This window comes from Gopherus evgoodei, chromosome 6, assembly GCF_007399415.2.
Source record: "Gopherus evgoodei ecotype Sinaloan lineage chromosome 6, rGopEvg1_v1.p, whole genome shotgun sequence".
NCBI classification, from domain to species: Eukaryota; Metazoa; Chordata; order Testudines; family Testudinidae; genus Gopherus; species Gopherus evgoodei.
The window spans coordinates 52216319-52288407 of NC_044327.1; positions in this window are offsets into that span (position 1 = coordinate 52216319).

A 72089-nucleotide genomic window follows, 5' to 3' on the forward strand; every position below is an offset into this window, starting at 1 on the left:
AAGGGAAAAAGGCACTGTTGCTAGGCAGACCCCAGGAGGCAACAGAGAACCTGCAGTTCAGAAGATAAACACCGGAGGGAACCCCAACACAAGAAAACAGGAACCATGCCTTCCAATACAAAAATGGAGGCTGAAGGACAAATCAAAGAAGCTGAACACAGGCGACAACTGGAAAAAAGACAAAAAGAGGTGGAGCTGAAAGAAAAGGAAGAAAGCATCAAACTGGCAGCCTACAAAAGAGAAGAAGCAGCCAAAGAGGCAGCCCACAAAAGAAAACTAGAAGAAGAGGTGGCCCACCGAAGGAAACAAGAAGAAGAAGAGGCGGCCAACCGCCGAGACATGGAAAAACAACAAAAAGAAATGGAAAAACAACAAAAAGAAAATGAAGAGAAGGAAAAACAGAGAAAACTTGAACTGGACTTAGCTCAAGCTGGGCTGCATGCACCAGCCAATCCTAACAACCCTTCGCCAATTATGGTTCCACATCACAGAAAATTTCCCACCTACAAGGCAGGTGATGACACTGAGGCCTTCTTGGAAAATTTTGAAAGAGCCTGTCTTGGATACCGCATCTCTGAAGACCAGTACATGGTAGAATTGAGGCCACAGCTCAGTGGACCTTTAGCAGAGGTGGCAGCTGAAATGCCTAAGGAGAACATGAACGACTATAAACTTTTTCAAACCAAGGCCAGATACAGAATGGGGATAACCCTGGATCATGCCTGTCAGCGTTTCAGAACCCAAAAGTGGAAACCAGATGTGTCATTTCCCAAACACGCCTACTACGTTGGGAAAAATTATGAGGCCTGGATATCAGGACACAATGTTAAATCCTTGGAAGAACTGCACCTCCTCATACAAATGGAGCAGTTCTTGGATGGTGTTCCTGAGGACATAACACGGTACATACAAGATGGAAAACCCAAAAATCTTGCTGAGGCGGGGGAGATTGGAGCCAGATGGATGGAAGTGGCAGAAAGCAAGAAAGCTACTGTCAAGGGGAACGAATACCCCAGGGGGCACACCGACCATAAACCCTACAACCGAGGACAGCCCAAGACCCCACCTACAACCCAAGTAAAGCCCCAGACGCCCTATTCTTCCACCTCACCAGTCTCCAGTAACTCACCTCGACCCAGTGACCCATCAGATGGAAGATGCTTTAAGTGTAATGAACTGGGACATATCAAGGCCAACTGTCCAAAAAACGCCATCTGAGTGCAATTCATTACACCACCATCACCTACAAGATCCCCAGGCCCAGATGCCTCTCAAATACCCTTGGAGCAAAGGGAAAATTTGAGAGTGGGCGGAAAGAAGGTTACTGCGTGGAGAGGCACGGGGGCACAAGTGTCAGCTATCCACCAATCCTTCGTAGACCCCAAATTCATCAACCCAAAAGCCAAAGTGACAATTTACCCCTTCATGTCACAAGCTGTAGACTTGCCTACAGCTGAACTGCCTGTCCAGTACAAAGGCTGGTCAGGAATGTGGACTTTTGCAGTCTATGACAATTATCCTATCCCCATGCTACTGGGGGAAGACTTGGCCAACCAGGTGAAGCGGGCCAAGCGAGTGGGAATGGTTACACGTAGCCAAACCAGGCAAGCTTCCAGACCCATTCCTGTTCCTGAGCCGTCCACAGAGGCCCCGTCTGTGTTACCAGAGACCCAGACAGAGGTAGTGGACCCGGATTCCATGCCAACCACTGAAACAGCCACAGCACCTCCAGTCCCAGGCCCGGAACTGGAACAGCAACCAGCCCCAGCAATTGCAACCACATGTTCAAACTCAATGCCAGAGGGCGCCAGCGAGCCAGAACTGGCAGAAGCAACAGACAGCCTTACCCAAAAGGCTCAGCCAGAGCCTGAAATACCCTCAGGTGCACCAGCGGAGAGCGGTTCACCAGCAACGGAAACAACCCCATCACCTACACTGCTTCCAGAGGGACCAAGCCCAAGTCCTCAGTCTGAGGAAGAACTGGTGACCCCAGCCTCAAGAGAACAGTTCCAGACTGAGCAGGAAGCAGATGACAGCCTTCAGAAAGCTTGGGCGGCGGCATGGAGCACCCCACCGCCTCTCAGCTCTTCTAATCGATCCCAGTTTGTTATAGACCAAGGACTTTTATACAAGGAAATTCTTTCTGGTGGACACCGGGAAGAATGGCAGCCGCAAAAACAGTTGATGGTTCCAACTAAGTACCTGGGGAAGCTCTTAAGCTTAGCCCATGATCATCCCAGTGGCCATGCTGGGGTGAACAGAACCAAGGACCAGTTGGGGAAGTCCTTCCACTGGGAGGGGATGGGCAAGGACGTTGCCAAGTACGTCCGGTCTTGTGAGGTATGCCATAGAGTGGGAAAGCCTCAAGACCAGGTCAAGGCCCCTCTCCAGCCACTCCCCATAATTGAGGTCCCATTTCAGCGAGTATCTGTGGATATTCTGGGTCCTTTCCCGAAAAAGACGCCCAGAGGAAAGCAGTACATACTGACTTTCGTAGACTTTGCTACCCGATGGCCGGAAGCAGTAGCTCTAGGCAACACCAAGGCTAACACTGTATGCCTGGCCCTAACAGACATTTTTGCCAGGGTAGGTTGGCCCTCCGACATCCTTACTGATTCAGGATCTAATTTCCTGGCAGGGACCATGCAAAAACTGTGGGAAACGCATGGGGTGAACCACTTGGTTGCCACCCCGTACCACCATCAAACCAATGGCCTGGTGGAAAGGTTTAATGGAACTTTGGGGGCCATGATACGTAAATTCATCAACGAATACTCCAATAATTGGGACCTAGTGTTGCAGCAGTTGCTGTTTGCCTACAGGGCTGTACCACATCCCAGTTTAGGGTTTTCACAGTTTGAACTTGTCTATGGTCACAAGGTTAAGGGGCCATTACAGTTGGTGAAGCAGCAATGGGTGGGGTTTACGCCTTCTACAGGAACTAACATTCTGGACTTTGTAAGCAACCTACAAAGCACCCTCCGAAACTTCTTAGCCCTTGCTAAAGAGAACCTAAAGGATGCTCAGGAAGAGCAAAAGGCCTGGTATGACAGACATGCCAGAGAACGTTCCTTCAAGGTAGGAGACCAGGTTATGGTCTTGAAGGCGCAACAGGCCCATAAGATGGAAGCATCATGGGAAGGGCCATTCACGGTCCAAGAGCGCCTGGGAACTGTGAACTACCTCATAGCATTTCCCAATTCCTCACTAAAGCCCAGAGTATACCATGTTAATTCTCTCAAGCCTTTCTATTCCAGAGACTTACAGGTTTGTCAGTTTATAGTCCAGGGAGATGATGCTGAGTGGCCTGACGGTGTCTACTACGAAGGGAAAAAAGATGGTGGCGTGGAAGAGGTGAACCTCTCAACCACCCTGGAATGTCTGCAGCGGCGGCAAATCAAGGAGCTGTGCACTAGCTTCGCCCCATTGTTCTCAGCCACCCCAGGATGGACTGAACGGGCATACCACTCCATTGACACAGGTAATGCTCACCCCATTAGAACCCCACTCTACCGGGTGTCTCCTCATGCCCAAGCTGCTATAGAACGGGAGATCCAGAACATGCTACAGATGGGTATAATCCACTCATCTACCAGTGCATAGGCATCTCCAGTGGTTCTGGTACCCAAATCAGATGGGGAAATACGCTTTTGCGTGGACTACTGTAAGCTAAATGCGGTAACTTGTCCAGACAACTATCCAATGCCACGCACCAATGAGCTATTGGAGAAGTGGGGACGTGCCCAGTTCATCTCTACAATAGACTTAACCAAGGGGTACTGGCAAGTATCGGTAGATGAACCTGCCAAGGAAAGGTCAGCATTCGTCACCCATGCGGGGGTGTATGAATTCAATGTCCTTCCTTTCGGCCTTCGAAATGCACCCGCCACCTTCCAGAGGCTGGTAGATGGTCTACTAGCAGGACTGGGAGAATATGCAGTTGCCTACCTCGATGATGTGGCCATTTTTTCAGACTCCTGGCCCGAACACTTACTACACCTGGAAAAGGTCTTTGAGCGCATCAGGCAGGCCGGACTAACTGTTAAGGCCAAAAAGTGTCACATAGGCCAAAACAGAGTGACTTACCTGGGGCACCAGGTGGGTCGAGGAACCATAAACCCCCTACAGGCCAAGGTGGATGCTATCCAAAAGTGGCCTGTCCCAAGGTCAAAGAAACAGGTCCAATCCTTCTTAGGCTTGGCTGGGTACTACAGGCGATTTGTACCACACTACAGCCAAATCGCTGCTCCACTGACCGACCTGACCAAAAAGACCCAGCCAAATGCAGTTAAGTGGACTGATGAGTATCAAAAGGCCTCTGCCCAACTTAAGGCAACGCTCATGTCTGACCCTGTGCTCAGGGCCCCGGACTTTGACAAGCCATTCCTAGTAACCACGGATGCATCTGAGCGTGGTATAGGAGCAGTTCTCATGCAGGAAGCAACGGATCACAACTTTCATCCTGTCGTATTTCTCAGCAATAAACTGTCTGAGAGGGAAAGTCACTGGTCAGTCAGTGAAAAGGAATGCTACGCCATTGTGTACGCCCTGGAAAAGCTACGCCCATATGTTTGGGGATGGCGGTTCCAGCTACAAACTGACCATGCTGCAGTAAAGTGGCTTCATACTGCCAAGGAGAACAACAAGAAACTTCTTCGTTGGAGTTTAGCTGTCCAAGATTTTGATTTTGAAATTCAGCACATCTCAGGAGCTTCTAACAAAGTAGCTGATGCACTCTCCCGTGAGAGTTTCCCAGAATCCAGTAGTTAAAAAGTGTTCTTAAAATGTAGAAGTCTGTTAGTTATATACTTAGTGGTATATGTAAAGGTGCATGTGTTGTATTAATCTGTTTATTTTAAAGTTCTAGAAGGAAATTTCCGCCAGTGAGCTTCCCCACTGCCTGCAATTTGGGGGGCATGTCATAAACAGATAGCTAAGGGTTAACATCTCTTTCACCTGGAAAGAAGTAATCTGAACACCTGACCAGAGGACCAATCAGGAAACAAGACTTTTTCAAATCTGGGTGGAGGGTTTTTTTGTGTGTGAGTCCTTTGTTCTTGGTTCTTCTGCCTGTATGCTCTCTCAGCTATGAGGGGATTTCTGTTTCCTGCTTTCTAATCTTCTGTTTCCAAGTTGTAAGTACAATATAGTAATGCAGTAAGGTTTCTATTGTTTTTCTTTTTGTATTTACATGTCTATAGTTGCTGGAGTGCTTTGAATTGTATTCTTTTTGAATAAGGCTGTTTATTCATATTCTTTTAAGCAAATGACCCTGTATTTGTCACCTTAATACAGAGAGACCATTTTTATGTATTTTTCTTTCTTTTTATATAAAGCTTTCTTTGTAAGACCTGTTGGAGTTTTTCTTTAGTGGGGAACTCTAGGGAATTGAGTCTGTGCTCACCAGGGAATTGGTGGGAGGAAGAAGTCAGGGGGAAATCTGTATGTGTTAGATTTACTAGCCTGACTTTGCCTTCCCTCTGGGTGAAGAGGGAAGTGCTTGTGTTTCCAGGACTGGAAATAGAGAGGGTGGACTCCCTGTTTAGATTCACAGAGCTTGTGTCTGTGTATCTCTCCAGGAACACCTGGAGGGGGGAAGGGAAAAGGTTTATTTTCCTTTGTTATGAGACTCAAGGGATTTGGGTCTTGGGGTCCCCAGGGAAGGTTTTTGGGGGGACCAGAGTGCCCCAAAACACTCTAATTTTTTGGGTGGTGGCAGCTTTACCAGGTCCAAGCTGGTAACTAAGCTTGGAGGTTTTCATGCTAACCCCCACATTTTGGATGCTAAGGTCCAAATCTGGGACTCGGTTTATGATAGCTCCCATTTGCTGAATGCGACAGTTGCCTCTGAGTGTCTGAAAACCTGCGTCCCCTATTCCATTTTGTACCCACCTCTGCCAACAGAGCCATGCATAAAATATCCTTACATAATTCAGAAGAAGTCATCTGTTATCGGCTAAAGTGGGAGAGGCACTTTAGATTAAATTAAGTGAATGATTTGAGCAAGGAAAGCAGCATGACTTGTATTCATAATATTGAGGGGATAGCTATCATACAACATGCATATTAAAGAAAAATTATAGGAATAACAAAACTGCTTATTGCTAGTAAGATGAAACATTTTGACTTAGTAGTTGATGCAAACTTCTATGTGTTTAATAAATAGATGTTAATTTTCAAGGAAATAGCCAGACAGTACGTAACTCTTCTAATACTGGTGAGTTTCTCCCTGGACAGGAGATCCCATGATTTATTAAACCATATATTAATGGAAATGTTGCAGGGAGATAACTGTTCAGTTATACTGTGTTTATAATAATAATCACCTGTGAAGTAAACCAAGATGGATTGCAATTTTTTTCCAGTCTTTCCTTCAGGAATTTAAGGGTATCTTGATGAGGAAAGCCAACAAGGAGTGACAGAGGCAGGGCCGGCTCCAGGCCCCAGTGCACCAAGCACATGTTTGGGATGGCATCCCGCGGGGGGCGCTCTCCCGGTTGCTGGGAGGGTGGCAGGTGGCTTTGGTGGACCTCCCGCATGCTGCCTGCAGAGGGTCCACTGGTCCCGCGGCTTGGTGGAGCTTCTGCAGGCACGCCTGCGGGAGGTCCACTGGAGCCGCGGGACCAGCGGACCCTCCGCAGGGACGCCTGCAGGAGGTCCACTGGAGCCACGGGACTGGCAAGCGGCAGAATGCCCCCCCACAGCGTGCTGCCGTGCTTGGGGCGGCGAAATGGCTAGAGCCGGCCCTGGACAGAGGTATGCTTTTTTATGTTATAATGTGTCTGGGGAGAAGACTAAGGGCTATGACTTGATCTGGGTGAAAATTTTTTGACTGAAACCTTTTTTACAGCGAAAAATGCAGATTCGGTGACAGTAAAACATGTTGTGAATTGTGTCAATTTTGCCAAATTGTTTCTTTTTACTGAAACAAACATAAAACATTTTTTTTTAAAGTTAACAGTGTTTTTGAGAATCATTACCATGAAGCTAGGTATGGATGGACAAAGACTTTGCCTGCTGAGGCAGCAACATAACTCTGCCTGTATGCTGGCTGAATAGCTGGGCCATGTTTCTGCTTGCTCATGGTCAGGCAAGGTGATTCAGTTAGGAGAAAGATTCTTCATATGCCTGGGTTGGGAAACAGCTGTACATCATACACATTATTTATACTTCTCTTATTTGGCATGGGTCTCCTTTTGTGCGTACGATACTTCAGCCTCAAAATTAAATGGAATAGAGCTGTGCTGGTTTGTCGCCACTGCTACTGGAATGTGTGTACCAGTGTGTTCCCAGGGCAATTTCTTGGGAATGTTCCTGCAAATGATCAGAATGTGTGGGTGTGCCTGCAGCAACATCTGACAGCCCCTAATAAGTATTTAACACTGTTGGATTTTCAGAGATTGTAGTTTTTATAGGCTACACAACTAACACCTCACAAAGATAAAGGGTGCTACTGAGCAGAATTATATAGCTGCCACAGGGCTTGCGAGGGGGAGGGGGGAGGCGCAAGGTGGAAGTTTCACCTAGGGCACAAAACATCCTTGCACCCACCCTGGGTGGCAGCTCCCCAGGGGGTTTCTGTGATCCAACCCGTCACAGTGGCATAGTCGGCAGGATCTGAACCTGCGTGGGGAAACCCCAGTGCATTTCCAGTTCAGGTGACATGATTGCATATCACTGCAAGATTTGATTACCCACTTGCCAGCACACCCGTATACAGGAAGACTTGTAAAACACAGCCATTTTCAGGCAATGATCCTAGTTAATGGGAGTCATCAAGATTCCAAACCACCATTAATGGCCCATAATTTACGCAATTACAATAGGCCCTCAGAGTTATATTTCATATTTCTAGTTTCAGATACAAGAGTGGTACATTTATACAAATAGGATGATCACACTTAGTAGATTATAAGCTTTGTAATGATACCTTACAAGAGACCTTTTGCATGAAGCATATTTCAGTTACATGATATTCACTTATTATTAAATTTTTATAAAACCATATAGACTGCACAAGGTCACAATATGTTTAGACTTAGTCTGTCCTGACATGCACATACTGTACCACTGCAATATGATGCAATACTCAGTATTTCTCTGAAGAGTATAATTTCTGGGAATTGTGTCACAGTGTCACATATGCTGGTTGGTTGCTATGAGTAATATCTGTGAAGAACTATTATTTATTTTCATAGGGCAAAGCATCATAAAAAGTCACTTCACAATGAACAGTAAACGCAACGTATGAGCGTTATTAGCCAGCAATCTTCTTCCACATTTTGTGGTCTTCACACAGCTTGAGAAGTGAGCCATGATGCATTCTGTCCAGCCAGCCACATCATCAAACCACACTCACTGCAGATGCCATTACCCCTGGCACTTGGTACGAGTCCCTGTAAAACTTCCTTCAGCAATCTTCCTCTGCTCCTCTAATCCATGTGTCCCAGAAATTCAAGTTTTCTTTTTCTGATCATCTTGATGATGTCAGGTGTCACGCTGATTCTGCTATACATTTGGGTGATTACCTCTTTGCTAGTTGTATGAGATATTGCCATGCAGCAATTGCCTGTAGCATTTCAATTTGAAGGCCAAAAGCCTCTTAATGCCTGTATCCTTGGAATCCACATCTCTCATACACATATCAAGATGCTGAAGAGAACGAAACAATTTTATTTTACATTTCACGGTAATACTGTGGTGTTAAGAAGAGTATCCATAAAACTTTGCAGTACTACTCAGGGAGTGCTGTCTATTAGTTAGAGCTAGAGGGACTAGGAGTCAGGACTGTAGGGATCATGTCCAGCTTTTCCACAAAATGAGTCTGCCATGCTGTAAACTATGTCAAATAGAGTAATCTCTGGGCCACAATTTATCAAGCCATACGATGATCATAAAGGTTGTTGAGGCCCAATTATTGTTTGCAAAGCATTTTGAGATTCTCAGATGAAAGTTGTGGAAGTGTCCAATATTATGGAGGACTCTGGCAGTAAATTTTCCCATCCTTTGTGTTTGGTGTACGTAACTGTTTCCAAACATGCTGTTAGAAATGTAGGATAATTGAAATTCCTTCCTCAGAGCATTTTACAGAAAAATTCTCAGCACAGTTCTGGGGGGAGAAGCATTCCACCTTATTCTTGTCTTCCTTCCCGTCTGGAAGTGATTTTGTGCTGACATACTGTCCATCATCTATTCAGTTTCTAAGGTGCATGTTGTATACAAATAAAATCTGTCCAATGTGATTGATTAACTTCCTTGCCTTATTGTTTATCTGGAACACTTTGTATGCATTCATGTGCAATGCCTCCACATGCTTCCTTCACACTTCATAGTCCTGTACTTGTCACTTGCATAATATCCTATCCCTACTTACTACTAATATATTAATCAATTAATTTTTCTATTATGAAAATGACAAGTAGATAGGTAACCTACCTACCTATATGAATATTTATACCATTCCTATCACTGTGGTATTGGAGCTGAGCATTCTTTTCTCAAACACTCAAAAAGATTATCCATCTTTATCTCCACATGCCTCATCAGCATCATCTGTTAACCTCACTTTAAAAAAAGTTTTTATTATCAGTATTGTAATGGGAAAAAAAAGGATCATGATCCGTAGTAAATGAGAAACAATCAACAGTGTCTTAGTAAGGAAAGGGCACGTGCCTCTGATAGACTGACTATTATTTTTTATTATGGCAAGCACAGCATGGAACAGGAAATATTGATTGAACGTATTGTTGTAGGCAGATGCCAGGGAACCATGAATGAAAGGAACAAGGGGAATGAAAAGGCATCAAGCTGTGGGGATAGAGGGACAGCTGTGGCAGAAAGTTAGAGGCATCCACATCTTGGACACCCAAAGAAGAGGCAAGTACCCATTTAATTTGGGACATAAAAAGTCACTGTGGGTGAGATCCTCACCCTGCTCTGTCCCCTATATGCCAGATAAAAAGGCTGGTACCATATGAATGGACCTTACAAGCCTTGTTTCTGCACGAGGAAGCCAGACATAGACATTGTGATAGACAGACGTAATGCTGTTAATGTTGTTCTCTGAGGACCTTTCACAAGCCTTGGTAGATCATGGTGGGGAGGGTGTATGTTATAGATGATGGTGGGGACACAGTGGGTTTATTGGGGTTAGACCTGCATCACACATATCTGTGGAGATTCTGAGCAAGACTGTAGCCGATAGGGCAGCCCAGGGAGGCTGCCTGGACTTAGGCCCCCTAGGCTGTCTAAATTACACCGTGGCCTCTCTAAACTCCCAATTAGCCCAGGATCAGGAGGGTGCAAAGTTGGCTGGAAGCCACCTTAGCCCCCCTACTCACCCTGGGCTCTTACATCTGTGCTGCACCTGTTGGGAACACAGCACAAAATCTCACTCCATACATCTTTATTTCTGATATATTTTTAATTTGGACTTTGACTATGATGAGGGTGATGTTATTCCCCCAATGTCAATCCACATATTAGCACTACAGGCCAACTGAAAGGATCCCAGCACTCAGTGGCTCGAATTGTGGGCCACTTTTAACATCCCAAACAAAGAGCTGATTGAAGATCCAATGAAAGAATTCTCTGGATTCTGCCTTTCCCTAGGCAGGGGGCTGCACTCAACCACATTTGGACAACACTCACAGAAGGTGTAGATATCTCCTCAACAAATGGAAAGTAAAAGAATTGCCCAACTGTTGACTGTGGTGAGGTACAAGCCATGCAATACATCATGGACAATGGCCCCATTCATGTTTACTGTGGTGACAAATGGAGTGTACACCTAGCTACCTCAGAAGTATTAGAATGGCTTTCAAATCTTAAGATTCAGTTATAATCCTAGCCTATTGCTTTTCAAATGCCAAACAAAAGAAGACAACTTCCCCCAACCTCACTCTCAGAATAATTTTACTATAAGTGTAAGTTAATGATAACTGAAATTGCAGTTTGCTCACTTGCATTTGAAACAATTTGGGACTTCCATTCTTCTTCAGTGAATACATTTTTTAAAATGGAATTAGAATGCATTGCCTGTCCTACACTGTGCAGCCATGGGAAACGTTGTAGGCTGTTCTTTAAGTATGAGGTGTATATAAGGTCACAATAGGAAGGTTTCAGTGAGATGTTCATATGTTGCTGCCTTGGCTATCCATGTCTACTACTCTTCCTCACCACATTGGAACAAAACCAAACTGAAACCTATTGCCTTTATTGTATTGTTTTTTCTTTCAACTTGAGGAATAAATACACCCATAACTGTAAGAAGGCTGGGCTAAATCAATTGAAAGTGACAGAGCTGCCTGCCTTAAGATGTTGCAGTCCTATCTTTCTAGATATTAGCAGAAAGTGTTCAACAAATTAAAAAGCAATTGAGACAATAATCACTCACATATAATGTTACTGGCTTACACCGTGGATATTTCTTGGCTCCAAAAGCTTTCCAAGGGCACTTCACAAAAATTAAGATTCAAGTAACTAGAGTATGAAGATTTTCTTGGAAAGAATATTAGTCCATAAGAAACATCCTTGTGATTGATAATTTGTTACTGAAAATTGTGCTACATTCTAATCTCATTCTGCTGCAGAGCTTTCTCTCTCTCTTCACCATTTTATAGCTGCTTCCTGTAATTGAAGGCATTGCCGTGTTTCAACTAGAATACAAAAAATAGGGGAAAAAAGATTAAGTATTTCATGGAATGACTTAGTTCCTCAGCCCACGTCCAGATTAACCCGCGGCATCGGCGGGTTAAAATCGATTGCTCGGGGATCGATATATCGCGTCTAGTCTGGACGCGATGTATCGATCCCCGAGCGCGCTTACATCGATTCCGGAACTCCATCAACCCGAACGAAGTTCTGGAATCGACACCGAGAGCCGCGGACATCGATACAGCGCCGTCCAGACGGGTGAGTACCTCGATTTTAGAAATTCGACTTCAGCTACGTTATTCCCGTAGCTGAAGTTGCGTATCTAAAATCGATTTTAATACCTAGTCTGGACGTGGCCTGAGTCAGACCTCATCAGTGTCCCAAATGAGTAAGTTTCATGTTTTGTCTGTGGGAATCTATCAGCTAATTTATACTGTCTGGTATATGGAAACTGTAAAAAGAGAAAGAGGGAAAAAAAGCTTTCAATGGCAGAAAAAGAGATGCCATGTGCATGTGCACATATGTATGAGAGTGAGAGACTTGCCAGCTTTAAATAAGGTTACCAAGTCATTAGTATACTGCACCTTCCATACTGCTCACTACTTTTAGGTCCCAACTATGCTACAGAATTAGGGCCAGATTCTGACTTGGCATGCACGCTTATGCAGGAGAATAGGTGACATAAGTCATAATCTTACCCCCATGTACTGGCTATCCATACATCATTACATGTGAGTGGGAAGGGATGGAGAATTGGTGAACAGTTGGATCCACCCCTCCAACCAGCTGGCCAGTGCAGTTATGTGAGAGGACACACTGTGTCAGGTATAGGCTTGTCACAGGGTACATCTCACCAAAGCAGGGTGCACCAGAAGGCAGACTGTAGCTCTGAGATGCAACCTGATTCTTGGTCTGCTCCTAGGGAAGAGCAACAGTGTACTTCCCCTATACATGGGACTTGTGGCAAAGTTCTGATTGAGTTCTGAACTGTGATTGGCTACCCAAAGGCTTAGTACAATGTAGAATATGGTTAAAACAATGTTAGGTCTCCTCCACACTTTGTCGTGGAGCAAGCATGTTGTATCTGGGTCCTCACATATGGTTAATTTTATAGCATATATAGGACATTAATCATGGACCCAAGTTCTAGCGATGGGTGCCTGTGTGTACATGGCTCCCATTGACTTCAGTGGGAGCTGTGTGTGTGTGATATTGAAGAGTGGAATTTAGCTGAGGGGGTAGGAAATCTTGCTACACTGTCTGTGGCACCTCACAGCTGTTTAACACTTTATTATATGGGCTAAAAGTGCAGGATGGGAAGGAAAGATTCCCAGCTACTTAAATAGTTCTCAGGCAAATGCTAAGTTCTATGAGATCCAAAAGTATCTATCTTGGGACCCATGCACCATGGTGTGACCGGGTGCCTGGGATGGACCAAACTGAGAATGCCACACTAAGGGCAGACTGCAAGAAATAGGGCAGACAATTCCCCCAAACTAGTGGTTTATTCTATAATTCGATTCACCAAGCCAGTAACAAAAGAGCTTCCGCAGTACCACACTGGCTAACCAGAAGCCAAACACAGTCCCCCTAAGGTTTTCCAGCCCTTGTCTCCTACCCAGACAAACAGGTCTAATACAGAAATCCTAATTCACCATATGTGAGATTCTACTAATCCCAAAGGATCAGACCCTTACCCCCAGGTCAGTATGTATCTCAGATCTTATGCAGTCATGTTATGCTAGCATGCTGTCAGCCAATCCTTAGTAAACCAACTAAAGATTTTATTAATAAAAGAAAAGAGTTAAAATGGTTAATAGATCATATACATACAAATGATTGCAAAGTCCTTTTATCAGGTTTGTAGCAATGATGGAATGGACTGCGGGAAATAGAGGCAAAATGGAGGTGTCTCAGGTGTCTTGTATAGCCTTTGCCATGTGCATGGAAATTTACTGTCCCAAATAAAGCCCACAGCCCGTGTATGGAAAATTTCTTGCCCAAGATGGAGTCAAAGGTCACATGATCAGATCACATCCCCCTTCATGTTCTGCTGAATCACAAGGGGTGGTCTTTGGCTCCTTGCTGGGTGGGATGAGATTCTTCAATGACCTATTGTGCAACCTATTATCCTTAATGGGCCATCAGTACATAGCTGTATAGTCCTGATGTAAATCTATCTGGTGGGTGTTACCCAGGAGTACAAAACATAGAATCGTAGGACTGGAAGGGACACTGGGAGGTCATCTAGTCAAGTCCCCTGCTTGTTTAAGATACAGGAACATAGCCAATATTCGTAACTTCAGATACAAAGATGACATATGGATTAACCAGGATAATCATATGTGATAGATTGTAACTTTTCCATTGACACCTTTCATGATACACTTTGTATAAAATTTGTTGGAATTGTACAACAGTGGTAGCAACACTGATGCAAATGGTCATTTTCAGTGATACAGCATCACAGATGAGATGGGATGGGATGGACTGGACTCCCCTTTATTGATATGCCAGTTGTGATGTCAAAGACTTCATGTGAAAGAAGCTTTAATAAAATTCACAGTGTGATGGGTGCCTGCCCGACACTGGGCTCTAAGGGATTAACGGGGTTGTGCAAGAGGCAGCCGATCAGAGAAGGACTGAGAGGCACAGCCAATCAGGATGCAGGCAGGCCCATATAAGAAGGGCTGCAAGGCAGAATAGCTTCAGTAGCTGCCTGGAGCTTGAGGAAGGAAAATTGGGCTCCTGGAAGAAGTGGTAGCACCCTGGACAGAGCAGTGCTGCTGGTAGTGACCAGGGAAGCTAGAGAGAGCTCCTGGCTAGCTGCTAAGACTGACAGGCTGAAGCCCTGATGTAAGGGCAAAGAAGGTGTTGGGGGCCATAGGGGAAGGGGTCCAGGGAAAGGTACTGAGAGGTTAGAGGGGATGCAGCACATGGCTGCCATCTACTAGGTCCCTGGGCTGGGACCTGGAGTAGTGGGTGGGCCTGGGTTCCTCCCAACCACTCGCCATTGAGAAAGTGGCCAGACAATGTGCTGCAGTTGCCACTGAGGGAAGTGACTGTACAGCGGACTACAGTTCCCCGGAAGGGAGGAGCACAAAGTATAGCACAGCTGGAGGGATGTGTCCTGAAGAGGACACCACAGTCCTGGGAGTGATGTGGATCCTGGAGCAGAACTCATGGTGGTGAGACATCACCAGAAGAAGGTGCACTGGCTAATAGAGCTAATCCCCAGGACAGCCAGCAGGAGGTGTTGCAGTGGTGAGTCCCTTCCCATCACACACAGGAACTATTCACATTTGTTAAGGGAGCTACTTGACAGAAAATGCTACTTAGGTTTTTAAAAACAAACAAACAAACAAACAATAATTGCTTGATTTTATAGAATATATGATGTATGCCCACAGGGCAATCAAAGGGTCACAAAAAAAATCTGCTGCTGCTTTCAAAATACTTTCCTTTTATTTTGTTTTAGATTATTCTTAATAACTTATTAAAGACTTGAAGGGCATCTGGACTTACAGGGAGGAGGTTGAGGACAAGCAGATAAGTGCCAGCTAAATGGCATGGGAGCCTTCTGCACAAGACTAATAAACAGCCCAGAGGGAAAACCAGAATGGGAGTCTGCAGCATAACAATGGTGACTGGTGAGAGGTCTGGAAAGAAGAGATTAATTCTGGAGACTGGGTTACTTTATTGCCTCTGATGACAAAGATTAGATGTTTTAGCCACTTCCTGCTACATACTATACAATAAAAATGAAAAGACATTGTAATTTGCAATTTTAATAAGATGCTTTTTCCCCCCTCCCCCCGCAGCCAGTTAGGTCAATTCTGCATGTTCTAAACTGAGCAAGAAACCACATCAGTTAAGTGAAAAATAAACCAATTATTCTGAATGAGAAAGTATGATTGATTAAATCAATAAACCTGAAATATCAACAAATTACTGACCACTGATTTTTATCACTATTATTAGACAGCAATTGTGCCATATTGAATTAGACTGGAAACATATACTTGGTGTCTCCACGTGCCTCCTGAAAATGGAGATGTATATCTCGTGGGGACCATTTCATTGAGCAAAAATTTTACTAAATAAACCCTCTTAATAGCAAACAGAGGAGAAAACCCCTTATAGTAGCCAAGTCTCTGCTGTTGCTGCTTTAAATAGGCTCCATTGTTTCATGTTCATGTTGTTTTTTATCCTGTTGTATGTTGCTAGCAGCCTAGGGATATGCGTGTGAGGGGGATGGGGGAGGCACCATCTGAGAGATCAGTGTTCTTGGAGTTCAATCACATTCTGAGATTTTAATTCTTGCTCCAAACAAAGGCTGGGACTGGCAGAATGCTACAGATCAGAGACAGTGATCTGGTCATTTCTTCGCATTCAGTCAGTGGCTTGTTGTGATGCAGCACAGGCTGAGGCAGCTTTTCTTTCTCTCTGTTTCTGATTAATTTCCAGAGTGAAAAGAGAAGGAAATGAGTTGTTAGAGCTTGGAGTTCTTCATTAAAGCATGATATATTTAAAAATGAGTACAAGTTCACCTAGCTAGTGCACACTGTTCTTCTGCCCTCACTTTCCTTGCTGCCACCCTACAAGCATATAAATGGGACACTGCACAATTTGCCCTACTTCTGCCCCCATCCCCACCGCAGCAGTGTTCAGTGTTTTTTGTTGTTGCTTCAGTCTTATTTTAAAGAAAAAAATCTCAGCAGCTCTCATACAAAGGATTAACAATGAAAAGCAATAAGAAACCTGTGTGTGTGTGTGTGTTTGTATATATATACAGTGACAGAACTAATTAAAAACAAAAGAATCAACAATTGGAATGATGGATCAGAACCTCAGCTGGTGTGAATAGACGTAGTTCCACTGATGTCATAGAAACCAGCTGAGGCTCTTGCTCCCTGTGCCTACATACAAAGGGAGAGTTTAGTTTCTGACATGAAAACAGTTTTCAATATAAATCTTCTATAAGGTTTTTAAAACAATGAGGAAAAATTTGACTTTAAAAGTTATTTTAAACTAGCTGGCTGGTGTCCTTCTGAAAATAATACTGCAAAAGGCAAGACTAGCAATTTCTTTTGACCAACCACTTTAAAGGAGGAGATGGTAAGTGTGTTTGTAAATTCTACGTTTATCTGTCTAAATTAGGCATTTGTGCCAGGCTCGTCACTGTGGTATATAAATACCTGATCTGTGCACCCAAATTGATAACTGTACATCTAGTTACCTATTTGCATGTGCAGTGCTTCATTAACATGTACACATGTGAGTTGTCATGGACAAAAGTGGTGTGTAAACATTTTGGGCATATCAGTGGCTCCCTCCTTTTGCAAATTTGACTTGTAAAGCCAAATTATCAAAATTGGAATCCTTTGCCACCATACATGCCTGCATAAAAATGAATCCATGATTGTATGCACAGTTGCTGCAAGTCCATGTGCAAACTAACTGAATGTAGAAATTGTTAGGTGGTAACTATCAATTTACGCTTGTATAGAGCCCTGAGAAGAGCAGAAGACTCAGGGCCCTTTACCATGCAGCTCTAATTTACATGGTAAGCATTTAGCTACTAGGTATGGGTTTTCTGTGGCACCTTAAAATAGAGAGATTTACTTCCTTTGACTGCAAGTGCAATTTTTGCATGGGCATTTCTTGCTCATGGACCCTGAGTGTCTGTTACTGAAAACTTGACCCTGTATGTCTGCATGGGCATACCCATCTGAAATTCTGTCCTCAGGAGACTGAGTGGGGTGGTTCTTGTGTTGCTGAATTATTAATCTGAATTTAAGTGGTTTCCCTTTGACTGATTTAGATGTTAGTCTTTTCTAATTTATGGGATAAAACATATCGATATAACAGTAAAAGGTAACTTAAAATATTTAGATTACTGGTTTTAGAACTCTACAACCAAATATTATCCCTTCCCGACATTCCAAAATCAACCTTCAGAACATACATGTGCACAAACATGCATAGTACTATGTCAGTGCCAACAGGGTGAGATTGGGGCTAGCTGAATTCTAGTTTTTTTTTTTTTGTTGATCTCTCTCTTTTGTCTTGATTCTTGTAATCAGAGAGGCTTAAATCTGTTACCATTGCCAAATCAAGAAATACAGGGTGTGTAACTTAGGCCAGGTCCACACTACAGCGTTAAATCGATTTACACAGCGTTAAATCGAATTAACGCTGTACCCGTCCACACTATAAGGCACTTAAAATCGATTTTAAGGGATCTTAAAATCGATTTCTGTACTCCAGCTAAATGAAAGGAGTAACCCTAAAATCGATATTACTAAATCGATTTAGGGTTAGTGTGGACGGAAATCGAAGTTATTGATCCAATTCTTTTACTGAGCTACCCAGAGTACACCGCTCCAGAAATCGATGGTAGCCTGGGACCATGGACGCACACCACCAAAGTAATGTGCCCTAGTGTGGATGCATAAAATCGATTTTATATAATCTGTTTTATAAAATCGATTTTATTAATTTCGATTTTACTCTGTAGTGTGGACGTGGCCTCACTCTTAGTTAAGTAGGGGCAAATCCAGAAGTCCTTACTCAAGTAAAACTTTCAAAATGAATAAACTAAGAACCACAGGATTTGGTCGCATGTGTATAACTCACGGTCTCAATTACATAAAATGCCAATCCTTACATATACTGAAAGTGGATTATATTAGCACTGGCTTACCTATGCAATCATTGCAGGGTTATTCGATACTTGATACTAGATATTGATGAATAATTTGGCAGATTTTCCTGTTATAAAATGTCCTGCACTGTGCTTTGCTGTAGGTGTCTGATTTTCATAATCACTTATCAATAACTATACAATATGCCAGCGTTTCTCAAACTGGGGTCCATGAGGGAACTCCAGGTGTCCACAGGCCCCTCTGATCAACTTCTTCCCCTCTCTCTCTCCCTCAACTCCTCCTACTCCCTCCTGCATGTTGGGGCGCAGCTGTTCCCTGGCATGCAGAAGGGGCTGGGAAAGGGGAGGAGTGGGCGCTTGGGGGAGGGCTGGAAAGAGGTGGGGAAGAGGAGGGGCAGGGGTGGAGCAGGGATGTGACGGGATAGGGCAGGGTGGGGACTTGGGGGAAGGGATGGAGTGGGGCAGGGCCACTCGGGGGGGGGGGGAAGAGGGGCAATTTGCCCCAGGCCCTGCAGGGGCCCCCACAAGAGTTTTTCGGGGCCCCTGGAGCAGGGTCCTTCACTTGCTCCGGGGGACCTGGAAAACTCTTGCGGGGCCTGGGCCCCTGGAGCTTCTTCCGCTCCGGGTCATCGTTGGCAATTCAGCAGCAGGGGGTCCTTCTGCTCCAGGATCTGCCACTGAAGTGCCCTGAAGACCCGTGGTGGGGGGTCCTTCCGGCACTTCGGCAGCAGGTCCCGGGGTGGTCTTCAGCAGCAATTCGGTGAGGTGGGGGGGTCCTTCTGCCCCAGGACACGCCGCTGAAGTGCCGGGTCTTCAGCTGCAATTCGGCAGTGGGGAGCCCCCGCCGCCGAAGACCCCAGGCTCCCTGAATCCTCTGGGCAGCCCTGGAGTGGGGGCGGGGGCTGGGACTAAGCGGAGGTTTGGAGGGTCTGCGGCAATATGCAAATCTCTGAACTCTGGCTGCATTGACAGGTCTCGGAGGAATTTGACTTAGGCAGCTCTGGAGAGCACATCTGTTGCTATACCCCTCCATGGACTGCACTATATGAGCAAATGCATAGGAGGGACAAGTTCTGCCTCCTTCCTGTTTGTTTTAGTGAGCTGGTGATGCTAGGAGGGGAGTAGTTCTGTTCTCAGGGGAGTTCAGTAGTGTAGTTATATCTCAGAGGGAAAAATGACCTAGGAAGTTTTCTGCCTTTTCCCTACCCCCTATTCTCACCTTGGAACTTGGGAGCAGTCAAACATGCTGACCCACTGAGATTACATCACCAGAACATCAACCTCTTGCTCTGAATTCAGTTCTCCAGTAGAATGGACCTTTATTCCTTTATAAAGGTTATTCCAATGTCAGTGAGTATAAACTCCTGGTGTTATAGCTAACAAAACATCCTTGAATAACACAGTATGGGACTTTAAGGTGAAAGACATTATTATTATAAACCATATTCTAAAAGATTTTGTATTATGTGTCTAAATAGACACTTCACTTTAATGTATACAACATCAGCCCTTCCCCACTGTTTGAAGTCCAGATCCAATTAGTGAGGGAGCAACCGAAGACATTAATAGATTTTTAAGACTAGAAGGGACCATTCTGATTATCTAATCTGACCTCCTGCATAACATAGGCCATAGAATAAGGCTCTGCATTTGAGTCTTTGGCCAAAGAAAGGGTTCTTATCCTTAGCCAATGTTTTAATAAACCTTGTCTGAAAATGGGACAGAACTTTTTTATAAACTTTACGTGAAAAGCTCTTTTCATTGGAAAATTAATCTTTCAACCAGCCCTAATCTTAAATAAGCACTTGGGTAGAATGTGGTACGTCACCAAAGACGTGTTAAAAATAATGAAAAAATGACAGCATAAAAGCATTTGAAAGGGTAGCATCTTGCCAAGTGTCCTAGAAACTGACCTCCCCTAGGGTTTTGCCCTATTTTTCAGGAGATCTTTTTAGAAGTATAATTATTAAAGCATGACAATACTGTGGAAAGAGAAGAAAGTAAGAAGGTCATTGCCCACCCTACATTTATTTCTTATGCGAATGTTCAATTATTGCAAATATTTAGAAGTTCCTTTTTTTAGATGACGTCTATAGAATTGCAAATGAAAAAGCTCAGGGTTTGCTGAATGACTTGTTGTGCAGAACAACAAAACATGGTAAAACTCACTGTGAGTTTCTCTTTCTGTAAGAGCCAAAATCCTGAATTGCCCCTTAGCAATGCTACCTCTCCATCTTACCAGGATAGTCGTATAAGTATCCTTACATTGTAAAGGCACATAACACAGAAAACCAAATCATCTCCATGGTAGTTCAATACATCACACAAGAGATAGATATACGGTAAGTAATTTCAACCCTAATCTCCCTCATTGGTATAGAGGGATCCCGAGAAATGGGAAAAACTCCTTGTGCTTCCACTTATTGAATATCTCACATCCTTCTCCACCTCAGGTCGCAGTGGATGTGAGGTTTCTGAGGATCTGCAAGGAAGGGATTCTCAGCTCCTTAGAGGCAAGTCTGCATGAACACGTTATGCTGCTTCTGCTGTGCTGAACCCCCAATTCCACCTTCCCCCCAGAGGGTAGCCAGAACAGAATGGAATCAGCCAGGAATGGAGCGAGCAGGCAAAATCTCAGTGGTTATACAAGTGGAGAGAAAGGGTGAAATGAACCTATGGAGATTTCTGTGCCACAAAGAAATTTTGAATAGGATCAGAGAGAGTCTGTGAAATTGATAGGATGCAAGTGATATGGTCTTGAGATATATTGTTTTAAAAAAAGTTTGGGCTCACATCAGTTTTATGCCAAAGTACGACTGGTTCTTATGTTTTCTGAACCAGTGCATCCCTCTCTGGTATGAAGACCAGATAGTCAGTGGCTGTAGAGCAAAGCAAGGAAAGAATAATTTTAGCTCTCGTTAAAAAAATACTTTCCTCCGAACAATCTCTGTGTTAAGTTTGCTCAGTGCCCTACACTGATGTGAAGCTAATACCTCCATAACTTTTTTATTGGAAGACTCCTTAGCAATCCAACGGCAGAAATATTTAGTACAGAGGGTGACAGTTCCGAGGAAAGAGTGATAGAAACATTCGTTTTGGAGATATAGTGTCTGGATGGATGCACAAACCGAAACCTTTAAAATAACCTTATTGCAGTTTCATGTCATTCTTTCATGGCCCACATTTATTTTGCATCAGTCTGGCTACCATTGGATTGCTCTAATAAAGCTTAGCTTAAATGACTCTCTGTCAATTGAGTCCATGACAATCAGTCAATTATGCCTCTGCAGGTCATTCACATTTAGTGTTTTGTGGTAGAAGCTTTCCATTTTCATAATAATTGAAAGGTTGGTTTGTCTGACTTCCTTGTGAACATGGTGGAAAATGGAAATATACTACCTGAAATGAACTGCTGCTATTTGGAAAGCTATTAAGAATACAGTAAATTTTAATAAAAGAGACAAAGATGCTGACCTGAAGAGTTTATAACCCTAGACCAAAAAAATATGCTAGACAAGATGCAAGAAGTGGAGGGAGATGAGAATACAGTAGTTTTCATGAGAAAAGCAGGGTAAGTTATTGGTTTTTTTTTTGTTTGTTTGCTGGTATCTTAAAAATTGGTAAAATATTTCAGGTCAAACTACAAATGCAACTTTTCAGCAAATGAAAAAGTAAAAATAAATAAATAAATTGGTGAATGAACTGTTTTGTTTGACCCCAAATCAAACATTTCAAACAAAAAGCTGTTTTAAATCAAACTGTTTCAATTAAAAAATGTCAGAATAAAATATTGTGGTTTCTATTTCAAGATGACTTTTTAGGGTCTTTGACAGAAAAAAAATTTACGTCAATATGAATTCATGAAATGTTTGTGTCACCAAATCTGCATTTTTTTCCATGAAAGGGTTTTGGTTGAAAAATTTTGCTCAGTTCTGTTAATGAGAAGTGAATTTTAAGGAGAGATAACTGATGCACGGGAAGTGGAAGCCCCTTCCAAACACAAGGATTAGTACGAAAGAAAGTGTGAGGCTGAGAGCTGGAGGAGGTTAACGGTGCAGTTGAGAGAGGGGAAACTAAAGAGTATAAGCAGCAAGAGGGGGTGCAGAGCAATTGTTAAATGGTGCAACTTTACCAGGCTTTTGTTAACATTTTGTTCTGTAAGTAGAAGTATCTGAGGCTATGTATACACTACACATCTTTTAGCGACATGGCTGTGTTGCTACAGCTATGCTGCTAAAAGTTGTGCAATGTGAACGTGTTTGTTGGCTGTCCTGCCGACAGAAAACTTCTACTCGCAATGATCAGTGTTTGTGTTGTCACCAGGAGAGTGCTCCTGCCGACAACACGCTGTTCACACTGCTGCTTGTCGCAACAAAACTTTTGTCTTTTGGGGTGGGCGGAGGGGGGAGTTAACACCTCTGAAAGACAAAAGTTTTGTCATTCAATTGCCAGTGTAGACATAGCCTGAAATAAATGGTCTTTATTACTGGGACTGATATTGTTCTATTTGAACTCAAGAATTTTATTTCCCTGGTACCATGCCAGAAATGATCTTCTACTATCTGCTTATGGTGAGGTTACACTTAGTTGCAGTTAGGCCTTTCAGTGCGTGCTGGGATAGGAGTGGGAGGGATGGTGAGCATTTTATCTGTCATGTGTTCTATGTATCTTTAAGTCTGAGTACATCAGTGCTGTGGAATGAGAGGGAGATGAGGGCTAAGGGGTTTCTCTGAAGAGAAAGGCAGCCCAGAATGACAAGGGCAGTAAAAAAATCTTTTTACATCCTAAAATGCTTGTTGCTTATTCATGGCTGGAATAAGACAGTTGGTGAAGGATAACCAGATTTGCCTAGAGCTGAAAAAAAAAGTATAGGAAATCAAAGGACATTTTGTTCCCACTGACACAGTAACCTGTGAATATATACACAATGTGCCCAATTCTCTGCTGTCGTTCTACTGACTTCAGCAGTTTTGCCCATTTACACCAGCAGGGAATTTGGCACTGTGCCTTTTGAAGCAAATGTCATTATTTTGAAGTGTTTTGCATAGATAAAGCTTATGACAGTTCATATTCTACAGAAATCGCTGTAAATCCTGACAATCTCTCTTGTTTCATTGAAGACGTTAGTTAGTCCTTGATCAGTTTATGCAGAAACCAACACAGTCAAGAAAATGCACAGCACAACATAGGTGTGGTCTGTTCTTTGCAGTAACAGCCTGATTTTTTTTCTAGTGGTGACAAAGGTATTGGCTATATTAACAGTGCAGCAAGAGCTGATAATTCCTCTTTCACTCCCCATCAATCAAAACCAGAATGATTATTTTCTTCATCAGTATTTCTTTCAGGGCTCAGGACCAAAGCTAGTGTTGGGATCTTTGGGGGGGGGCCTCTCAAACAATATTTTGCCAACCCTAAAACTGTAAAGAATCCCTGTTGGCTGTGATCACACCAATATACACAGGCCCAGTCTTAAGAGTTTGGGGAGGGTTAGTGAGATGATTTTTTGCTGCACAAACACATACACACCCCTTAACTGACCAATATTTTGAAATGTATGTGATCCCTAGGTCCCATTCCTTTGGCATCATACAGGAGAAACAGAGCCTAGTGCTTTGTGCTGGGATCCATGAATACTGGTAGTTACCAGATTTTAGAAAAGTCTTGCAAGGGACAATTGTCCATTTAAGCTGAAGTTCTGGGGCGAATATGTGGGAAGATGGGGGCTATGTGCGATTCTGGTGACTTTCGGGATTTATATACATGGGCATTTAATTAAATATGTAATTCCCTGAGTGTTTTAGGTAAACATATTTCCCATTTTAAAGATATGGAAACTGATGCAAGAAGCTTAAGGGGAAAATGTTCAAACTTCTGTTTAAAATGTCATACGCCCATGTCTAGATTTAGGCACTTAGGCCCAGATCCCTAAAGCAGCTTAACTCCCATTGATTTCAAATGAGTTAGGCGTCTAAATATTTTGTAAATCTGAGCATTCGATACAAGTGGAAATAGAAACAAATAAAGGTCAATGGGACCTTTGGGTGCTCTGCTTCTATGATTTTTTTGGTTTCTAACTTTAGGCCTCTCCATTTGGAAATATTGGTTGATGGCACCTGACAAAGACCACTGAGAGAATAGCATGGCAAGGGATTAGTTAGTTTGCTAGACCATGCTGCCTTTCGTGCTATTGACTGGCCCTTCCTTGTAGACCAGCGGTTCCCAAACTTTTCACAGTTGCGCCCCTCCTTACCCCATCCATGCCCTCCACCCCCAGAGCTGGGGCCAGGAGTAGGGCTGCGGCTGCCATGCCTCCCAAACATTCCTCTGTGCCCCCCTAGTGGGGGCAGGCCTCACAGTTTGGGGACCACTGTTGTAACCATAGGTCAGGCTGGCTGCTTAGCATAGGATATGGCTCAGCAGTAGGCAGCTTATGGATGCTCTAATATCACCAGTAGCAGCCTGGGTGGCACTGCTCCCTGCATTTGGGAACTGAGCTTGGTTCTTAAAGGAAACTATGGTTTTTATGGACCCCAAAAGCCAGCCCTGGAGGCTGTGAGGGGACTGTGAATAAATAACTTGTGACTTTTGGGAAAAATCCGCAACAAGCTTTCAGTCCTAGTTATCAGTTTGCATTTTAAGGTCTCTCGCTATTCTGAGAACAGATTAATCTTAAAAAAAAGAAAGAAGCTGAGTTTTTCCTTTGCATTTCTAAGTCATTCAAAGTAAGATTGAGCTTGGCTGTTGTGTTTTGTGAGCCCATAGAAGCCAGCTCTGTCTCCTATGCTATATGCTGAAAGACTTTACTCTTTATTATACAACAATATTAATGAAGTGCCCTCAGAACAATCAGTAAACCTGGACTGGTTTCAGTAATGTGCTAGTACAAAATGTTACTTTATTAGCAACAGCAATGCAAGTCACTTACAACAAATACTTGTTCTGGCTCAGCTGCAATTTGCTATGATTGTTAGTGGTTTTTTTGTGCTGGAGCTATGAAAAACCTTGATAATCATAAAGTTCTCTTTTATGCGCCTGGAAGTAAAATTGTGATTATTGACAGGTACCCAAAAGCATAAAGGAGCACTTCCAAGAAAGATTTTGTAGGGGATGGCTTGCAGGGAAAAAATATCAGCTAGGTTCCAGTAAAACCAGATATGAGTCTATGAAAGAGTCACATTAATTGTAATAGGATTTAAGAAGCATGGTTAAAGTACACATGCAGGACATTCTATTACCCTGCAACACCCTACAATTAGAGGTTACCTTTATGGATGGTGATTAGCATCCTCCCAGTCAGGAGCGGTTCTAGGCATTTTGCCACCCTAAGCACAGCAGGCAGGCTGCCTTAGCGCCCTTTTTCCCTGGATTGCCCTGGCAGACGCTGTAGCATGGCAACCATGGAGCCTGTTTTGCCTTTTGTCATTGTCACCATATGTGTACTGGATGCTGCTGACAGAGGCGGTGCTGCAGCGCTACACAGCAGCATTCATTTGCCTTTGCAAGGTAGCAGAGACGGTTATCAGTCGTTCTGTACTGTCTGCCGTGCCACTGTAAATTAGCGATAAGATGACGGTTATCAGTCGTTCTGTACCATCTACTGGTGTCATGGATGCTCCTGGCTGGTCTTCGCTGAGGTTGGCCGGGGGTGCAAAGACAAAAATGGGAATGAGTCCCTGGGTCATTCCCTCCTTTGTTTTATCTAAAAATAGAGTCAGTCCTGCCTAGAATATGGGTCAAGTGTAATAGAGAACCAGTGTACCAAAGAACCAGAGAGCACAGCCGCTCCATGTCAGATCCCGCAGAAATGATGAGCTGCATGCCATTCTAGGGGGTTCCCCTGCAACAACCCCACCCATTGCTTCCCTCCTCACCCAACCTTCCTGGGCTACCATTGCAGTGTCCCCCCATTTGTGTGATGAAGTAACAAAGAATGCAGGAATAAGAAACACTGACTTTTTAGTGAGATAAAATGAGGGGGAGGCAGCCTCCAGCTGCTATGATAGTCCAGGCAGTACAGAATCTTTTCTTTAGACATAAAAGGGGGGGTGTTGATGGAGCTCAGCCCCCAGTTGCTATGATGAGGACGGTTACCAGCCGTTCTGTACCATCTGGCGGGAATGACCGTGAGTCATTCCTATTTTTACCCAGGCGCCCCTGGCCGACATCACCTGAGGCCAGCCAGGAGCACTCACGGGATGATGACGAGGACGGCTACCAGTCATTCTGCACTATACCGTCTGCCACCGGGGAAGGGAGGGGAGAGGAAGCTGCTATTCAGTGTCGCAGCACCATGTCTACCAGCAGCATGCAGTAGACATACGATGACATTGAAAAAAGTCAAGAAACATTTTTTTTCCCTTTTCTTTCATGGGGGCATGGGGGGGGGTGGTAAATTGATGACATATTCCCTGAACCATCCCGGACAATGTGTTTGACTCTACAGGCATTGGGAGCTCAGCCAAGAATGCAAATGCTTTTCGGAGACTGTGGGGACTGTGGGATAGCTGGAGTCCTCAGTACCCCCTCCCTCCCTCCAGGATTGTCCATTTGATTCTTTGGCTTTCTGTTACACTTGTCACACAGCACTGTGCTGTTGACTCTGTATCATAGCCTGGAAATTTTTTTCAAATGCTTTCTCATTTCGTCTTCTGTAACGGAGTTCTGATAGAACAGATTTGTCTCCCCATACAGCGATCAGATCCAGTATCTCCCGTACGGTCCATGCTGGAGCTCTTTTTGGATTTGGGACTGCATCGCCACCCGTGCTGATCAGAGCTTCACGCTGGGCAAACAGGAAATGAAATTCAAAAGTTTGCGGGGCTTTTCCTGTCTGCCTGGCCAGTGCATCCGAGTTCAGATTGCTTTCCAGAGCGGTCACAATGGTGCACTGTGGGATACCGCCTGGAGGCCAATATTGTTTATTTGCGGCCACACTAACCCTAATCCGATATGGCAATACCGATTTCAGCGCTACTCCTCTTGTCGGGGAGGAGTACAGAAACTGGTTTAAAGAGCCCTTTATATTGATATAAAGGGCCTCGTTGTGTGGATGGGTGCAGGGTTAAATCGGTTTAACGCTGCTAAATTTGGTTTAAACATGTAGTGTAGGCCAGGCCCAAGAGGTAGTGAAGGGGTGTTCCAAAGAGGATGGAGCTAGGCTGTTCTCAGTGGTGGCAGATGACAGAACAAGAAGCAATGGTCTCAAGTTGCAGTGGGGGAGGTCTAGGTTGGATATTAGGAAAAACTATTTCACTAGGAGCGTGGTGAAGCACTGGAAGGGGGTACCTAGTGAGGTGGAGGAATCTCCATCCTTAGCGGTTTTTAAGGCCCGGTTTGACAAAGCCCTGGCTGGGATGATTTAGTTGGGGTTGGTCCTGCTTTGAGCAGGGGGTTGGAACAGATGACCTCCTGAGGTCCCCTCCAACCCTGATATTCTATGACATGTAAGGTCTCTAATAAAACCTGTATCACACTGGTCACCATATTAATTGTGAAATGTCTGAACAGATATCATGTAAGGAGTTATGTATATACTGAAAATTATGTTCTTAAGGTATGCAACTTGGAGGTTGGTCACCAGGAAAAGTGAAAAGTTTTTTTTGCAGGGAAGAGATGTATGGATAAACCTCTATCTATGTACATGTAAGCTGAGTAGCGTCAGGTTCACAATGGACAATCCTTTTCAGTCTGAACCAAGTGCTAATGAAGGATTGTGAAATCTCAGGAGAGCAGAAATTTACAGGAAGAAATGAGCCAGCAGTGGAGCCCCATTTGCAAGTGAAGACAATGAACTTTTGGCTATAACTGTAGGCAGAGAGATTCAGACCTGGTCTACACTAGGGAACTAGGTCAGTTTAGTTATGTTGGTTGGGGTGTGAAAATTCACATCCTTGAGTGATGTAATTAAGCTGACCTAAGTCCCTGTGTAGGCAGTGCCAGGTTGACAGAGGAATTCTTCTATTAGCCTAGCTACTACCTGTTGGGGAGGTTGATTACCTGTGCTGATAGGAGACCCTCCCGTCAGTGTAGGCAGTGTCTACAGTGAAGCGCTACAGTGGTCAGCAGTGCTGCTGTAGGGTTTTAAGCGTAAACAAACCCTAAGGTTGTATCTTTCATGGATTAGCAAACTGCAGTGTGGCTTGCTTCATGAAAAGAAGCTCACAGCCCAACCTGCGTGAAATATACTGGAAGGACTTTGGGTGAAGAAAACTTGTTTAGACTTGAAATTATCTTGTTAATTAACTTTAGTCTCTAGAAAGTGTGTTATGATTTTGTTTTATATGTAACCATTTATTTCCAATATTATTATTCATTATCACTTGAATCTTGTTCTTTGATGATAAACTTACTCTTCTTTTCACTATAAATATATTGAAGCGTGTTTAGGAGAGCTGTGTTCTATAGCTAGTGAACTGTGATGCACTGTAGCCGTGGGCACAGCAGGCCTGGTAATTCTGTGAATGTTCAGTGGATAAGGGGCTGGACACTACCGGGAATGCTAGGTGGCACAGACAAGATTTCCTCATGCTAAGGGCAGCTGGTGGTGAGGTGCCTCCTAACCTTGGGAACCCCTGGGAAACATCAGTGTGTACATTGTACCTGAGGGCAGAATTTGGCCCATGGTAGTAATCTGTTATCCACTGCCACAGAGTCAAGCAGTCTATACTAAGGTATATTTATCATTTATATTTCTTCTCTCTGTATAAAGCAATCAAATGTCCTAATCTGGAATACTGTGTGCAGTACTTGTCACCCCATCTAGAAAAGGCTGTTGCAGAATTAGAAGCCATTCAGAGAAGGGAAACAAGAAACTCACATAAAGGGAGACTGAAAAGGTTGTAACTGTTAACTTTAGCAACAAGATGAATAAGAAAGTACATGATTAAAGTATATAAAATAATGAATGGGATAGTGAAGGTAGACTGGAAACTTCTTTTCTCCCTGTCCCATGCCACAAGAATGAAGGGACACTAAATGAACTCAAAAGGTGGTAAATTCAAAACTGATTAAAGGAAATACTTTCCCACAATGTGTTAGGCTGTGGAACTCTCTGCCACTGGAATTTGTTGAAGCCAAGAACTTTGTTAGATCCAAAAAGTGATTGGACATTTACATGGATAACAAAAATATCTAGAGTCATCATATTAAATGATAACAAAAACCAGGATACTGATGGAACTCTGTCTGATCCAGTATGGTTGTTCCTATGTTTTAGCTAAACTGTCCCTGGAGACACCACTGCACTAGTTGCAGAATTTAAATTGCTGGCATCTACTTAACCCTCCTCTCTGAGTTGACACTTCCATTCCATCCCACTTGCTGTTAAATAACAAGAATGACATCCTAGCCTCACTGAAGTCAATGGGACTTTTGCCATTCACTTCAGGGGATCCAGAATTTCATCACAGGACTCTGACCTGAGCCTTTCTTATCTGTCTCGCACTCCCACATCAAATCCCACCCCTGAAATTCCTGTTTCTCTCCTTTCACCTTTTGACCCACCAATAATTTCATTTTCATTTCCCATTTCCCCATGACTCTAAATTTCACCTTGTCCCCCACCATACAATTCCTCAAGCCCTCACCAATTCCTGTGCCCTGCCCCCCCCCCCTCAGTTTCCTCTGAACCACTAATCAAACTTGGCAAAGACTCCTATATCTTGGTTGGAACTGAAAAGGTTGCCATTTCATCCAAATGTACTACATGGTTTCATACTTTGACAGTCCCTGCAGCCTAGCTCAGTGAGCTCACACCCAGGAACTACTGTGTTCTGATCCTCACGCTGCCACCAATTTGCTACATGTTAAATCATGGCTCTATGGCTCAGTCTGACAGCGTAAACTTCCACAGGTTCTGGATGACATTATGGAGAATATATCCGCATATTCATTGTCTCTGAGAGTTGTAAGTTCCTGCATTGCAAGAATGACCCAAACTAAACAGAATCTTTTGTTTTTTCAAGTAATATATCATGCAGTGGTTACAAGCTGAGCTGCTGATAATAGACATTTAAGCTTCAGCCATATTCTTCTTAAGTTTCCCAGTGATTTGTACCAAGTAGCATGAATGATGAAGTGAGATAGATTTGTGTAGCAGTGATAGTTTACAGTAATCCATCATAAGTGTCAACATTTAACAGAATTTATCTAAAAATCTCAATAAGGTTGCTCACTTACAAATATTAGTTTGATAAAACTACCAAGGACTTGCTTGCTGTGTTCAAAGTAATAATGGGCTGATCTTTTCTGAGAATGTTCCATTACTGGCATTGTACATTTCCGAATTGTCTCTGATGCTTAGATTTCCCCGCCTCTCCCCCACTCTGTGTTGGGCTGTAATTCCTGAACAGGAAAGCAGACAGTATCATGCATGGAGGATAATGTTCTCAAGGCTTTATCTTGACCTGCATGTTCATGTTGACCCAAATGATGCAAAACTTAACTAATTAATTTACCTTTGACAAAATGACCATTGGGGTCAATGAAATATACCAGTGTAAATATTGTGATCACCTCAGAGGGATTGCCTGTGGTTTAATGCGGCTTCATTTTTCTTTGAAGTGTCACAAGGATTGCAAATGATTTGTTCTCAATAGGTCAAAGTAGGAGATGCATTTGGACTTTAAAAAATGTAAACAACTGCTTGGGAATCTAGGAGGAAGAAGCCATTCTTCCTCCTAGATTCTTCTTGTGCTGTGCCCTTTAACGTTCTCTCAGTATTTCGGGAGGTGGAAAGGCACTATTTTGTAAAAGGACTATGAGGATGAAAACTAAGGATGGGAAAAGTCAATTTGATAAAAATGAATGACCCAAAACTGAAACTTCTGAGGCTTGTAAATGTTCACAAACTTCTCCCTCACCACTTTCATCTCTCTCTCTATTTTCTGCTTTTCCCCCAGAGTTGCAAATGGTTGTAGTGCACTTTGCGGGGAGGCAGAGGAAGGCTTTTCACTTAATATTTTCTAGAACCCGGAAGTATCAGGAATTTTGAGCTGGGACTTCCAGACCAATTTCCAGCCCCAAATATTTGGATAAACATCTGGATTTTGACTGCAGACTGACTCCCTTCAATCCTGACACTCCTCAGATTTCAGATGACATGGTTTTTCAAAACAAGTTTGGGTTAGGAGCATTACTGTCCACTGAGGTTTAGCTGGAATTTCATATTCATTTGAAATACCAAATGAATGCCAAGAAAAATTGGCCCTTTTCGTCATGCCATCCATCTTCATAAGCTTCCTCCCCACAATGTACTTGGGCTAACTCTGCACACCAGCTACTGGAGTATTTTCTAGGGCACTGAGGCATATTAAACACATCAGCCTCAGAAATCTTCAAAGTTCTGGCTGGCCCTCTCCCCGAATCTGCTCTTCAAGGGGCAGTAGGCTGTTTTCCAACCCCACATCCTGCCTCTGTTGAGATGACAGCAAGATAGATGTACTCATTGCATATCATCGGTATCTTCTGGGGTTGTGAGCATCAAATGTATTGCTTCTTCTCCTCATACTGCACACACTTGCTGCTTTTGGATCTGTCCTTTTAATCTAGGGCTGAGAGATATTCCAGAATATACTGAGCCTGAAGAAATATCCATTGTGGAGCATTGTTTGGTCTAAGACTTAAAGGGACACTCTAGTAACAAGGTTTGTAGTCCCCTTTCTAACAAAGGGAACCATCCACTCGCTAAATAGTTGTAAGGGGGGCATGAGTCAGCTAACTGCCTTCTGATGACAGCAGGTGAGTTTTCCATCCTATCCCTCCAAGAAGATAGCACTATCTTAGATGGAGGAGCCTGGGTTTGTTGGGGAGATGGCATATTATCTGGGGATGAGCTAAAAGGTCTTTGGGAAAACAGAAGTACACTTCAAGATTAGCATGATCCTCTGGGTGTCTACACTGCAATGTAAGCCCCGGGTTCGAACGCAGGCTCAATTCTAACCCCCCTTCCTTCTACGCATAAATCATGCTAACTCGTGGCTCAAACTCAGGATCTCAGGACCCCATGAATATGGAGAGTCTGAATCAAACTGAGACCCAAGTCAAGCTTTATTGGTTTGCAGTGCAGATGCAGTCCTGCTGAACTTGTGCTCTGGGAGTCCACCAAGTATTTCACAATCTGAAGGGCCGACTTTCTTTTTATCTGGACAGTCACATTTCCCCACAGTGCACTATGGACAAAGGTAGATGTACATGTAGAGCAGCTACATTTTGGGAAGGTGCTAGGATAAAGGTGGTTGGACTTAGCCCCACATAATGCCGTATAAATGCTGAAGCCCCATGTTGAGACCTAGGGTTCAACAATTCCTAACATGGGGTTACAAATGAATGTAGAAGCTCAAGCCCTAGGTTAACAACCCAGGGTCTGCTAACTTGAGTTCTCCTAACCCTGGACTTACTCACTTACCCTGTGAGTTGTCCTTTCCTACTGAAACCTAAAAATAAGGCAAATTAATGCAGCTCTACCTCAGACCTTTTTAAGATCACCCATCCCACTTATAAAACGTCAAATATCTTCTCTGTCATCAGTGTATTTTGACCACTTGTTAGTCAAATGTCTGATTATACTGGTATGTATGCATTTCTTTTGCAAAGGGTAGACAGGTAATTTTCTATAGCAGCTGGCTATTTCATGTTCTCTGTGTGCGGGCCTTAATTAATAAATATACAAGTCTTCAAAGTAGGAGGGATTGAAAAATGGAGAAAGTTAGTGTATGCCAGGATAATGTGCTTTCATGCCGGCTACCTCAGATTAGCCTCTGCTTAACTCCCTTCTTCACCCTGTGCCCTTTCCTCTGGGATCTGTACATTGCAGCTCAGAAACCCTCCTGCTGTCTGACCAGGAGGTTAGTGACCTGACCTGATATGACCAGGACACACAAACAACATTAAATATTTAGCAGGGTGACAAGAGCCCTGAGGATTGGCCTCTGGAAAATTGTTATGAGCCCATAACTGGGTTCTTATTAAATAAAAATTTGCAATGATTATTGATTTCAGCAGTTGGGGAATATTGTGAAATACCTTTGTCCAGCCCACTCTACAAGACCAGAGGGTGCGATGTTTCTATGGCACAAGAGGAAAGAAGCTGAATGTGAGAAATTGGATGTTTTGGCTGATAGCGTTGGTAACATGGAGGAGCAAAGGGAATTGCTGTTTGATCTGTTAGTAGGCAGATCTTGATCAACCAAATTACCTACCTCTCTCTCTCCCCCACTGCAGAAGTGGGGGAGGAGGTGCGTAGTAACTGTGAGTGCTACTGCAGGCTAAGATGGAGAATGCCTTTCCTTTTCCTCTTCCTCTGGATTTTCATAGTGTTGCCCACTCACAATTTTATTGTGAATCTCAAGCTCTTGGTGTGTTTCTTGCAGCCCAGTTCCTGAAGTGATGCAATTACTTGAGACTCAACTTTCATTAAAAAGTGTGGGTTTTTTTTGTTTTTTGCTCTCATAGCTGCAGAGGAATACAAATGAAAATGTGAACCCTAAAGTTATTAAAAATCAGAGGTAAATGAAAAGGATCCATTTTTTAAAAGAATCTCATGATATTTAAGCCTAACTTGTGATGGGGGGGGTTGACTCATGGGGGTGTTCTTAGATGGCCATAGTGTGTGTGCTGGATGGGGATCAGCCTCTTTGGCCTTACCTCTTCCAGGGAATTTCTCTGGTGCTAATTATACCTTTACCAGGATGGTGAAAATACCAGAAGCTGCTGGAACTTGTTTGCACTACAGCTTCCAACAGTGCTAATGTAACCCACACTAGGAGAATGCAGTTCTTTGTCCTTCTAGTGGTTGAGGTTAATAAATCAGCTGCCAGAATGTCTAGCTCCCTAACTCTCATTTAATTCAATGGGATTGAGCTGCCTAAATACATTTGAGGATATGGACCTCAGGGCTTGGCTACACTGGAGAGTTGCAGCGCTGGTGGTGGGTTTAGAGCGCTGCAACTTAGTAACTGTCCACACCTGCAAGGCACATCCAGCGCCGCAACTCCCTGGCTGCAGCGCTGGCTGTACACCTGGTCTGCTTGGGGTGTAACGATTGCAGCGCTGGTGATGCAATGCTGCTTATCAAGTGTGGCCACCAAAAGCGCTGTTGTTGGCCTATTAGGAGGTATCCCAGAATGCCTGCTCACAACAAACCGGAAGAATGGCTGAACTCCGAGCTCCCCCGAGCTGCTTATCTAAAAAACAAACACAGCTCCTGTTTGCTGGAGCGAGCAGAGACAGGCAGGAGAATTGCTTTGGAAGGTTCACAGCTGTTTGCTTGAAAAGAGAAGTCACACGGCAGAGTGGGGGGGGAGTCCATGTTGAGCAGCTGCTTATGTGGTCTGAAGGCTATTTAGGAGTGCATAATTTGCATTTAGTGAATAAGAGAGGGGTGGGGGAAGGGCTCAAAACTTTAAAATTGATTGCAGGTTGGTGATGTGTATGTTCCAGTTCTTAGAACTTGCAAGGCAGGGAGCTGACAGATCCAAAAATCCACTCTCTCTCTCTCTCCGCCACGTTCCCCCTCACCCCTCTCTTTTGAAAAGCACGTTGCAGCCACTTGAACGCTGGGATAGCTGCCCACAATGCACCACTCCCAACAGCGCTGCAAATGCTGCAAATGTGGCCACACTGCAGCGCTGGTAGCTGTTAGTGTGGCCACACTGCAGCGCTTTCCCTACACAGCTTTCCCTACACGAAGACAGCTATAACTCCCAGTGCTGTACAACTGTAAGTGTAGCCATACCCATAGTCCTTTAGATAAAGTAGTAGAGGCTCATGATTGTTTAGTGCAAAAGATCTGCTGCAGGACTAGTAACCTAACACTGTTGTGAATAAATATGAGGTAGAGCCAGTGGGTTTTTTTGAATAAAGTTTCCTGATGAAGACTTGGCCAATGTGAACTCACAGTGAGACTCAGTTTACAGTAAAGTAGAACGGAAGTCCTAAATCACTTCAGTGCATGAAATGTACCAGCTGCAATTCCAGTTATAGTGAACTTTCTTTCTGTGAAGAAAAATGACTACATTGAGTTGTTGATTTGCTGTTACATCCTGTTTCAAATAATTTCTTCCAGAGCAAAAGAAGAGAGCATTAAAAAGGAGATAAGTCGTTCAGTGAAAATACCCCTTAAAAAAAAAAGCCCTGGGAAATGATAGACATCTCAATTTATCACTTAGAATACATTGTTAGTCATCTTTTGATAATTTGTCATGAACAAGAGTGCCTCTCACTTTGGAATGCAGTCAGTGAATTTTGTCAGTGAGTCATCACCAAGGGCAAATGCTACTGGTAAGAGATCACAGGTAAAATCCAATGATGTGTAAAAAAGAATAGAAGACAAAATATCCAGGAGACAGAAGATAAGGTCACTCCTGTGTAGATTCCAGTGGCACTAGCTCAGTTTCTGCATAGAGCAGAAGCTTCTGAGAGCGTAGCTTCTGGTTTGGGGGTGCATGTGTGTGGCTGCTTGCACCCATTAAGGGCTAGCAATGGACTAATACAGTTAGAAGTTTGATGTATGATAGTATTATGCTTAAAGAACTGTATAGATAAGATCCTGTTCCACAACCCTTATCCATGCGGAGTAGTCACATCCCACTGAGTCAATAGGGGATTACTCATGTGAATAATGGTTTGGATATTACCCTGATGAGGGCCATAAAAGGGCCTAGAAAGATTGCAGAATGAAGGCAACACAGAGGAAATGCTATACAGTAAACTACACACTGCTAAATTTTCCAGCATAGGCATCTAAGTTAGGGTGCCAGTCAGCATCTGGGTATATAAATATTCTTACAGACTCTTGTTGCTTTTCCTGCTACTTCTGTCTCTTCCAGCCCTTTGTGAGGAAGTTATAACCACTCAGATTTCCTTGCACCCATTACTGACATAAACTTACCTCACTCTGCATGTCACCCCTAAATTTGGCCTGTAGTTTCTGTTAGGTTGCGTCTTAATAGAGAAGGAGAAAGTATCATCATGGAGCGGTTTTATGTGAAGTGAAAAGAAGGATGGAGTGGAGGCTGTGAGAATAACCTGCAGTCCCCTGGCCTCTATTCTGCTTGGTTATATAGGAACAACAAATGGCTTTGTGAAGCCATACAAAAAGGTTTTCAATGTCTTAAATCTAATCCAGGAAGCTCAAGACTGAAATCTGTTTCAGCATTCTGACTGGGAATAATGCCTTGACAAATATGGCTCTGGTCTGCCCAGATTTATGCTCATCTACTTGGATAATACAAGATGATCAGCTCCTTAGAGTAGGATGCAACTGTCATCTCAAGAGGCGTGTTTATGAGCAGCCAGCATACAGAATGTGACATCTCTTCTGCAAAAAGCCCTCTGGGTTTCGCACTAGTGACACAAGCTTTTGTTCACTTTTGCCTGTGCCAAAGGGGGAGATATGTTCACAGGTATTTCTAATTGTCAGCAATGCTAGTTGTTTTGCATGAGTGCTTTGGGCACTTCAAAAAACCCTTAGGCTTATGGTGCCAAAATGTATGCCATAGAGAAATGCTGCCTACAAAACCTGCTGTGTTCAAGCAATGGGGTTCACGTAATGGGGACAAAATAAATCACAAATGGAGAGATGCAGCTGATAAGATAAGTGCACAAGGCTTGGCCAACCAGGTATTTGGATAACCTTGAACAGTCATTTGTGACTTTTCATGTGGAGTAGAAAGGAAAGGAAATATTCTGGATCAGTTTTGCCTTTGCCTGGAAAGAACAAAAAACAAACAAACTTTGAGGCACAATGGAGGATAATAGTAGTACAAGCCCACGTGTAGAGCTGGGCAAACAATATTGAGTTTTTAGATTTTTGGATGAAAAAAATGGACACTTTCATGAAAACTCTTGCAAAAAAAAAAAAGCCTCTTTTTTTTTTCAAACCAGTTCTGTCCATGAAAATGAGTGTGCTAGCAGTGGAAATGCAACTGTTATGGGACAAATCTTCAAGTGTCAGCATGTTCCCGAGGTAGATGTGGTCCAATAAGGTTATCAGAGAGTCTCTGTTAGCCTTATCCATGGAGATCACTATTGTCTCAGCTGTTACTGTTATACTAGAAGTGTCAGTCACAGACCTGGTTAAAGCTGATGGGAGTACTAACCTGCAGGGCTTGTCTACACTTGAAAGTTAATTCAGATTAATGTAGAGAGTGATGCACACACAAATTCACCCCGTTCCTGAATGACTCCAGTCTTATTCTGGCATAAATATTCACAGCTGAAGTTATTCTGGGAACAACTGTTCCTGAATAGTTCCAGGTATAGACAAGTCCTAATTTTCTTCAAAACTTGTGTTTTTGTTTGAGGTAGAAAACTATAGGATATATTTTCAACCCATCTTCTATTTTTCTAGACACAATTTGCTGCCACAAAAAAAGTCAATGGTAGTGGGAGCTGATGGGTGCTCATCACTGTTGAAGACCAGGCTGTTCAGGCTATGTCAACATGACAGTGCCACAGCAGCATAGCTGCAGCTCCGCTGTTGTAGTGCTTCAGTGTAGACTCACTGCAGTGACGGGAATGGTTCTTCCATCACTGTAGTTAATCCACCTTCCAGAGATGCAGAAGCTTGGCCAGTGCAAGAATTCTTCTATTGATTTAGCACTGCATATACTGGGGATTAGGTCAGTGTAATTACATCGCTTAGGAGTGTGGATTTTTCGCGCCCCTGATGGACATAGCTGGATCGACTTACCTTTTTAATGGCCTTAGTTAGCCATCTAAGTAAGGATTTAGGATCCTAGCATTTTAGGCACTCGTTTTTAAAAAAATCTTGGTCTAGGTGTTTGGAGGGTTTAGAATAGCTCACTATTATGTTTCCACTAGGCAAATTTAAAAAAAAAAAAAAAAGAAAAAAAACCTGGATGAATTTTCAGCCTGAAGAAACAGCTGCATTTCTTCTTTATTATAGCAGAGCTAAGCAAAATACCAGAAGGCACCAGGTAATTAATAAGGCAATTGCATGTAAGACTCAAACTAGTTCTACCATAGATATATGAATGATGCTATTGTGTTATACTGCTGCTTTGCTAAGAAAGGATCCTTTAAAAGACCATTGAATTTAATGAAACAATCTTAAAACACAAAGATTATTATGATTTGATTTACAGAATTTAATATATTTTTCCAGACAAACTTGGCTAATTCTTAACAATAAATTAGCAAAATTCATCCTTTTTGGAATGAGCATCCTCCTCACCTTCTAGGAGGGGTTTTATTTAGTTCATTGAGCCACAAACGTTGCATTATCACTCTAATTTTTGGCATTTTGGACAAATTCCATAGATTTTTTTTTTGGCAGTTCTTTTAAGAACAGAGGAAGTAAAAGAAGTGAGCTTTGGATTTAACTCCCACACTTATCTTCACAGTGGATGTTAGTGAAAAGATAATTCACAGATACATTATGTAAAACAAGAGAACCTTCAACTTAGTTTTTTTGAAATTGGAATTAAAAAAAAAAAAAAGCAAAAAGAAAGTCCAAAAGGACTAACCTGGTTTAGTTAGAGGAAAACGATAGACACAGAAACATTAAAAACTGTCAGGCTGGACATTGTGTTGTTGTGTTGGTCCTAAACCTCTTATTAACACCCATGTCCCTTGCCTATAGTGGATTAAAGGCAGCAAATGTTTGTGAGTGCCTGGGCTGGCAATAACGGATGCAATCTTTACAGATAAATAAATTTTTGAGAGAGCCTCATGAGTGATCTGATTCACTTTCAGGGCATTGTAACAAGGTCTCCAATAGGATCTCCAGGTGCTACATTCCAAAGTAACTATTGCAGCTTAGTCACATGTCCACAGATTTAACATTTTATATAATATAGATAAAGGGCAAGGAGGCTGACTTTGATTTCAAACCCGTGTGATTAGGCTGATTTCCAATTGACGTACTCCTAATTTACACAGGTGTTAGTGAGAAGAGAATCAGTCTTGATACTTCTGTCCAATCATATTTATATAAACTCTCCACATGAAAAGGAGTTAAACTCTTATATGCCTATGACTTCTTTAAGGCAACTTTTAAAAATGCTTCACCAACTTTATACCACCTCTCTTTGTGTATCTGTATAGTATCTTTAATAAAATAACAGACTTTGATTCTTCAGTATGGAAAAACCAGACATTAGTAGCACAGGCCTCATCGTTTCAAGGTGTGGAACAGAAAATGGCCTTGTTATTTTGCTTGCTGTCTGCTAGTGAATACACATGCTTTCTCTGACTAGGATCTAGATTTAGCACCTTAGCCCAAAGAAAATAAATACCAATCAATTGGAAAAATAAGTTGTATTTCACTGGAAACTCATTGTGGAAACTTCTGAATATGAAAACAGTAATATGTACTACATGCAGTATATGCCTAAGGTTTACAAGAGATATAAAAAAACAACAGAAACCATCAATTAAGACTATCAGCTAAAAGATTGATTGCTATTGGCATTCCAAGTTTGTCCATGTCTGTATTTAACAGGATGAGTTGACATACTATAAAGATGAAGTGTGAAATTATTTCTGAGCTACCAAGTGTATCGTCCTAAGATCATAAACACAGTATTGCCAACTCCAAATATTCAAAAATCATGAGGTAAGCCCCTGAAAATCATGAGATATTTTAAAAATAATATATTCTGTGGGCACACTGCTAGGAATGCTAAGCTTTTGCTAACACAGTGGTCTAACTAGCTGCTTTATTGAAGTGCCGGTTTAGTTTTATAAGAAAAGTGTCCATCATATTATTGCCCAGCTAATTGTACATGGAACAGCCACGTTACCACTCATAGAGAGGCTGTAGGTGTAGGCAAAGCAGCACCCATTTCTAACATGACACGAGAGAGAGTACAACTCTCTAGCTGGAACTGGGACCCCTGTTACAAGTCTGGTTTTCTACCTGCTTTTAAACTCTATCGCTCTGTCCCTTTAGACTAGGACACTTTCAGGTTGAACAAGGCTCAGGTTTTAGATGTTTGTCAAACAAACAAACAAACAAAACCCAATCTTAGGTTTTGCCAAAGATGAAAGGAAATGTTTTCCTTTTAATTCCATACAAATCACTAAGTTAAACATTGGGGGCTCAAATTGAAACATCCAAACTTCAGGAAATGCCAGAGTAAAGGTAATCCTCACAAACTGAACTCTACTCTTCTGCCTTATGCATACAGATGACAATGCAGTCCATTAACATGTTTGGATGCTATTATTTCTGTGCCCTTTCCCCCCACCAGCCTCATCCAGCATGCAGCCCGTGAATGAGGAAGGAGGAGCAACGTTTATGCCTAGCCAAAGATTTTATTTCTTTCATAAAATTAAATTAAAGGCTAAGTTTTAAAATTAAAGTATTAAATTCAGTTATTTGTAAATATATTTTGTATTAATAGCTATACCCTTACTGTACACTGAATGAGGCAGAAAGCTTGCAGAAGTCATATTTGACCATGTAGTTAAAGAGTGTATTTGGGCAAACTGAAAATATGTAGCAGAAAAGTAATGAAAGGATCGATCACTCAGGGTTTTCTGGAAGGCATGCCTTTAAAAAATGCAATACTGCACAATGAGACTTTTTAAAAATAGGCAATTCATGTTAGGTGAGAGAATCACTATCTGTATTCCCTTGAGGACCAGTAATGAGCAGCATGGCTTTGGGAACATCAGCCTCACAAGAAACCCAGATCTTGTCCATTACCGGAGATGCATGCTAAACACGACAACTTGTAGGGAGATCTGACCTATTTAAATAGTAATTTTGAGAAACTGGCCTCAGAAATACATAGTATTGTGGATGAGGAGATTGAACAAAAGACGTGCACACTTTACACGTAATTGCATACTACAAGCCACAGTAATATATCAGACATGGAAATATATCCACTAGAAAGTCTAAGAGAACACACATCTGAATTACTGGGCTGAATTTCTAGAGACCCAAATTTGAGTTCAGAGAAATACCTTAGTCTATCTGAGGTTATTGGAACATGGGGAAAAGACGGTTACTTTCTTTGAACAACAGATCTCATCATTATTAGATTGAGGAGGGCCCCATGGAGTTCACTGTGATTGCAAGAATCTCAAGGATAAAGTCTGAATTTGACCAACAGCAGGTTAAAAACAAAACAAAATGTTTCTTCCTAAAGTTCTGTTTACCTCAGAATTAGGACAGTATTCAGGCAAGTAGCATACTCTTGTTCTTCTGAATTAGGCCTTCAAAAGTCTGTCAGAGATGCCAGTTTGCTTTTCCAGCAGTTATGTGTGTTGCCTGAAGATAAAGCAGATTAGTGGGGCCTGTAGTGATTTTGTTATTGTTCCATGGCATTTTTTCCAAGTTAATGTGGACTATAAATAGTTTTTGTTAGGCATGAAAGAGGAAGGCAAAAATACCTCATAAGCAGGAAGTATTGTATACGGGACAACCCCATATATCATGGGGCTGGAGGGTGTGTGTGAATTATTTTCTGATCTCAACTTGTGATTGTTTTATGCATTGAACTTACTCCTGCAGCTGATGCACATTCAAGCCCGTCACAAAATTAGCTTCTGATCAAACACTCATTGACTTAAGGAGTTTAACAGGAAAAACCACTGAGCCTGAAACTTTTGAGACGGTGTCCTGGAATAGAGCATGTGGGTAGGTCCTTGCAACCTAGCGAACAAAGAAAGGTGTTGTATATTCCTCTGCAATGTGCTTTGATTTATTTATCAATTTATTTTGCAGTTTGTTGCAAGGTTTTTTCCTTCTAGCAATTGTTTTTAGCAACAAATACCAACAGACGCTATAGGAGAGGGTCTGTTATTTGTCGTCGGTAATCTCTGCAAATAATATTTATTAGGCCAGACTTTCTATGCTCTCCCCCCCGCACCCCTCATTTACATATCATGCTTTTGGTTTGGTTTTTAAAATATACCTGAGTCAATGTTATTTGTGAAAGGCTTACTCGGTTTTGCCAGCTGTTCTCGCACGATGCTCTGCCAGTGCTTCTCGGACCTGAGCTATGGTACTTGTAATGTATTTATTCTCATAGCACAAAGCATCATAAAGTAACATCACAATGAACAGTAAACACAACACACATTAGTCAGCAATCTTCCTCCATGTTTTATGGTCTTCACACACCCTTGAGAAGTGGACCATACTGCATCCCATCCAGTCAGTTACATCATCAAACCCACACTCAACACAGGTGCCCCCTGCCCTTGGCATCAGTGCCTCCAAAAACTTGCTTTGGCAATCTTCCTTAGATTTATATACTGTCCCTGTAATCATGTCTGACCCAGCATGTTCCCTTGCAGGTGGGCATGGTGTTCCAAATGAGCCCTTCCTTGATTTTTCACCATGCCCAGGGTATCACTTTCAAGGGGAGCTCTTGAAAGTATTGTTCCTTAGGAAGCCGAAATACACACTAGAACTTCCAGAGAACACTGCAACTGCACTTTCTTTATAAAGGTAAGGACTTGAGATTTGGCTCTATCTTCCTTCTACTCTCACTGAAGTTCCTGAGCTAGACAGCAGCTGGTGACAGAAAGAGAAGGATTCCACAGCAATTGAATTTACAGGGTTAATTTAGGTAGTCAGAAATGTAATTATCCAAGCTGGAATTCATCCAGTACACCAGACTACCCTCTATTCTTTTCAAAAGTACCATGCACACTTTAATCACCAGAAGAGGCCAAGGTCTCAGCTTTATTGCAACTGAAAAATAACCTGGCCTATAGCCCAAAGGCCCTAACACTGCACTAAGGCACTGATTCAGTACTGACTCAGATGGAAGACTGCCACCTACTGAATTGCCAACATGACCACTTCCTACAGGAGTCTCCCGTCTAAATGCTAACCCAACCTAACCCTGCCCAGATTATGTAACCTGATTAGAACACAGCTTCAGGTGTTTTGACTGAGAGTTTAGTACAATGAAATACCTGAAATCTAAGTATAATGAAATATCCTGCTCCTACATGCAGGACATGTACATTATCTGTGCTCATGAGACAGAAGGGGGAAAAGAGCCTAATGATTTAGAGGAGAACTTCATACTGGCAAACCTAATCTTTTTTGTATGATCAGCATCTAATCTACTTTGCGCAACCCCAAATGCTCCAGTTCTTGCTGTATTTCAACATCCAGCAAGTCTTATCTGACCGTTCGTGCATCCCAGCCAGCCTGACTGCCCCATAGCACATCAGCACCAAGATGACTTGGTACAAATGCAAGAGTGCTAGAAGGAACAGACTTGTACTGTTTCCCACTGGTGTCCACTGTACTACACTGTGTGTGTTTGTGTGTGAATTAATTTAATGCTTCATAATTTCAACCAAGTGGAAATACCAAATAGCTAGTCTTATGGTAACAACTAAAAATACTAGAGATCTGACAGGAACTTCTTCTTTTCAGACATCCAATCTAATCTCTCTAGTCTAAAGAGATTTGGTTTATTTTTGAATAAGAATCTGAGTACTTACTTACATTTAACCTCTGAATCTTCCGTAGTTCTTACATCCCTGCTTTAAATATTGGTTACTTCTAGATGACATTGCTATATACAAGTGCTCTGGGCAGCGAATGGAGGGAAGGACAGTTTTGTGGTTAAAGCACATGACTGAGGCCTGGTCTACAGCTAAAACTTAGGTCAATATAGCTAAAATCCATACTCCTGAGTGCTATAGCTATGTCAACCTAACCCCTAGTGTAGATACAGCTAGGTTGACAGAAGGATGCTTCCTTGACCTAGCCACTGTCACTTATGGAAGGGGAGTTCCTGCAATGACAGAAAAACCTCTTCCATTGATGTAGTCTGCATCTATGCTGCGTGGTTACAGTGACAGAGCTATAACACCATAGCTATGCTGCTGTAGCACGCATAGCATAGACATGGCCTGACTACAGTCTGGATATTTGGATTTTATTCCCAGCTCTACCAGCCATTTTCTATGACATTTTCCAAGCAACTTAGAGTAGTGTTTCTCAAACTAGGGCTGTCACTTGTTCAGGGAAAGCCCCTGGCGGGCTGGGCCAGTTTGTTTACCTGCCACATCTGCAGGTTTGGCTGATCGCGGCTCCCACTGGCAGTGTTTTGCCGCTCCAGGCCAATGAGGGGCTGCAGGAATCAGTGTGGGCTGAGGGATGTGCTGGCTGCCCTTCCTGCAGCCCTCATTGGCCTGGAGTAGCGAACCACTGCAGGTGGGAGCCACTACCGGCCGAACCTGCAGATGTGGCAGGTAAACAAACCAGCCCAGCCCATGAGGGACTTTCCCTGAATGAGTGGTGGCCTTAGTTTGAGAACTACTGATTTAGAGGAATAATGTCAAAGAAACAAACTTTAAGTGGGAGTTGGGTGCTCATTCTCCTTTGTGCCTTTGAAAAGCTCCCAATGAACATAATTTTTTGCCATCTGTTAAATGGGGATAGTTAGCATTCTTGCATAACATATAGGTGCTGTGAGGCTTAATTCATTAGGGCCTAGATTTTTAAAAGAGATCTTGAATATATTTTCAAGTGCTCAGCACCCATAATAGAAGTGAATTTTTCACAAGAGTTTTCCATCCCACATGCTGAAGTCATTTTAAAATCTGGTATTGTTTGTTCATGCTAAATTCTTTTGAAAATCTGGCCTTCATTGTTTGTGAAGTGTACAGATACTATGGTGATGAGTGCTGATAAATAAAATAATGAATAACTGAATCTGATAGCTTCCCATATCCTTTAACAACAAAGCAAGTATTAGGCCGCTGGAGTATCAGCTTGGTATTAAAAAGGTTTAAATTCTTTTTCCTGCAGAAATAGAATTGCCCCCTTTATACATACAACTTTGGTGCTTCGGCTTTCCATTTTCACATGTGAAAGATACTAGAGAATGAATTTTCACAAGTAGCATCCAACTGACTAAGTTTATGGAATTAATTTCAAACTTTTCAAATAGCTTGGAAAGGGACTTGAAACACCATCGTATTTTACTAGTTGAATCCCCCGCATTGTCTGAATCAACCAGAGTCCTGTAATGACTGACAGTTCCTTATCAGAATGTCAAACTCACGCTGACTTCAAACCAGTAATTATACAAGGATGGAGTCCTAGCAGTTCAAGGATGAGTCCTGATACCACTCAGGCCAAGTGAAATTAGTCACCCTCTCGCATCCCCTTATTCAGGCATTTACATTTTGACATTGCTCCAATCTTTTGCTGTTACTGATACAATGAGATTTTTGTCAAGCAACTGTTAGAGTTGATAATCAGAGGCGCAAAGCCAAACCACAACTGAGTGAAGTTTAATTAAACTGGAATAAGTAACAAACTTCTGACTGCAAGAAAAACATCTTATGTTTCAATTTATGATGAGGAGGCCTATTTTTGCCAACTAAAAGCATGAACTCAAATTTCAAGGGAATATTTGAAAGAATTCCTGTGTCCTAAAAATGTAGAACATAGTTCAGCTGTCTTTCACTGTCCCATCCCCCCACCCCAAAGATTTAATCTCTCAAACTCAAGCCACTTTTTCTTTATATCTCATCCTAGCTAAGACTACAAATTGTAAGGCTTTTGCTAAGCCAAATCATTTGAATTTAACAAACTATCATTTAATTACTTGATGCCACCTTATTGCTCAAAACTTAATTGTCCTAAAAATAAAAAATGTGATCATAATTACAAACTTGCAAATCAGTTGATTGCACATACAGATTGAAATTTAGATCAGAGAACTTTCCCCCATTAAGTTCTATTGCAACTTCTGTTTCCAGTCATGACTGGAAACCAAAGTGGGAGAGTATGTATGTCAAGCCCCCTCCACTAAAATCAATCTCACACACACGCCACAGTCCTGCCAAGATTTAAACATGTGCATAATTTTATACACATAGGTATTCCTGTTGACTCCAATGGGAGTATTCACATGCATAGTTACAAACGTGCTTAAGTCTTTACAGAATTGGGCACCTGGCCACCACTGTCTCATAACTGGTAGCTGACCTTCCTCCTAAAGCAGGAGGAATAGTGGGGGTTGAGACTGGGATTAGAAAAAAAAGCGGGTAGGGGTTAAGGAGATTACAGTGTCATACTAATAACCTGAGGTAGTTCCTATTAACCTGGTTAAGTACAGCATATCCTGACTTAATTGAATTGTAAACAGGGCGTTCCTCCAAGTTATCTAATTATTTTACTGTTTTACTTCTAGCTGTACCTACTATGCAGTGTGATAGGGATAATAAATAGAACTACAGTTTAACTTGGCAAAGATGCAGTCCAGTTGTGGACTTAATCACTCTGGATGCATCAACCATTTTGGCTTATTTGCTTGTAAAACTCAATGCTATGCATTAGTCCTTAGAAGAACAACACAGTGTGTGCCATGTTGCTTAAACATCTACAGCACAGTCCAGGATTCATAGACACAATAACCACCACAGAGATGTTTTTGGTAGAAAGAAAATATCCGTTTCAACAGACTCAGTGTTTACTCAAAAAACTAGCCTGCTTTTAGGCTTAAAAAGCTGTCTAAGGCAGTATTTCTTCTTCCTTTCCCTCCTATTCAGGAAAACATCACTCTAGGAAAAAAATTCCCCTATAAACAGACAAGTACACCCAAAAGGATTTATTAACATCAACTCAAATCTGCATAAAAACTACATTGAAATCCCACTCCCCTAGACTTCTCCCTGGGAATTCCAGCCATATTAATTATACTGCACTTGGCCTTGTGGCTGAGAATTCTGAATAATAGCAGTAGAGGCTGCTAGGCTGCATCACTGTAGCTTACACTTTGTTCCCTTGGTAGCATAATTAATTAATATAGCATTTATTCTCAACAAACATGTCAACATTATCGTCACATAGTCCTTGATGGCTGGCACTGCCTCTTTTATACCAGTGATGGAGATATTGTTTGTTGGTTTTATGTAAATAAAGTCTTGTAATTGTGCTGAGTTCAGAGGTGGGCCTTCAATAGGAATGACTATACATCAAGAGACACTGGCAAATTGGGAGATGCAAAATGTGACCTATTTTTGTTTCTTTTGTCTGTTTTCGAAGCCAGGTCCCTTCCTATGGGATGACAGTCTTATAGATTGTTAAGAGTGATGGGCTCTACAGAAATTACTCTAAAATTAGTGCTGGTCAGAGAATGAAATTCAATTTAAGGACAATTTAAAGTTTTGCAATTTATTTTCAATCTGTTTTTGGTTCAAAAGTGTGGCTTCTCTCCCTCTTCACCTAGACAGTCCAAGCTGGACCTAAGAAACTGTCCAAGCAAAACCTTTGTTGAAATTAATATATTTTCACTAAATGTTTTGGCATAAACAAAATGGCATATTTTGACCAAAAACATTTAGCCAAAATGTTTCTAACCAGCTCTACAAAAATACTATAACATTTAAAAAAGAAATACAGCCTTTCTATAGGCTTTTTGAAGTCACCCCATAGAACTCTATAACAGAGCCATAATTTTCTATTTAATTATATAAGATTTTTTAAAGAATTATAGACAAGTTATGTCTTACTTTTAAATTCTACATAACTCTTTTATAAAGATCAGTTATTTAAAGGCCAAATGCTCAAAAGCAGTCTCTAAAATTGTTCCCCACGTTTTTTTGCATTTCCAGAAATTTAGTTGTGCATAAAAGTTGATTATTAATCATGACTGTCCACATTTGTGTGAACAAATGCATGAAAAGCCAAGTTCTTTGAAACCCACAAACTTGCAGGCATAACATTATGTGTACAAAGGTAGAGGCCATGTTAAAGACATTTTGAAAATTTGTCCTGTGTATTTTTTCTTTCCCTCTCCAAACCAAACCAAACTAAATTTGGGGTAAAAACCCAAGAAGCTGTTCAGTGATGCAGGTAAGAGGTTTAGGTGTAAGTTTTGAAAACCATAACATATAAGGTGAAGAAGGCAAGGGGGAACCCAAGGGTTTAGAAAACACAAACTCTGCTGAGAAGCGATAGCCCAGAGTGCAGGGTCTCCTGGACCAATGAAGTGGATCAATGACATTCAGATGATGAAACAAATGTTACTTCATTGCAATTCTGTCTCTGCAAAAGCTTAGGCTCTTTTTGGCTGCACTTAGATGGTACAGGTGGTTTTCAGAGTCTGGCCCGCACACTGCTAGAGCAGTTTTTGATATCGGGTTCAGCTTGAGGGCAATGTGTTTTTCACCAGCAGCAAAGTGAAGAGATTCCTGTATAAATTCACTTCTAGAAGTGTGTGTGACATTATACTCCATAATATTTATGAAAATATGCTTGTGGTAGAAATATGACATAATTAAGATACGCTTTACTCAAGGTAACTCTTGTAAGGTATCACTGGAAAGGTTTTAATTTGCTGAATATGATTATCTTATTTGTATGCATGTATCATTTCTGTATTTGAAATTAGGAATAATGAGTATGTATTTATATTTCAACTATGTTACTTGGGGTGATACCCCTTGCTAACACTTCAGGTACAACAATGAAAAAGCCTGACAGTGCTGATAGCCCATCAACAAGAGACAATGGACTGTAAAAGAGCTTAATTGGAGATCAGGACAAGAGGTGGGCCCCACACATATGCTTCCTGTGAACATGTGGGTCAGCCTGTGAAGAGTGGCTACAGGGGCCCTGCAGAGGCATGTGACCATGTCACCTGATACTGGAACCCATCTTGAATTCTGTACTTTTCCAGGAGAAGCTGAGGGAAGGGGGGGATATCAAACTAGGAAACAAAGGACTTCTGCCTTATGCAAATCCTATTTCAGAGTGGAAAGTGAAGTAATCCAGGTTCTCAGTTCTTCCTCATCCAAGATGACTGCTGGAAACAACCAAGACTGAACTGGTGTAAAGAACTGGACCCAGGCAGGTAGGGCGTCTGGCCTGTAAAGAAGATTATTAGAATCACATTCAGAGCGAGAACTTACATGTAACACTGGTCTACAATTTTTGAGAAGTCATCTGCTTCAGAGATAAAATGTGCTATTTATTATGTATTTTGATGTGCTGAATTCAAATATGACAATTAAAACAACTGATTGGCTACTGTTTCTAAGATATTTAAGTTTTTACATTTTATGTCTATGTATATTATATAGATAGTAGAGTTTTAATCATAAATTGTAAACCTAGGTCTTTTCATGTATTTATGGTTGCTTTACATGATAATATTTCACCTGTCCTGTTTAGGTAAGACTTTAAAATCAGTAAAAGGGTTATATAAATAAAATTTATTATGAAACAAAAGGCAAAAAACTATTATGTACATAGTTTAGTCCTATTCAGTGTCTACTCGGCGCTTCTTGGCTTGTCTCTTGTATTCATTAAATGGAGTATCTTTTGTCACTGTCCAGCAATAGTCTGCAAGCATTGATGGGCTCCATTTGCCCTGATAGCCTGCCAGGAAATTCTACTGCTGTAGTCTGGAGCCTAACAGCTCTGCCTTACTCTTGAGTAATTCCAAATCCCTGACAAGGTCATTTAGTTCAAGTTGTGTTATGAGGTGTGGTTCAGAGGAGGAGGATGGGAGAAAATGTGGGTCCTGTGACATTGATGGTTCAGGACCAGAAGTTTCATCCTCTTCCTCGTCTGACTCAAGTGAGAATGATTCTGGTGCATCAGGAACCGGCAGTCCTTCTCCGTGGGGTACTGGGCGTATAGCCGATGGAATGTTTGGATAATGCACAGTCCACTTTTTCTTCTGTGACACACCTTTCCCAACTGGAGGCACCATGCAGAAGTAACAATTGCTGGTATGATCTGTTGGCTCTCTCCAAATCATTGGCCCTGCAAAAGGCATAGATTTCCTTTTCCGGTTCAACCACTGGTGAAGATTTGTTGCACAAGTGTTGCAGCATATGTGTGGGGCCCACCTCTTGTCCTGATCTCCAATTTTGCAGCCAAAATAAAAGGTGATAGGCTTTCTTAACCATAGTGGTTATACTGCGCTTTTATGATGCAAAAGTCACTTCACCACAAACATAGCAGAAGTTATCTGCACTGTTCACACAAGTACAAGGCATCTCTGCTCACTCTGGCTAAACAGAAATGTGTCCTTTTGCAAAATCAAACACTGACAAATAAGAGAGCACGACACTGTATGATTTCTAGAGCTGACAGAGGGCAATTTGTTCAGCAGAGTGATGTATGCTTCATTATGATTGCATCATCCATGACTTCTAGGAATAACATGATGCAATTCAGATCATGTATGATGCAATACCAGCTTCAGATTGCATCATTCATTGTTTTGCCTAAAAAGCAAGTACTGTCCAAACCCACTCATGCATCTGACGAAGTGGGTATTCACCCACGAAAGCTCATGCTCCAAAACGTCTGTTAATCTATAAGGTGCCACAGTATTCTTTGCTGCTTTTAGCATATGTATGTCTATCTGAGCTGTAATCACACCTTGGATTGCAGTTTGGACATACCCAAGTGTTATATTCATTTAACTGGGGAACAAACACAATACCATGTGGCCTATGTAAAATGAAAACTAACAAATCAAGCTTGAATTTAGAATATCAAATATATGGCAAGGGACTACTTGTGAACAATCTATTCACCAAGAATTATTCCTGTCAAGTCATGAAACAGCTGCAAAGATTTATGCAATGAAGAATTAATTTGGAAAAATTATAAACTGCTCTTGGATAACTAGACACTGAGAAGAGGCTAAATTAATTGAACAAGTTATTTGCTATGTATTATTCTTTCTATTCTCATTATAGGTAAGGTTCTGAGCTAGCTTCCCCTACCGTTTTTCCAGTGCACCTCAACACTATCTGCCCTATGCCTGCTCAACATAGCACTATTCTTCCCTTATTAGGAACAAAATTAGCATGCAGAATGAACAGGAAAATAGTCTTTTGTTGCAATTTCTGTTATACATCTCAGAGGTCTTCTCTGATAAAAGTGCTTGAAATGTACACCTCTGCTTTAGCCTCTGCATATATCAACAGTATTATCAGAATGTTTTTGGTACACATGTAACGATGTACTCCGGAAAAATCTTGCTGTAACAAGTATTGCCTTGAACTCGCAGTTTATCATCCAAACTGCAGAGTTTAGGGCTAGAGTTTGAAATGGGAGTCTTGTTTTATGCAAGTCAGATACCTATAAAAACAATTTAAATATGTCTGTTTTTCTTCTTCAGACAGTAATTATTTAACTAAAATTCATTAAGGCAGTTGCAGCAAGTTCCAGGCATAGAGGACGATTTAATAGTCCCCATGCCTCCATTATGTCAGCTTCATTGCATGCTTACTAGTTGTTTAATATCTTCTACTCTTATTTTAAAGAGGGGCTCAGTCATTTTTTGTAAGTTGGCTACTTTAAAGGAAACCACAATGCCTATTTATATTATCTCAAATAGCTAAATATATATTTGCTAAATAAAAATAGATGTAATGTTTTAAATTGATTTTCAAAAGAGATTTGAGAATTACTTGTGTCTGGTCAACTGCCTCTATAACTCTTAATAAAGCTAGATTCCCTCTTGCTGGGTAGATATTTTGCTGGCCATTTTGTTGATTTTTACATCTGTTAAAATAACCATACTGAAAAAAACCATACAGAAACAAGAAACAACATACAACCCACTTACCCTACAACTCAGTAAGATTTTCAACAGTTTGCAAAATATATGTCCTTTTGATTGCTTCCCTTCACAAAGGCAAAATCCTGTGTTTGTATATGAAAACAGATAATTAGATATGCAATTACCATGTTGCATATGCAAACTGATGCAACTGTTAATACTGTTACTAATAATTCAAATAGCACTTGTATATTATGCTTTTACATCTGCAGATCTCAAATAGATCCTTTCAAAATGTAGCCCTTACAATATCCTGCTTTTTCCATGTAGTATTTAGTTTCCTGTCTCCTCATCTGGCTTTACAAAAATATCAATTTCCTGACTGATATTTTAAAAATTATATTTCGGACACACTTTATTTATTTAATGATTTAGGATAACATTTTCAAAAGCTTATAAAGCAGCAGTTTTCAGACTGTGGGACATGCCCTGCCAGGGGGGTGTATTGGAATATTTGGGGATGTGAATGGTGATGCCAGGCAGCTCATGCGAGTCCTGCAGGACTTGGGCCAGTCTCCACTGGGGATGGGGAAGGAGTGCCACCTCTGCCCCTTAATTCACCTCAGCAGGCCCCCCAGCCTGTAGGTCAGTGTGAACATCCAACATGGCAACGCCAATTTTCCACTCCTGGCAGCCTCTGCACCCAGTGCTGGTCCTGCCCTCAGATATCTTTGTATGTGCTTTCCCTGACCCTGAAAATCCGAGGTGGGGACAAGGGGGCCCTGCCCTAGTGGTGCAGCCTGGCTGCAAGGTAAAAGCAGCGAGCTGCTGAGGAAACCTTGGCTGTGCCATTGGTAAGTATCTGTGTATTTGAAAGTTTTGTTAAGGTCTATGTCAGGTTTATGAGAAAGCTATCAAGCATACTTTTGCATGTGTCTATGTTTGTTGGGGAACACAACAAAAATTGTAAGTCAAGGTGAGCTCTCAGCTCAAAAAATTTGCAAACTGTTGTCTTAAAGACACTTGACAATGAGATTTAGGGACCTAAATCATTTAAGCTCTTATGAAAATGCTTATCCTTATTGTTGTAATTACTCCATAATTCATTGCACTGATTGGCTTTGAAAGTTTCCTTGAAATCTTTTCAAAGGGATAAACAAATGTCTTCAATATATAGTGATTATAGAGCGATAGTGGAACTCCACTTCCCTCACAAGGGCAAATGAAAGTAGATCAATGCTACTTTAGCAGCAGCTGTAATAATCTTACTGTTACCAGAGTGAATATGTGTATTCTCTATATTTTCATAATGGCGTTCCCTATGGAATAGTGCTCATTATTTGATAGTTCCCTTTTTTTTTGTATTAGCAAACCTTATTCCTATTTCTGTAACCTTTGCACATCTGCGCAACCCATTTAAGGCATTATTTCTCCATGTGTGGGGGCACAAAAGACTAGACCTTAAAGTCTATGAGTCTATGAGCTGGGGGATGTGAATAGGCCCCAAATTGTTCTCCACAGTGCCAACTTTTTATTTTTTAAATTCCCTAGCTGCTATGGTTGTGAAGAAAACCTTGAAAACATGACCTGAGCATAACTGAGGCACCAAAATCTGCCTGAGTTTGCAAAGGGCCTGAAACAATAGTGTTGAGGGGTGAGCTAGCCTAATCTTTTCAGTGGATGTTAGCTCAGATGCCAGTGATGATATTTTTAAAGTCAACATTATTAACTATTTCACTGCTGATCAAAGCATGTAAGAAAGCAGAGAAACTACCCTGTTATGAAGTTGGTAAATGTGGTCAAGCAACCTTAACTCTGCCCCAGTTGTGTTTCCATCTTATATCGCTTAACAAAATGTGCACATTTTTTAAAAAAAATTCCACTTTGAATTAGATTTTTGCTCCTAAAAATTCTTTATTATGCTGCACAATGGTGCAGGATTAGAGAAAGGTGTGTGGAACCTTTTATTGTTTCATCCCCAAGCACACAGAGGGCCAAACTCATCACAAACTTGAATGGGCACAGTAGCATGCTTTTCTGCAGTCAGAGTAGAGCAACAGAAACCCTTTGCTGTAGAGTTAGTTGGAATTTTTCTGTCAGAAAGTGATGAATGGTTGAAATTGAAAGGTTCCCTGGTAATGTTATGATTTTGACAACTCTTTCAGTGATTTTGCAGCACTTTCTAACATCAGCGACTGCAGCAAAGGATTGGCACTTAGTTAGCAGGGAACAGAGAAGGTGGGCAGGGGCTACTGGAACTATTAATTGAGTCATAGAGCTTTAATCTATATATTTAGGACTGGGAACTGGGATATTTTATTACTGCTGAGGAACATGCATATGTAACTTGCCTCAGGGATCGCCTCTTGGTATTACCCCCTGAAACGAGGTAAGGTCTTGCCCTGCTGGGATAAAAGCATTGTTTTATTGCTGAGAGCCATGTCCATTCCTGGGGTCACCTTCTGCCTCCTCAGAGGGGGTTTGTGCTGATCAGAAGCAAGGGGGTTGTCTCAGGTATGTGGGCTAGGACCTGAGATCCCCTCCACGAACCCCTGGGCCCCCTATTGACAGTGACATTCTCTGATTTCTCACTGGTGTTCTGTGATGTGACAAATCTCCTGTGTGCCTCAGTCTGGGTGACTGTCAAGAATAATCACCTTTGCTTACCTGACTAAGAAGAATGTCACCTCCCCTGAGGTACTATACGCTCAGAAGAAACTTCAGTTGTTTTTAATATGTGTGGGAGTAGGCAGGAGAGAAGGGGAGAAACTTGCCCAAGGCTAATTTACCCTCACTGTCACCAAAGCCTCTATGTATGTCAGTGTTAAGCTCTATGGGCTTGTCCACACTACAGGCTATGTTGGCATAATGTATGTCCCTCAGGGGTGGGAATAAGCTCCTCCCCAAGCAATGTAAATTACACTGATCTAAGCGCCAGTGTGGACAGCACTATGTCAGCAGGAGAGCATCTCCCACCGACATAGCTACCGCCTCTCATGGAGATGCTTTTATTTTTGCCAGTGGGAGGGCTGTCAGTATAGAGCATCTTTACCAGACACACTGCAGCAGCGCAGCTGCATCGGTGCAGTGGCACCATTGTAGCGCTACTAGTGTAGAATAGCTCTATGACTTCACACTATTTTATTTTCTCATTCCCCAAATTCTTTTATTTGTTGATGTTTGCACTCTCTAAGAAGCAGAATCTTGACAGACTTGTGGAAGTGGGTGGGGGAAGGGTCTTTCACATCTCTGCTGGAGCCCTGAGAAGCCCCCATTTTCTCCCTCCCCCCCTCAAGATTCTGCACAGATATCATCATTGTGGCACAGGACTCCCTTCAGAGTCCATCACCTGCACTCCAGATATTGGGTAGAAGGTTTCCTGTTTAGCTCTGTGAGGCTTTTCCTGCTGGGGCTGAGCATGCTGCCTTCACAGTGCTCTTGGCTCCTGTCCTGATTAAATACTGGCATTTGAGGGATGTATTTCTTTCCTGAATTTCTCAGGGGAAAGAAATTAGTCAGCACTCTGCTGCCACAGCTAGTCCTTCTCCTACCAAATGGTACGTGAAGCTGACTTTAACATCTTGCAACTTCCTCTCTTACTATTATGCCACACACTCAGAGTTTATTTTTTTCCCCCTTTTTGCAGGCTGACAGGCCTTCTGTCACTGGCAGAAACTGACTCTGAATTCCTAGAACGTACATAAGAGGAGCTTTCACATCTTGAGATTGATCATCTTGAGACAGATAACCATGCACTTCAAGGAAAAAGCATTTGCTCTGCATAGAAATTTCATCCTCTGCCTCACCACAAGATTCTGCCCAGGCTGCAGCAGCAGTGGTGACTCCTCCTACCCGTGTTTCCTCTCCCCCTCTGCAAGGCTTTCCAGTAAAGGTAACAGTTAACAGGCTGAGGAAACCTCACGCCATTTCCTGTGCGTGAAGCTTCTGGTAAGCAAACTATTTGCATTCCCTTCCTTGTCTGTATCAAAGCTGGAGGGGCAGCAGTGTTTGAGGAACGCATGGCGACTAAGACCAACATGCTTCTATTTGCCTTGCACTTAGAAACAAAAAATGTTCCGAAAGCTCCCATGATTGACTGCTTTAAAGTAAAACTCGCAAGAAAGTGCTTGATTCATGTGTGTGTGTGGGTGAGACAGCAAAATTACCCTCTGAAAACCTCTTGTCTGCTCACAGAATAGAGGCTGCAGGCTAATTTACAAGCACTTGCAGTACAAGAATTCTTTGTATATAAAATACATTATAGAAGATAACATAAACTAAGTAAAACAAGTTAACACATTTACCTGCAATCTTAAAACTCTCATTATTGTTAAATACAATTAATTTGTCATCACTTGTATACACAAGAGCAAGGGTCACAATAATTTAAGCTTTTCTTTAATTGAGCTAGTGTTTGAAGATCTTTCCTGCTATGACTTAGTAGACAATTGTCCAATGATGCTGGTTATAATATTTGGGTTTGCTGTATATTTTTTGTCTACTCTTGAATAATAAATTCAAGGTAAAATTACTTTTCAGTGTCCTGCTGTAGTGACCTTGGGCCTGACTGTTCTCACTTACATCACTTTTACACCATTTTACTCCTTTGATTTCCATGGAGTTATTCCTTTTTTTATGTCAGTTTAAGTGAGATGAGAATCAAACTGCTTTGGTTTTTTTCCAGTTTAAATTGTGCAAACTAATGTGCAAAACTGGTACAAAGTTGTATTATAATTGTTACATATTGGCATGATACTCCATTGTAAAGAACTGGGAACAACATTTTGATTGAATAACACAGCGCTGTTCTTAAAGGTGACTTGCAAAGGTAAGCTACCAAATTTCGATAACTTTACTAATATGTACTAAACTTCCCTCTTTAGTTATGCAAAGGAAGTTAGGAGTAAAATAGCACATTATCTGAAATCTGTTCTCTTTTAGGCCATATGATACCCAATCAGGGGTGAAAGTAATATGAAAGACTAACCAGTACAGGGGCCTGACTCCTGGCCCGTGGAAAGTGCAGGGCCTTGGACAGAAGGGGCAGGGCTGGGGTCAGCCTCTCGCAGCCAGCCCATCTGCGCTGCCTGGCCCGTGCCACCTGGGGCTCTGGCAGTGATTTTAAAGGGCTTGGGGCTCCGGCAGCTGCCACAGTAGTGGCGGCGGTGGCTGGGAGCCCCAAGCCCTTTTAAATCACTGGCCCCAGGGCAGCTGCCCCCTTCTCGCCCCCCTCCCTCACCCTCCCGTCGGAGGCCCAGGGCAGGGGAAAGGGGCAACCACATACAGGCCAGTACCAGCTTCTTACTAGTACATCGTACAGGCCCTTACCGGCCTACTTTCACCCCTGTATCCAACCCATGAAAGCCATCCATCTCTTATTTCACTATGTGCACTCCTGTCCATGGTAGTTGTGCATCCTTTCTACCACTGAACCTTCTTGAAATATTGATCCACCCTGTTAGAGGGTGGATTGGCCTTTTAAGTCATAGGCTTGCCATACCTATGACTAAGGCTGCAATTTAGTCCGGAGGTCACAAGGCACGGACTCTGTGACTTCCAAAGACCTCCGTGACTTCAACCAGCGTGGGCTGGGAGCTGCCTTGTCTGGAGGCAGAGAAGAGAAAGTTATTCACCTTGCAGTAACTGAAGTTCTTTGAGATGTGTGTCCCTGTGGGTGCTCCACTCTAGGTGACGGTGCGTCCCGGCGCCGTTGATTGGAGATTTTCGGTAGCAGTGCCTGGTTGGGGCGCACACACCCAGATGGTATCTCCCGTCTAGTTGGAATCTTCCTGAGTGCGTGCGCCCCACACCCTCCTCAGTTCCTTCTCCACCGTGGAGCATCAAACTAGTACTCCAAAGTAGAGGGGAGGAGGGCGGGGAGTGGAGCACCCACGGGGACACACATCTCGAAGAACTTCAGTTACTGCAAGGTGAGTAACTTTCTCTTCTTCTTCGAGTGCTGTCCTTGTGGGTGCTCCACTCTAGGTGAATGTGTAGCAGTACCCACTAAGGTTGGTGGGACTTTGGAGATGCGGCAGGGAGTACTGAAGATAGTACTGTATGGCCTACTATTGCGTCTGCCATGGTGTCTTGCGTGAGAGCATAGTGTTTTGCAAACATGTGTTCAGATGACCATGTAGCCGCCTTGCAGATATCGGGAATGGGAACGTTGTGTAAGAAGGCAATGGATGCCGACATGGCTCTAGTGGAATGAGTTCTAATGTTATCGGGCAGTTGACGGTTCTTCGCACGGTAGCAGGATCTGATGCAGTCAGAGATCCACTCGGATAGACGTTGTTTAGAGAAAGCCATGCCCCTTGATCTTTCGGCAATGGAAACGAAGAGTCGTGGAGACTTGCAAAATGGTTTAGTTCGTTCTAAATAAAAGGCAATTGCTCTCCTCACATCGAGAGTATGCAGGGTTGCTTCCTGCGGAGTTTTGTAAGGTTTGGGATAGAAAGTAGGTAAGTATATAGGTTGGTTGAGGTGGAAGGTTGACACCACCTTAGGAAGAAATTTAAGATGTGGTCTCAAAGTTACTTTATCTTTGGAGAAGATTGTGTAGGGGGGGTGGGCCATGAGGGCACTCATTTCACCAACTCTCCTCGCTGATGTTATGGCAACTAGGAAAGCCACCTTTATGTGCAGATGTGTCTCTGATGCAGACCACCGGCCTTGTGCCCTGTCTTGCCCTAGATGTGCTCCCCAACCAATCAGGGAAACAACCGTGGTGAGCATGAGCATTGGGGATCGTTGCTGGAAGGAAACCCCTGTGCAGAGGTTTTCTGGACTTGTCCACCATTGTAGGGAAGTTATAACATGAGGTGGAGGAGTTAGCAGCATCCCTAAGGAATGTCTGCTGGGTTTGAAACTGGCGTTGAGCCAGCCCTGGAGGCATCGCATATGTAGCCTGGCGTGTTGAACCACGAAGGTGGTAGCTGCCATGTGACCAAGGAGTTGTAAGCAGATTCTCGGTTGCGTCCTGGGACGAATAGAGAGCGTACGTATGAGCTGCGTGATAGCGAGGAATCTGTTGTATGGGAGCGAGGCCCTGCTCCGGGTTGAGTCGAGATGGGCTCCAATGAATTTGATCTGTTGCGTAGGTATCAGGGTAGATTTTTGAATGTTTATTTGGAGGTCTAGGCTGTGAAAAATGGAAGTGGCGAAGCGCATGGCTTGAAGTGTCTCTCCATAGGAGAGTCGCCCCTGATGAGGCAATCGTCCAGGTAGGGGAAAAGTGTGACCCTGTGTTTGCGGAGGTGAGCCACAACCACGGCTAGGGTCTTGGAAAAAACTCTTGGAGCTGTGGAGAGTCCGAAAGGGAGAACCCTGTATTGGAAGTGATCGTGACCGATTGTGAATCGTAGGAAGCGTCTGTGAGCTGGATGTATTGATATATGGAAGTAAGCATCTTGGGGTCGAGGGCTGTGAACCAGTCCCCTGGATCCAATGCAGGAATTATTGTGCCCAGTGTGACCATCTTGAATCTTTGTGTCCTCACAAATCTGTTCAGTCGGCATAGGTCTAGTATAGGCCTCCATCCCCCGGTTTTCTTCTGCGTTAGAAAGTAATGGGAGTAGAACCCTGTCCCTTAGTGGTGCGTCGGCACAGGTTCCACTGTGCCTAGTTGCAGAAGATGTGCCACTTCTGTGCGAAGTAACTGTTCGTGAGAGGGGTCCCTGAAGAGGGACGGGGAAGGGGAAAGGGTAGGAGGGTAGGATATGAATGGGATGGAGTAACCGGTCCGAACTATTTCGAGGACCCAACGGTCCTGTGTAATCCGCTGCCAAGCATGTTGGAAATACTGGAGGCGGTGGCCAAATGGACAAGTAAGTGGTGGAATGAAGGGGTGGTCGTGCAGACCCTTGGCCAAAGCTTCAAAACTGTTGTTTATTGCCTGGTGGACAGAAGGTGGTGGCTTGATTTTGATTTTGTCTGTGTTTGGGAGGTCTAGTACGATTCCTAGTTGCGTCATATGGTCTGGATTGAGGTCGATAGTACTGATGTGTGCGTGGTCTTTGGTATGGATGGTATCGTTGTCTCCTGGGAAGTGATGGGTGAATGCCCAGGGTGCGCAGTGTCGCTCTTGAATCTTTCATGATGTGGAGGAGTTTGTCAGTTTTTTGTGAAATGAGTTTGTCCTTATCAAAGGGGAGGTCCTCCACTTTGGTCTGGAGTTCTTTAGGAATGCCTGACGCAGAGAGCCATGAGAATCTGCGCATAACCACAGCAGTTGCAGTGGTACCGGCTGCTGTGTTTGCTGTGTCTAGGGATGCTTGTAGGGCCGTTCTGGAGATCAGTTGTCCCTCAGACAGGATTGATTTGAAGTCTGCTCTTCTGTCCTCTGGGACGTATGAGGCAAATTCGAGAAGCTTATTTTAATTGTCAAAATCATAGCTGGCGAGGAGAGCAGAATAGTTTGCAATCCTGAATTGTAGTGTAGAGGATGTATAAACCTTGCAGCCCAGGACATCAAGGCGTTTAAGGTCCTTGTCTTGTGGGGTCGATCGATATTGTGACTGTTTAGTTCGCTGTGTAACTGCATCAATGACAAGAGAGTTCGGTGGTGGATGAGAAAATAGGAAGTCTGCGTCCTTTGCAGGAACATAATATTTACGTTCGATCTCCTTACAAGTTGGTACTAGAGAAGCTGGGGTTTGCCAGAGGGTGTCAGCTGGCTCCATGAGTGCTTCATTTATAGGGAGTGCGATTTTCGAGGGCGCAGATGGTTGAAGAATTTTGAGGAGTTTGTGCTGCTTCTCCTGAACCTCTTCTAAAGGGATGTCCTGACTGATTGCAACTCTCCTGAAAAGTTCTTGAAATTGTTTGCAGTCGTCCACGGACTGTGGAGGTGGAGGGAGGATGGCTTCATCTGAGGCTAATGGAGAGTTAGGGTTAGGCGAGTCAGGATATGGTGCATAGCTCCCAGACTCTGGAGGGGGCTCAGGCACCCTGGAAGTGGATGGATCAGGAGATTGAGGCACGGAAGGAAGATGATTGGTCAGAGGATTCTGCCATGGGTACCACTGAGGCCAAGGCATAGAGCAGGAGAACCCAGGCATCGCCCACCGGGGGGGGCAACATAGGGAAACTGAGTCTGCTGGGCTTGAGCCATGACCTGAGGTGGTAAAGGCGCTTGTGGAAGAGGAGCAGGAGGGGAGAACTCCGCTTGCTGTTGTAGCTCAAGGTCACCGTCGGTGAAAGCCAGTTCAGGTGGAGAAAGTGGCAGGTCAAGAAAGGAGTCCTCTGTGTCTAGGAGTGGAGAGTGAGGCTCAGGTGGCACTAGAAGGTCACTTTGAGTGAGAAGCTGTTGTTCCTGCTCTCTAGGCTGATCTAAGCTTGCTCTCTGCCCTATTTCTTTCGTAGGAGAGAGTGGCAGAGAGTGTCCTGCTGTGTTGAGCCTGGACGTGCCCTGCAGGGGGTCTGTTGCTGGTACACGGGCAGAAGAATGGCTGGATGCTGACCCTCTTCGCGGTGCCAAGGCTGATCGCGGTGTCGGCACTGCAGATTTTGCCACCTAGCTATCTACCCCTTTTTCCAGATCATTTATGAACATGTTGAATGGGACTGGTCTCAGTACAGAGCCTTGGGGAATGCCACTGTTTACCTCTCTCCATTCTGAAAACTGACCATTTCTTCCTACCCTTTGTTTCCTATCTTTTAGCCAGTTACCGAGCCATGAGAGGAACTTCCGTCTTATCCCATGACAACTTACTTTGCTTAAGAGCTCTTGGTGAAGAACCTTGTCAAAGGCTTTCTGAAAGTCTAAGCACACTATATCCACTGGGTCCCCTTTGTCCTCAAAAATTCTAGCAGACGGGTGAGGCATGATTTCCCTTTACAAAAATCATGTTGACTTGTTCATCTATGTGTCTGACAATTTTGTTCTTGTTTCAACCAGTTTGCCCGGTACTGAAGTCAGGCTTACCAGCCTGTAATTGCTGGCATCACTTCTGGAGCCCCTTTCTAAAAAATGATGTTACATTAGCTACTTTCCAGTCATTTGGTACAGAAGCTGATTTAAATGCTAGGTTACAGACTACAGTTAGTAGTTCACATTTGAGTCCTTCAGAACTCTTGGGTGAATACCATCTCGTCCTGGTGATTTATTACTGTTTAGTTTATCAATTTGTTCCAAAACCTTCTCTAGTGACAACTCAGTCTGGGACAATTCCTCAGATTTGTCACCTAAAAAGAATGGATCAGGTTTGGGAATCTCCCTCACATCCTCAGGCATGAAAACCGATGCAAAGAATTCATTTATTTTCTCTGCAATGGCCTTATCGTCCCGAGTGAGTGCTCTTTTAGCATCTTAATCGTCCAGTGTCCTCACTGGTTGTTTAGCAGGCTTCCTGCTTCTGATGTACTTAAATTCTTTTTTAATATTACTTTTTGAGTCTTTGAGTCGCTGTTCTTCAAATTATTTTTTGGTCTTCCTAATTATATTTTTACACTTCATTTGCCAGATTGTATGGTCCTTTCTATTTTCCTCACTAGGATTTAACTTCCAGTTTTTAAAGGATGCCTTTTTGCCTCTTATTTAGGTTCAGTGCAATGGACTGATTTAATATTACTGTTTGAAAATTCTGCCTGCTAATATTATCCCCAGGAAATAATTTTGTTCTCTGCACAGATACTACAAATTGGAGATGCCCACATAATTCCTAATCTCATTCTCTGGCAATTAGTTAAACACCCTTTCCTGCTCTACTCCCTCAGTCAATATTTAAAGATACATTAATTTAATCATTAAAAATGAAACCTGGCTAGCATAGCAGACTTGACCCAAAGTTTTACCATGTTGGACAACATTTGTCCTACATAACAAAGCTCAGTAATAAGACATCCTGGAACATACTGATGCAAAACAATGCAGATGAATAAAGCACGTCAACCTAGCCTGTTTTTGTTTGCATGTGTGTATAGGTCTGACATGCAAGCAAACATTGGTTTAAAAAAGGAAATCATCTAACAACTCTTCTGTCTCATAGTAACTGTTAGAAAACACTGCACCATTAAAGGGATTATAACAAATCAATTCTAAGAACTGCCTGTTTGTATTTTAGCTCCTCCCTTACTACAGTGCACAAGCACAGGTGGAAATTTCTCTAGGGTTGTTGTTCACCTTTTGTTTTCACAATTCATAGCACTTAGAATGACTTGTCAAACAAAAGAATAGGCCTGATTCTAAGAAGAGCAGAGAAATTCAGGTCCCACTGAAGTCCTTGCTAATTGTGTATGTTCAACAACTTAAACAAGTAAGTTAGGCCACAGAAATGTGCCTGAATGTATTTTCTTGCAATATTTATATATATATACATGGAAATGGGAATTTAGATAACACCCTTCTTCATTTTGTGTGCACAAATATGTGGTTTGCATGTGCAAAGTGTGCACATGTAAGTTTTTTAGAGACAACCAAGGCACCCTTATCTAAAACTTTGGTCCACAGAGTGGATTTCTTTTGTGAATTAAAAAAAAAAAAAAAAAAGGAATTTAGTGTTTCTGAAAGCAGCTGGATTGTGAGATCTAGTGAGGAATAAAGTCATATTTATATAATGACATTTGTATAATGTCAAAGAATAGATTTAATTTCATGTCATCATACAATATACACACTTGTATGTGTAATATATAGAATACACGCACACACACATACATAAAATGAGAGACTTTATTTACCAGCCACCATAATATTGTTATTGCTGAAAAGTGTTAAGTGAGTCTTTGATCCTTAGAGAATCACAGACCTGGTTAATGTTGACCGGTGGGCTAAGCACCCTTCATTCAGGCTAAAGGGAAGAAGCAATTAAGTCCCTTTTTATGCAAAGGCTCTGAACTGCATAGGAAGAACTAATCTAGGGAGAATATGAGGAGTTTCCCTGGGACTGGTTGCAAATGCAGGGACTAAGGGATTGTTTGACTGTGTCTAGGTGTGTGAGAGGCAGAAAGCAAAACATGGGTAGAAAGCAAGAGAAACAGTTGTTCGTGTGGTAGGGAGACACACTGGAAAGACAAGCTTGGAAACTGACTGCTGTTGTCTGTTTTTATTGTGTTCAGGGAAACTGGACTTTATGAATGTTCTGTGTAAACAAACAGGATTATACCAAACAATATACCTGACGCATATAATTAACTCCTCTTATTGGAAATAACAGGGCAAAACCTTGACTATTGCCTAACTGCTCAGCCAAGGGGCAATGATATGTGTAGTGCAACTTTCAGTGAGTGGGGCTTCTAGCTGCTCTTTGTGTCTTCTGAAAATCTCCCACGTGTAAGTATATGGATAACCTGTGTACTGAATAAGAGAGGGGTTTGTGCAGCACTTAGCACAATGGGGCTGTAAACCTGGTTGGGCCCCCGGGTGCTACTGTAATAAAAATATTAAATAATAGTCCTGACTTGAACCAGATCTGGTCAAGTATCTTATATATACCACCTTGAACAATCAACAAGCCCTTTAAAATCATTTCTAGAGCTTGCTGCAAGTACAGCTTCAACTGTTCCTAGAAATAACAGCAAGGAGATCTCAGGTCAATCCGAACTGAAAACTTGAAAAGGCACATTAGCATGCTGTTTATCAAAGTCAAATCCTGCTGAATCTGGTTGTTCTGAGGGAAGCAAGAATGGGTTTCCAGCAGCTGACAACTGTTTAGTGACTTATGTGCAAATGTGTTTGCGATCTCCATGGTTCCTAGTGGAAAAGCATTCACATCCCAAACACAGTGACAGTTGGAATCAACAGGCACTATTGCTAGCAGTTTTGGCATGAAAAATGTACTCCTATTTTTCTTGAGGTCACGGTCCCTTTGTGTCAGGGTTAGGGAATATTGGCAGATGATGAGGGAGGAACTTGTACTACTATTGTCTGTGCTTTACCTGTCAATAATTAGGACCCCAGTCTGGCAAAGCACTTAAACATAACTTTAAGCATGTGAGCAGTCTTCTGAATTAGATAACTGGGTCTACTCATGAGCTTAGAGTTAAGCATGTATTTAAGCATTTTGCTGGATCAGGGCCTGGGGGAATTTATTTTTCAGTGTTGTCAGTTTGACAACTTTCTCAAGCACCAAAATCATTTTATAAAAATCACCTGTAGGTGTGGTAAAAATGGAATATGGCCTAAACCAGCTTTCCAGCTATAAATACTTGTGTTGCACTTCTACTGCTGCAACAGGTGTTATTTTAAGACCTAGGGATCAGTAACTAAATTTATAGAAAAGACAGCTTCTTAATGGTTAGTGGTTGTGTGTAATATGTAGAACATTACTCCTCTGGGTATACAGTGAACCTATGGAATATTATCCCCCACGTCAACTCATATCAGTCTTCTTTTTCTGCTATCCTGGAAGCAAAAGGGAGAAAAATTCGCAAAGTAACCTCACTAACTTTAAAGAGTCAAATATGACATGCTCTTTGCATGTACGAAAACTGGCATTCGTGGACTGCAGTTTTCATTTCAGATACCATCACAGTATAATGTAAAATCTGGGACAAATATGATGTGTAACACATCTTTGAATGATTTTATGGTCATTACTGGGGACATGTCAGTCAAGAATGGGTGAAGAGCAGTTGGAACTAAGAATACAGTCATGCAGGTATAATTTAAAATAAACAATGCTTTCCTCTTCTTTCCCCTCCCCTCCCTCATTGTGAGAGGAATGAAAACTTCAGCTAAATTAAGTTATGTAGAAATTACAACAGCAGTATTTCTGATCATCATCTCATCCAGGAGTTGCGATTAGAAAAAATAGGATGCAACAAATCTCAGAAGCATAGAAATATCCCTTGTGGCAAATTGATGAACAAAAATATGACAATGTTTCCTTTTTGGACAATGCAGACAAAGAAACCAAAACTTCATAGTGCATCTCTGTAAGAACTGAAAAGTTAAAACACTCAGGTGCTCACAAGTGATTGAAATATATGGACAAAGAACAGAACCATGAACGATTGCTGCTAAATTTTATAAAGACAGATTCAGGCTATGAAAGGAGAACGTGATACATATTCTACTCTTTTAAGTTGTTTTAAGTTTAGATGTTATGAACGTGACTTGATAGCTGAACTTTTTTACTTATCCTATATTTTGGAGGAGTGTATTAACTATAAAATGAGTCATTTTAACATGCCCAGCTCTGAGAAACTAGGTTTTGAAAGTAAAGGGTGGTAAATTAGGCCCAAAATAGTTATTTTTTGTTTGTAGATTTAATAAAGTTTAGCAGAATAGAGAACTTTTTAAAAAATGACTTAAAAAACATACAGTGAAATCAGTGTTTTTGTTGGGAACTGAACAGAGGCAACCCTAACACAGAACCATTGCACTGGTCCCATGAGAATCAGAGAAGGAAACTGAGTCATAAAAAACAATTAAAACTGAATAGTGTGGGGTTGGTACCACAGTGTCTCAGATCACAATACAAACAATCTGATTTCAGTGCCCATACTAAGAGCCAGATTGTGCTCTGTTACTCCGTGGTTGCACAGAAGAGGTGGAGAGATAGCAAATTGCACAGCTGGCCTGTTTTTTGGAGTTCCTGAACAATCTGTGCTTTCCTGGAGTTCTGGGTCTGTTCCTTCCTTACATCTCCCAGGGTGCAAGGCACTCCAAAAAGGTTAGAGGGAGGTGGGGTCATCGACACACCCCACCCTATGCACACGTTAGCAGGGTTGGCTGGCAACAATAGGGAATCGGCTGCAGCAGCTTGCATTCTGTCATAGCTTCCCCTGGGATGGCATGTCTCTGCACTGCCCCAATGTGGTGCTCTACCTTAAGTGCCTGAGGCAATGCCCATTAAAATCAATGGAAAGACATTTATTGACTTTGATGGTTGTTGGATTAGATCCTGAAGGCACATCTGAACCCTCAATGAAATACAAAATGGTGAAAAGTAAATGAAACTTCAGACAAATCTTTCCCTTTCATTGATCTAAGAGATGTAAGTAAAGCAGTTTTTTTAACCTAATGAACATCCATTATGAATTTCAGCATAAGTGGATTCATGCTGCCAATTGGTTTAGTGATCTGAAGATATGTGAGAAATGACATGTTCCTAGCATGTTTTGGACTTTGGGCTCCAGAGGGTTTTTGCCAGATTGCATGTGTTTTAAGAAAAAAACCTTTTTGTAGAAAAAAAAAATCCTGCCTAAAATACCTTCTCTTGGAATCCCTCCTAAAAACTAACAAAGAGTTTGAGTGTTTTTTGCTGGTAGTTACATAATGTTGTTTTCTCATCACTATAATAACATGCCATTATTTGCAGACTTGAGCTGGTTTAATAGTTGCATTACTTTTCTTCATTTTCCATTCAGCAACCCTGTGCACCTGAGGAGCTCAGTCTTGACATGTCATTAAGTTCGATGAGCAAATGCTTAGTTGTCTCTTTTTCAAAAAGGAAAAAATATAATAAAACTGCCTGGTTTAAAAAGTAGAGGTATTTTTTCAAAGTTAGTATCTGTTAAAACAATTTCTGTAAACTCTAGTCATGATTTATTCATTCCATCTACAGTAGATAGTTCTGCACACTTTTCCCAATTGTTACCTTATTAGAGGCTCTTTTGCCACCGCAATTCAAAGCTGAACTGCAAAGCTGTTATGAAAATCTTGCTAACGTTTAAATCCTCACTCACTGATAATGTACATGTAGACTGGAACCTTCTAAATACATTTAAATTTGGAACAGCCCACTCCTGAGTTCAGGAATTTATTTCCATTTTAATGGTTGATGGCAAATCCTTAAATTGAATCTCTTGCCCTGTCTGAAGTAATTATGATGCTGTCAGCTGTTGCAGTGGAAGGAAAAAATTCCTGAAATGAGGACTTAAGGCAGGTCTCTCAAGAAAAACAAAATTGACAAGTATTCTAGCATAAAGTTCATGTGGCCCTGATTTAAAATGTAGCACTTTCCCAGTACAGTCCCTTTGCCGTCTCTTCTCATAACCCAGAGAAAACAAATGGAAAAACTCTGCCAGTGCTCCAGTCATTTCTAACTACAGAATTTAATAATGACCATCTCACTTATTACTTCCTATTTTAACTGGTACTGTCATAGGACCTTACTCAGCTCACAGGATACAGAATGTGGCCTTCTGGAGTTTATATATCAAGCCAAACTAATCAGGAGAATATCAGCTCAGTATGCAAGGCCACTTCCTGTGCCAGACTCCACAGCTGCTTGACCTAAATGACCTCTCCATACCCTAGGACTGTTTGAACTCCACCCCCCTCCCCAGCAGCCCCAGGTGAGTATGAAGAAAAGCAAAGTCTCCCTTCCACGGGGCTCTGATTTTTAAAAATACATAAGGTGTGAAGGCTTCTTTCTCCCCCACTATTCCTGCTAGAGCTAGTGGAACGATGATCCTGCCCCCAAACAGTAGTCTGATGGTAAGGGCATCTGCTCCGTTGTGGGAGCTCTGTCTTCCTCTTTGCTTCCCTATCTCTGTGGAGGAGGGACACAATCATTAGTCTGATGGGCCTTTCCTCTGCTGGATGATAACTTTCCAGACAGTAAATTTTTCATGGCCTCTTGAAGAACTTTCCTCAGCTGACTGAACATTGAGCTTGTTCCTCTGAAACCACTGCTTAGGGCTAAGTAAGAGAGAGTTACAAACTTATTGTCTGGGAAGGGGAAGTCATGACTGGTTACGTTAAGTCTTATGTGGCTGCTTCAGAATGGGAATTTTCCACTTGGAATTGGAAGCTGAAACCTGTATTGCAGAAAAGAGGAAGGTCATGGAGCCAGAGGCTCTGTGGCCATCTGTTTAGGGTGACACATTTTAAGAGGTGTGCCGTGGTTGTGGGACAGTATTAAGAAGAGAGTCATGATGATTCTGTCAGAAGAAGCCAACTGGCCAAAACACCCCATATTCTGGAGTCCTATTCCTAGTACACAAGTGTCAGAAGAGAGTATCCTAGAGAGAAGGCAAGTTCCTTGCCTAGAAAAGAGAAACCAAACAGGAGCTTGAAGGAAGGGCAGAGCAATGTAAGATGACTTAGGGAAAGGGGATCCTCTTTGATTTATGAGTGGAACACAAAACAATCTATTGCTTGAAGTGCTAAACATCTAGTGCTGACCATACCAAAAATCTCTGCAGAGTTGCAGACACAGAGTATGCAAAATAGGTCCCTCGGTTCAGAAGGGCAGCTATCAGGCTTTAAACCACACCTCCTAAAGCAGTCTTTCAGCTTCGATGACACCGGAACACTACAGTAAGTTCAGCTATACAGAAATTGTGTACTTCATCACCCTAGCTTGATGTCTCTCCTAGATTTCTCTAATTCCTGACATGCTAGGAACTGCATGCACTTCCTTTTTGTATAAAATGACTTAGATTGCTTTATTCTCTCTCCACTATTTTAACCAAGGCAAGTTCAAACAACAAAGGACAAGATCCTTAGTTAAGCTCCAGTGAGAAGTCAGTCACAGTTCATGACAGACATTAGAATCTGCTGGAAATTAATATGAACATTCTGCATATATTTATATCCTATGCATGAATTTTATGACCACCTATTTTTCAAGGAAGGGATGGGTCGCGGGTTTAAAAAGAATCAAGCATCTATAAATGAATATAGCACTCCATCTTGTAGTGCTAACAGTTATATTGCCAGCTCTAAATGTGGTTTCTGAGTGTTTGGAATCTGGTAGATAAGTGACATCCGCAGTGCAGAATGCAAAAATTCTTGGCCCCGGAGTACAGCTGTGTCATCATGAGGCTGGAATGTACAGTATATGCTGTCCATGAGCATAACTCTGAGCAGAGAAATGTGTATATGATCAACAGCACCTGCCTCCTGATGGAACAGTTCAGCTGTTGTGATAGCTGATGATCTAAATTTAAGGTTTGCACATGCTTGATTCTATTTAATACCAAGCAAAATAACTGTACAGGAAAAAAAGAACAGCTCTGGGGCTTGCACTTGGTAAATGAAGTATACACAAAGGATTGAAATATTTTTTCTCCTTTATGCTTACATTTTTAATTGGCATGATCTGAAGACAAACCTTTTCTTTTAAGCGTATATCATGCTGTGAGGTGCCCTAACTCTCCTGAGATATTGCCAGAGAAGTCACACTTATTAGTAATAGCTGGGTCTGTTCTGTTCTCCTTGGAATTCACAAGATCTCCTGTCACCCCTACAGAATTCCTCAAACTGCTCCCCCCAATCCAGAATGCAGCTCATTCTCATTCTTGTTAAGTTTAAGATGTACATTAGGAGGGTTTTTGCTGGCATTAATTTCTTCATTACTTCCAAAGGGGAAGAGAGAAGGAGGGGAGTATTATGGCTGCTTCTTCACAAGAGATATTCAAAGCAGCAGAGACCTATGCTAAATGTAGTTTGTTAATCATGGAGAGAATTGAGACACTGCATATAAGCAACATGCTTTCAACCTGAATATGGGCCAAAAAAGCCTTCTTTGCATTCTTCTCTGGCTCTGGCAAAGCACAGCAAACCCTCCCACCACAGACATTTCAGGGCATTTGCTGAGTACTGATTGCAATAACAGAACTTGAAGGAGCCTTAAAGGTGAAGTACACACACTTTTTTGAAGTTGTTAACAGAATAAATGCTATCCTCCACATACAGAAATATGAAAATATGCCATGGTTGTGTCCACCCACAAATACTGAAGGACATTTGGATTACAAGAAAATCATACTTCATATTACAAGCCATATTGCCATATTTTTCATACCTTTCTGGTAATGTATATTGTGACAAAATCAGGCCAGATAGCGATCAAAGGTTACCTCAGGTCAACTAGAGACACCTGAGTCCAATTAAGTGCTGCTTGTGACCTTTAAAAACCCTTCTTCTGATGTGAGAGAGAAAGAAGAGATGAGAGAGAGAGACTGTAGTAGAGAGAAAAGGCTTCTTCTAGGTGGAAGGCTTCTCCATCCCATAGGGGAAGCAAGCAAGCTAACTGTGTTTGGGTAAGGGCTGGCACTCAGAAGCCAGCATAATAAGGCAACACCCTGGAGAGGAGGCAGGGAAAGTTACTCCTTTTTTGTTTTAGGAGTTTGTGTCTTTGTTTGGCTGAAGATTACTACCCCAAGGCCCACTTTGAAAATACCAAAAAATAAAGCAGATGGAGGGAAAAAAAAACCCTCTGGAGTAGGACTGATTTACTACAGGCCCCCCACCCACTAGAGGAGGGAGACGCTGAGGCTGACAAGTTGAAAGGGATGCCTTGCCATAATATAATATCCTTTAGAGACTATTGTTTAGAAGTGAAATTCTGGCCCGTTGAAATCAATGGCAGAATGCCAGTAGAATTCAATAGAGCCAAGATTTCACTGCAGTATTCGAGTTACTTTAAGTTCCCTTCACCTTCTGGTGTATATGTATGTTTGTGTGTGTGTGCACGCGCACAAACATATACACATGTTCTCAAATCACTGAAAAGAGGACAGCAAAGGGAAATAGAAGTAAAATATACGTCTTGTTTTATCTATATGCAGAGCAGAATGCAGAAAATGATAGATGGAAAGGTCTCTGAACTCTAACAGCTCACAATAAAAACCTTAAAATGCAAAATTTGCCACTACTTTTAAAAATAAAATAAAACTGACATTTTCAATTCACATAGTAATCATGTTCTGAAAATGGTACAATGTATATCACTCTTGGCATGCATCTCCTGAGAAACTGATTCTAGAGGGATTTTTGTTTTTTATAAACAAGGAGACAGAGAGAGAGAAGAAAATGCTGCACAGCAGTGTCTTTGGGCAAGCAAATGTTTGCAGCAGGCTGAATCCTGTCCTGCATTTATAGTAAACAAGCAGGAGAAGGGATGGTGCCATGATGACTAGCTGTTTTATGGGATCAGGTATTGTATGTCAACAGCACTGCAGTGTCAGAGCCAAGTTACAGTTGCAAGAATTTAGCACCTTGCAAGCTTGTGACCCTGAAAAGGCAATGCCTACATGTCACAAATGTATCACAACTGATTTTGTGGGGTGAGCAAGGGTAAAAGTCGCTATATGTACTGGGGATCATTTCATCATAGATATGTGGTTATAGGTCTCCGCCTTTATACTCTTAGGACTGGATTGCTCAGAGTTATCAATGATTTTGTGTTTTGAATCGAATAGCTAGATTGCTTTTCTATTTACTTGATTTAGAGAGATTTAGAGTGAACAGCTCTTCCTCTAAAGCTTAAGAAAAAAGGGTGTAAACAAAATTATATGTGCTGATCTGAGAAAGGTAATGAGTCTTTTGTGTTTTGTAAGTAAAAATTATGAGAATTTTACAGGCTGTACAAATAGATTGATTG